The sequence below is a fragment of the Centrocercus urophasianus genome, unplaced genomic scaffold, assembly GCF_019232065.1.
Source record: "Centrocercus urophasianus isolate 14NV4802_14NV808 unplaced genomic scaffold, USGS_Curo_1.0 seq_519, whole genome shotgun sequence".
Taxonomy (NCBI): Eukaryota; Metazoa; Chordata; class Aves; order Galliformes; family Phasianidae; genus Centrocercus; species Centrocercus urophasianus.
Window position 1 is genome coordinate 1 of NW_024885110.1, and position 66,060 is coordinate 66,060.

The window sequence follows — 66,060 nt, forward strand, 5'->3', positions numbered from 1 at the left end:
GGAGGGGGACGGGGACAGAGATGGAGGGGGGCGGGGGGGGGAGCGGCGGGTCACCTTGAGGAGGGGATGCGGGGAGCGCCGCACGGCCGCCCCGAGCCCCTGGGCAGCGGAGCCTCACGGGAGAGCCCCGCTGCCCGCCTCGCCGAGGGCCCCCGCTCCCGGTTGGGAAGAGCGACGTGCGGGAGCTCTGGCTGCGTTTTGCCAGTTCCTGGGGATAACTTGGCTGGAGGTTGTCATGCGGCCAGCTGGCACTGCTGGCGCCGCCTAACAGATCCCGGATCGGGACTGGGAGACAGCAGCATCCTCAGGGGATGCACGCAGCGCAGGAAGGGCCCAGATCCAGATACTGCAGGTACAGACCTGCCTCCATGCCAGCCTTGGGAAATACGTGTCTGACTTTTCATAGGATCATAGAATCACAAAGGTTGGAAAAGATCTCTAAGATCATCTTGTCCAATCACCAACCCATCCCCACCATGCCCACTACCTGTGTCCCTCAGTGCCACATCTGTGCATTTCTTGAACACCTCCAGGGACAGTGACTCCATAACCTGGATTTCCCCACATAAGCTGCAGAATTTGCTGGAAATTGCTTCACTTTTTGCAAGCTCTGAGGCTCAGCCTTGGGGCTGGGATGCGTGTTTTCTCTGCTGCCTAAGACAAGAAAGGAAACATCTGTAGGCCTCATGATCTCACTCGAGGAGACCTGGGAGAACTGCAGCCACTGCTTCCCGTGGGGACAGGTGTGGCAGCGGGGTGATGCTAGGGAGCTGCCTTCCAAAGAGGCTGGGATGGATTTCCTCTCTCCATTCCCCTGTTTCCATGGGAACAGCAGCACGCAGGAACAGCCTGCTCTGAATTTCACTGCCTCTTTTTCAGGCACCCCTTTCCCAATCCTGCAGGCAGGTTTTGGCTCCCAAAGGGTGTCAGCCATCCTCTGTGCTGATTCCTGCGCTGCCGAGGAGAACTCAGTGTTGTGTGCACCATGGCACAACCCATTGCAGCCAAGGTGTCTGCAGCAACACCAAGCATTATCACACGCACACTAGCAGACATTTGCAGATCATCTGCATGCATATATGCATTGCTGCTTTATACAGTGATGGGGACTCCTGAGGGAAGTGACATCAGCTGGACCAACAGGAGTGTGCGAGACGACTGTCCTCCAGGATCAGTTGTTCTCTGTTCACTGTTGTTCTCCCAGATATGGGAAAGTCACCCAAAAAGTGTGGATGGAGGAGAAAAAGAGTGGTACAGGTCTGCATCTTTGTATTCAGACCACGGTGGCTTTTACTCCAGTGAATTTGTCCATTCACTGTTGAATCAGTGGTAAATTTTGACTCTGACATTCTGCACGTACACTGGCAAGGAGTTCCTCAATAGCACCACAGACTGCAGGGAGCTGCTTGCTATGGCTTGCCTATTTTTGTTTTGTTCTCTGCTTGGTGGGATGGTGACTGCCACCAACCCTATGGAGCCATCCATGCAATGCATCTCTTATCAGTGGGTACTGCATCTACCAGTGATCCAGGAGGATGCTTTTTTTTTGTATTGAATGTCTTCTGACCCTGGCAGAACAGTTTCTGTATCTCAGAGGCAACATTGATAAGCACAGCCCCAGCTTTGCTATTTCTGAGTCGGGATGTCACCAAGAAGTTCTGCGACTTGCTCTGTCTCGACTGAAATGTGTGAGTTTCCAGCCATCGAAAGAGGCACATGGCAGGTTTCTGTGCTCAGAGGGGAATGCAGGGGCATGGTTGCTATGTGCTGCAGAGAGCACAGGGTTCCCCCAGAAAAAAGGTGATATGACGTGTAGGTCCTTTCCACCCTGCTCACCTTCCTGCAGGCTGGTGGCCAGCTGCATATGAAGGAGGGTGCCTGGTTGAAAGGCAGGGTAGGAGGGGTGTTACCTGCTTCCCAGATTACTCCTTCTGGACACCCTTTCTCTTTAAAGTGAAAACACTTGGATTTGGGGATGCTGGAGCAGAAGGTGATGTTGGAGAGCTGTGCATTTTTGGTACAGGGACATTTCTGAGTTTGGGAGAAGCAGGAAATCTCCCAAGAAGACATGGCAACTGAAGCAATATCCCTAATGGGACGTTGGCAGGTTCATTCTCCAGATACCCCATATCTGCCACTCTGCAGAGACATTCATATCTGTTCCAGGCAGATACAAAGCTCTGGGTCATATTGGCAGTATGCTCTATTCACTTTCCATAACATGTCAATCCAGAAAACTTCCCACACCTCCATCTTTGGCACTGACAGGAAATATCCTTTTCATTTCTGGTTCAGTATGCATCAGTTTTTACCCCGACATTTAAATCTACACTTCAGATCTAGAAAATGTTTGAAAGAGGCTTTATGTCATACGAGGCAGGCACAGATACCTCTCCTTGTTCCAGTATTTGTACCATAGGCTTACAGTGAATGTGCTGCAACATTCTGTAACACCATATCTGTATAAATACTGGTTGTAGCTTGGTTGTGTCCAACCAGTCAGGCACGGTCAAGCCTCAGTCTTCTGTTCCTGAGCAATCAGTGATTCTTGGTGGTCTGCCTCTTCTTCTCTCTTAAGAAGGTGTGTCACAGAGAATCCCCTCGTGTTGGCCACGGGATTTTCTGAGCTCAGAGATTGCAGCCAATTAAATTTAGACATTTCAAGGCTATTTTGTGCAGCTGTCTGAGCCTTCCAGAAAGTGTCGCTCCAATTAAATTGCTCCTTAACAATGCAACAAAGCGAGCATGGGTGCAGGGACGTGCTTTTTGCTCCAGTTAAATGCAGCCTTTTGCTGCTGCTCTTCAGACTTACGGACAGCTCTTTGGCCATTCACCTCTTCAAGCATGGTGTTCCCATGAGATGTCCGCCATCACTGAGATTTCCCTTGGCTACAGCCAGGCTGCTGGGAGGAGGAGAGTGTATTTTTACCTTTTTCACCTTTTTTTTTTTTTTTTTGCAGTGGAGAGGAAACCCACTGAAGCCTGCAGAGTTCTTTGCTGTTGGCCAAACTGCCAACCTGTGGGTGAGGAACCAGCTTCGAAGGGCTTTTAAAACAGCACAGTAAAACAGCACAGTTAGGTGCAGTTGTTTGAAATGTTGTGAGGTCCTGCTGCTTGTGTTCTGTGGTACCTTTCACACCTGGGAAATCTCTGACGACTGCTCCCATCCTTCCCTTCCCAGTGAGCTGCCTGAAAGCAGTTTTTTTTCTTTCCACTCAGCCCCAAGAGAGGCTTTTTCTCCATCACTGCAATTATTTGTGAGGCTCCACAGAGGTTTCTGACACAGACAAGTGGCTTTCCTCTCTGCAGCAGCCCAGCAGATGATTAACATCCCCCTCAAGCAATGAGCCGACCTGGGACGGCCCCTCTGTCCCAGCGAGTGGCAGCACTGTGACTTGTGCTCAGCCCCTCTATGCTGCATGTCAGGATGCCAGCCTTGCTCTGCCTCCCAGGCCAGCTCTCCCTCCTCTCTTAATCCCTTCCTGGGCTCCTTGTTTGCAGCGCTGTGGCTCGCCCAAGTCTATTCCCAGCTTACAGGGATGCAGGCATAGAGACACAAGCCCTAATGCAGCCTGGCAGCTCGGCGCGTTGGCTCTCCGGAGAGCAGCACTGAGCTGCATGAATAATAGCTCTGGCAGCACGTGCAGCTCGCTGGGAGTGGGACAGCCACCTGCAGCAGTGCTGGGGGAGGTCTGGAATGAAGGGGAACAGGGGAGAGGGGGAGCAGGTGGGAGGGTGCAGCCAGCTGGGGGGCAGGCAGTGCACCAGCCTGCCTCTGGCAGCGTGTCTGGCTTCCACAGCTACAGAGGGAGCCCCAGGTGACAAGATTTCTCACCTCAGGCAATGTCTCACCATCCAACTGTGCCTGCTTTTGATTATCTGTCCACCAAGACCATCTGCTACCCCCTTCCTACATCTGCCACCTCCCTTGGGAGGGCTCTGGAGCCCGCAGCAACGCGCACGTCAATGAACATGCAGCGAGGCATTCCCAGCCATCTGCACAGAGGTGAACGGAGCCCTGCTGCTGCACTCACAGACCAGACAGTGGTCCCACAAGAAGGATCCAGTTCAGAGGGAAATGCGGTTAGCACGTCTGGGTTCTTTGTTCACCCAGCCTGCAAGCTAGCTTGCTGTTCAGGGCACCTCGAGACATGCCTGGTGTTGGAAATCGCACAGAGGGGCCTGGCATCTCCGCGGCACCGCGTCCGAGCTGGAAGCCTGGCTGGGTGGCTGCCGGTGCCGTGTGCGGACACTGACCTCTAGTGGGAACGGATCCCTTCTCTATTTCATAGAACCGTGGAGCCGTTTGAGTTGGAAGGGACCTTTAAAGGCCGTCTCGCCCAACTCCCTCGCAAGAACAGGGATGTGTCTACTTGCAGTGATAATGATGTTCAGTGACATAGCAGAAGGGGATTGTAGAAAGCCCAGAATCATAGAATCACTACGGTTGGAAAAGACTTCTTAAGATCGTCTAGTCCAACCGTCCACCTACCACCAATATTTCCCCTCTAAACCACAAGTCATAGCTTTATGATAGAGCTGTAATACAGTACAGTATAGTGCCATACAAAAACCAGTAAGGGCATCCGGGGAAGTACTTTATGGATAACACGAAGCTGAAAGAGCAGGAACTCTGTGCGTGTGGGAAGAACTTCCAGGGGAGGTTCAGGTTGAATATTAGGAAAAAAACTCTTCTCCAGAAGAGTGATAATGCAGTGGCACAAGCTGCACAGGGAGGTGGTGCAGTCACCATCCCTGGAGGTGTTCAAGAGCCGTGTGGCTGTGGCACTGACGGACATGGTCAGTGGGCAGGGGCTGGTGGTTGGACCAGATCATCTTAGAGGTCTTTTCCAACTCTAAGGATTCTGTGAGTATTTGAAGAAGGGGGAGCTAAATGGCTCTCACAGGAGATGTGTAAGAGTTTGGCCTATGACATGCAGACCCCAAGCTGATCGCTGCCCTTGTGATTTCTGTGCTGCGCTTTGGGCTGGCTGTGACAACTCAGTAAAGCCCAAGACTCAAAAGAGGCCCAGATGGGCTCTGCCCCATAAGAGGCCCTGCAAGTTATCAGCTATGTGCAGCACGGTCAAAAATGACATCTGCAGCGCTGTTGAGCTGGGCTGCAGCCACCAGCAGGGTGCGAACTGGGGTGCCGTGAGTGTATGACCCAGATCCACGGGTAGAGCTGGGAGGTGTGGGAGAAGCTGAGCAGTTGTCATCTTGTATTCAGGCAGAGCCAGTGACACGACCAGAGAAACCAAAACAGAACCTGAGCGTGGGAGGACAGCTGGAGGTTACTGATGCCAGCACAGACTTCCTCTGCCTGCTGCCATGCTGCCCCTGCCCTCACACCCCAAACCCTCTCTTTCCATCTGCTTGGAGGCACTTTGGGAGCAGTGTGCACTTAGCAGGGCTGCAGATGCAAGCCTGGCTGGGCAATGCTCAGAAAGTGATGCAAACCTGCAGCAGGCTGCAGCAAGAGGGGAAATACTCAGCACGCTGCATGCAGCTCTGAGTCCACGTGCCCAGTGCCACCCAGGTGAGCTTCCTGCAGATGTGGGAACAAGCAGGTCCTTCCCCTTCTGAAGGTGTGTACCTTGCAGGTGAGAGAGGAAGAAGTGAAAATAAAAGCAATGAAAACAGCAAGTGAAACCTGATTTCCAAGTGCGTCACCCACGTTCAGAGCTATCTAGATTGCCTTCTGTGGAAAGCCCACTGCCTGCAGTGCTGGGAGGTAACCAGATAGAGCCCACAGATCCCTGAGAGATGCGGCTGGATGGCCTTGATTTGGGACCTTTGAAGGCTATCTGGTCCAACTCGCCTGGGATGAACAGGAACATGCACAGCTAGGTCAGGTGCTCATGTCCATCCTGACCTTATGTGTCTGCAGGGACTGGGCAACCTGCTCCACTGCCTCACCACCCTTATTGTAAAACACATTTTTATTATACTCAGTCCCGATCTCCCCTCGGCACGGGGACCGCGACACGGCTACCATTCAAAGAGCCAAACCAGGGCGGGGGGAGACTGCGGCCACACTCCGTCCCGCCTGGGGGGCACGCTGCGGCCCCGGGCTGCCGGTCCCGGCACACGGGCGTCAGCCCCGCAGACTCGGGAGCGGCCCCCGGCTGAGGAAGGGCCCCACGGAGGCGGTGCGGGGCCGCTGCCCGCAGCGGGGGGAATCCCGGGCGGGCGGGGCCGGGCGCGGCTGAGTCAGTGCGGGCGGGAGGAGGAGGAGCCGCGGAGCGGCGTCGGAGTCGGCGGCCGTTCGCTGGCTTTCCGGCCATGAGCCCCCCGGCGCCGGGGCTGGGGCCGGGACTGGCGGGCGGCGGGCGCTGAGAGCGGCGGGATGGCGCGGCCGGCCGGCGGCGAGTGCTGGGAGGGCGAGGACGGGCAGTGCGATTCCGGCATCGAGTCCCTGCGCTCGTTGCCGGGCGGGCGGGACAACCCGGCTCCCGCCGACACCCCGACCCTCACCGAGCCGCCGACCCCCGCCGGGGAAACTCCGACCGCCGCAGGAGAGAGCCCGGCCCCCTGCGAGCCGCCGACCCCCTCCGAGGAGCGCCTGGACTCCAGCTACGGCTCCGGCGCCCTCCCCGAAGCGCTGCCGTCCGCCGAGCCGCCGCCACCGCCCGACGGCCCGAACCGGCGGCAGCTGGAGGCCCTCACCTACGTCTCGGAGGACGGTGACACGTAAGTGAGCGCGGCCCCTGCCCTCCTCTGCCAGCCCGCGGCTCTGCGACGTTCTGCGGGCTGGGTCCGCTCTCGGGGAACGACCTGGGAGCCGCGGGGATGCTCGGCGCCTCTGGCACAGGGAGGCCCAGCTCCTGGCAGGGCAGGGGGCTTTCCATTCACGCAGAGCGCTCCCAGCGTCAGAGGCGTCCCTCCAAGGTAACACGGTTTGGCCGCTAATAGCTGCGTTCAGCTCATCACGTCCCTCTGCCTGCATTCCCTCCGCGGGGAGTTTAATCACAAACACACATGGTGTGAGCACAATGTGCTCAAAGCTTCGCCCCAAGTCCAAGCTGACGCTTAATGCTAAGTAATAGGGCAGGAGGAAGAGAAACCAAAGGGCGCCGATACGAGCAAGTCAATGACTTAATAGCGACTGAGCAGCGGGCTGGAGAAGGGGCCGCGCGGAGGCAGAGCTACCAGCTTCCAGGACTGCTGGAGGTGGGAGCCAGCTCCGGTGTTTACTTCCTGCTAAGGAGGGAGCCTGCACTGCTGCTAATTAGCTCATTAACGTGGGATTTCTGCTGAGGATTTGTGGCAGGTCTGGCAGCAAGCAGGGCTGGCTGCATGCAGCTCCCCCGCCCCCGGCCATAGTGTTAACAGCCAGCGTGCCAGCGGGGAGCATCGGGCAGGCCTGGGGAAACAGCGCTGCAGGAAGGCAGTCGGTGGGTGCAGCTGCTTGGAGATGCATGTACCATTCAAGTCTGTCTTGTAGGGCAGCTGAGCCTGCTGCTTGCCTGACTTGCTTGGCCAGAGCCTAGTGCAAACAGCTCATTAACTTGGGAAGCATCAATTGGCGGTGCCTTGGCATCTCCTGCCTGGAGTTACTCTCTCAGAGCTCTCCCAGTGGCTGGAGCCTCTCTCCTGTTTTCTCTCAGCTACGATGCAGTTCAGAACAGGAAATCTGCACAGAGTGAGGCGGGAGCCTGCTGCACACTGGGGCTGGGGGTGTTGGCACAAGGCCTCCGGAGCCTGCTCCTGGTGCTGGGAAGGAAATGTATTCTTGAGGTCACCGCGGCTGGGCTGTGGACTTCTGCCTTTTCTATTCCTGTCTCTCCTCCTGACTCTGTGGCGGAGGTGGGCAGCATTTATATTTAGCAGTGCTGAGCATCCAGCGCTCTGCTCAATGCAAATGGGGGCTGCCTGTGCCGATAGGTCCTTGCAATGTGCTGCTGGAGCGTAGGGGGGCCCCCCAAAGGCAGAGGGGCTGCTGGCGTAGGAAGGAAGTTGCCTAATGGGGAGGTGTGGGGTGCTGGCCGCTGAGACGCGTGGGTGCCTCGACACAAGCCTTCCAAGAATCATTTGTAAAAGCCTCAGCCTCCCCAGCCCCCTCTGCGGTCCTTCCCCTGCTGTCCTGAGGAAGTTGGGGCTGTAGCAGTGGGGCATGTAGCTCCCAGAGCCGCCAAGGCACGCATGGGCACGGCCCTGCACTTAGTGTAGCATCCCGCTTGTTCCGTGTCAGGCATAGAGACGTGCTGCTTCTGCACTTTCAGGCAGTCTCCTCCAAGCATCCATCTCTTCCTTTCAACCCAGCTTCTGTTCTGCTAGATGGGATTCCGATGGGACCTCTCTGCGTGGAAGCCGAGAGAGGGGCTTTCCAGTCGCAGGGATGGTGAGCTCGGTGCAGGCAGCTCCGGCATTGTGCTCTGGCTTCCAAACAAACACAGCCTTTGTCAGGAGCTGCCGAGGAAACCCCCTCCCTCCCCCCATCTTGCCAGGCAGATGTGTAAGCCCGATGTCCTGGGAAAGGAGTGGGTGTAGGACCAGCTTCTGTGAGGTGGAATGGGGAGGTATAGAAAATCTCCTCACTTGCTTGTGTTTTATGGAAGCCCCTGCTAGGTTGGAGAGACAGAGCTGGAGTTGCTCAGGGAAGGAGAGATGCGGAGGAAGCCCAACTTCCTCCTACCGGCGATGAGTGCTGCCCCGTCTGCTGATAAGAAATCATGTGCCAGTGAGTTGTGGGCTGAGGTGCATTTGCAAGGGCTGGGGGACTGCTCATGGGTAAATGTGGGTTCCCACTGGCGATGATGCTCTGGGCTTCGCGTGACTGTGGAGCAGAAGGGCCTTCCCACCCAGCTCCCGCCTGCTTGGGCTGCGGTTGGGTGTGAGGCTGTCCTGCAGGGTAAGAGCTACTTTTAGGCACTCAACAATATGTGGCCATCTTAACTCCCTCATCTCATGTGGCCCTTCTCTAGAGATTCCTGCCTGTATGCTGGGGGAACCCTGCTTCTCGAGATAATGCCAGTGAAATGTTTTTCCCTGTTCTATGGCTTCAGTCTGGGCTCAGGGAAGTGTTTTCAGACTTTCCGCATGCTTAGGTTTACCCCAGAGCTGGCAACAGACGCAGAGAACTTCAGGATGCAGGAGGAGGAAAAAGGGTTGGAAATTTCCACGTGCTGGGCTGCAGAAGCCTGATGTCAGGCAGTACAAGGGCAGGGAGGTCTTTCAGTCCTTGCTTGGTTGCCACTTGGGAGGCATGAGCTCAGCTGGATTAATGAAGGAAGCTTTGATTTCTGCCAGTTCTGGGTTGTCTGAGTGGTTTTGCATTCAGTGTGGATACGAGAGGAGGCAGATGTGACAGTGAAGGATGGTGTCTGAGCCGGGTGCTGTATGGGGTGGCCCAGCACCCCAGGGATGGGAATCCCCCCAGTGAGTGGGTGGTGGAGCTGAGCCCCAGCGCTGGTGCTTCATCTAGAGAGCAGCCCGTGGCAATTCGCAGTGTGTGCCAGACTGTAAGTGATGGCTCTGTACAGGCTCTGGCAAGGTCTAGCCACTGTACACAAGCAAGAGGCTGTTTTGAAGGGAGGCTGTGTGTGTGTGAGAACTAGGAGAATTGACTTGCTTCCTGATGAGCAAAATGGCATTGCCATGGCCAGTGGGCCTTTTGGGGTTTGAAATGATTTCCATACTCCTGGAACAGGCCGTCTTGCTTCTGGCTCACCCCCTCCCTGCAGGGATGCTGGTGCAGAGCAGAGCCCCATTCTGCACGCAGACAGGCTGAGCTCACCTGATGTCAGCACAGGGCAGAACCACCTCTGCATGCGGGGAGGTATGGAGCTGTACAGCAATGGGCTGCAGGGTGGGACAGTGCCACGCTGCTTGACAGAGGTTGGGGCTGGTGTGTGAGGAAGCGGTTAGCAGTGCAGGTTGAAAGGCTCGAGCGGGGCAGCAGCGTAAGTGTGGAATTCCCCTTCTCTTTTCCTCCCTGCTCACGCTCCTCTGTGTTGCTGCTGATGCCATTTCCTCCTGGTAACAAGCTTCTCCTGTGCAAATTATGCGCACAATTTCCTCCTCCTCTGCTCAGACAAAACAAGGAGCCAAGAGCAAAGCATTCCTATTGAGCTTATCTGGAGAGGGATCAGAATGTGTTGGGGTGAATTCCATTGAATGCCTGGTCCCTTGAGACATTGATGGAGAGGCTGCTCTGAGGACAAGCTGTTGTCCTCCATAGGTGGAAGGATCTGCACGGTCAGCCCCTGTTCTAGAGAGATAGCAAAGGTTATTCAGAGGACTGGTGGAACTCTGCTTGTGTCAAAGCTGGGTGTCACTGTACCCTGTCCCCATGTCTCTGCTTGCAGCATCCTCAGGCCAGGACACTTTAACTCTGGCAGCACGTGGGTACCTCTCCTTCCCCATGCCCGGGGTGGTGGCTTGCTGTGTGCCACCTCTGAGAGGATGGCTTTTGACTGTGGCCTGAAAAAAACAGCTTTCTGCATGAAGCCTGCACCTGGGGTCTCCTGGGCACATTTCCCAGCTTAGCAGGAGATGCTTCCTAGTTGTACACGTCTCCATGAACAAGGGTGCTACTCAAGTACTCCCAGAGGGTTCATCAAGCCCCAGTGTCTGCTGCACCATTCCCCAGCAGCTCACCACCTCTGCAGCCATTTCAGGAAGCTAAGGCCTGGCAATGAGGAAAGAGGGGAGCAAATACAGAAATGAAAGCAGGGGAGGAGGCTGTGCCTGGGTGGAGAAGGAAGACGGGTGAGAGGAAAAAAGCAATCTTTCGAAGCAGCTTCAAGGGAAAGCGTGAGATCTGACTGGTGGGAAGGGGCTCTGGTTGTGCAATTCCTGCAGCATGGATATCCAAACATGCTGAGTTGCAAAGCCCCTGACCCAGGGCGAGGGAAATGCCGGCAGAGGGTTGGGCTTTTCATGTCCCCCTGTGACTGTCACACCTGTCCCCATGCTATGGGGCATTCCAAGGTACCCTCCCCAGTTCACCCTAGCCGGGCGCAGCTCTCTCCCCTGGGAGCCAAGTTTGGCTCTGGAAAGTGAAAGCGGCAGAGGTTTAAAGTTCAACCCGAATCGCTTCGGAAAGTCCCCGGGCTGCACGCGCTTATCTGCGCCATACCTGAGAGCAGCACATCCTGCCATCTCCTCGGCACGTGGGAGCGGGTGAGGAGAGGCAGGGACTGTCCCTGGCAGCAGGCAAAGGCCATCTCAAAGTGCAGCCTTGGCCTGCTGCAAATCTATTGGGGAGTCTCCCTGCCCACTGGCAGGCCTGAGAGCCGTGGGAAGCAGCTGAAGGCAGTGGAGCACATGCTACTGCTGCATTTCTGTATCTGGTTTTGGTGTATCTCCTGTCCTGCTCCAGAGCGTCAGCGGTGCGGGGCACCCAGCAGCCTCATGGATGCAAAATGTGGGCGGCTCTACTTCCAGCGGGGAATTCCCTGCAGCAGCATGACCTAGGGCTTCCCCAAGGACGCAGCTTTTCCACAGGCAGCAGGGCAAAGGGGAACTTGCTTGTTTCACTGTTGAAAATGGGGCTCTGAGGTGAGGTGCGCCTGCGGTGTCGAGTACTGGCTTGATCCACGGAGGAGGCAGCTTTGCTGGGCTGCTCAGGCTGTGCAGCCTTCCTGCAGCCCCTCCTGCCTCCCTCTAGCCTTTGAGGGATGTCCTACTCCTTTACACTGTGCACATGCGGGGTGCAGCAGGTTGGTAGCGCTGGGCTGGAAATTCCCCTCGGGCCCACTGCTGCTGCTCTCACTTCTGTTCTGACTGTTCAGAGACAGCAAGGACCAGTGCAAAAGCAGCACAAGCATTGCAGCAGGGGAAGGGCAAGGGAGGGCGGGCTGAGAATGAAATCTACCCTGGGGCTGGGGCAGCCTGAGCATTCAGCAGCGGTGAGTACCAGGGTACCCAGCTCTTTAGAGCGCTCTAGTATCCCTCTGCATGCCAGTCCTGCCACAGCGGCACCAAAGGGGAAGGATGTGGAAGGGAAAGAGGAAATCAGTGGGGGCTGGAGGAGAGCCTGGCAGAAGGGCTGTGCCACACAGGTGATCTTGCACTGGTACTAGGCTCCTGCCCAGTTCTGGCTGCCTGCCTTGGCACAGGAGAAAGCAGAAGTGTCATCGTGTGGAGCCAGCAGTGGGGAACCGGAATTCCCCTGGCAGTTGCTGGAGTTCAAACCTCCTGCTCAATGGCCAGACCTGGCCCTTGGGCTCTGCAAAATGCTTCTCAGGCTCTGCCATCCTCCCCAAGACGGAGGGTGCAAACCCCCAGCATTCAGTGTGGCCCAAGGGAGGAGAGGTGGGTCACATCCCCTGTGGTCACCCCATGGGTCTGCCCTAGGGACCTTAGGCTGTGCTTCTGTCCCACCCTGCAGCTGAGCTGCCATGGGAAGAGGGCAAGGTTGGAAGCTGCAGACTGGTGGGAAGAAGGTGGCTGGGGGAGGTAGGGAGATTATTTCAGCTACAGCAGTGGAGGATCTCTGCCCATGAGCGTATCACTTGGGACTGATTTTTGTCCTTCTTTTCCACCCCTGTTCCCTGTGCAGGTTGGTTCACCTGGCAATTATTCACTGTGTCCCAGATGTGGCACTCTGCTGCATTGCTCAGCTTCCCAGAGAGCTGCTGGAAATCCAGAATGACCTTTTCCAGGTATGACGTGAGTGAGATGGGCAGAAGGCATAAGGCAGGCAGGTGCCACTCTACTGGGTGCCCACTCCATCAGCCTTTTCCCTAGGGAAGCCTTCCTGCTTGCTGCAGGGCATGATGAGGATGTGTGAGCAGTCGCTTTCCAAAGAGGGGGAAGGCAACACCTTGGGAGGGAGGAAAGCAGCTCTTGGCACCAGGGGTGTAGGAGTGCCCACCCCATGCCACCAGGCTGCTTGCTGGGGGCTGGCACTGCATTGCACCCCTGCCTCCTAATTTCTGCTTCCCTCCTCCAGACTCCACTGCACCTGGCTGTCTATCTGGAGCAGCCCAGTGTAGTCCAGGCACTAATCCACAAAGGAGTTAACCCTGGGCTGCAGGACCGCAATGGCAACACCCCGCTGCACTTGGCCTGTGAGCAGCAACGCCTGCGCTGTGCCCAGCAGCTGCTGCAGGGCACAGCTGAGCCCCCCGGGCACCTCCAGGACCTGCAGCTCCAGAACTGGCAAGGTGGGACCCGTGGACAAGTCCAGAGGTTGTGCTGTAAATCCAGGAGGTTGGTGGGGGACTGGCACTGATGCTGGCTGTCTCTTCTCCCCAGGTCTGGCCTGTCTGCATATCAGCACCTTGAAGGGAAACATCCAGATGATGTCCCTGCTGCTCCAGAGCGGTGCCAACATTGATGTTCAAGTAAGGCTGGAAAGGGCTACTGCGGGGCTGCACCTCTCCACCCTGTCTATGGTGTGTGGGTGCTGCAGGGGGGACCTCACACCCATGTCCTTGTCACCCACAGGAGGGCACAAGCGGGAAGACCCCGCTGCACATGGCGGTGGAGTGCCACAACCGGAGTGCTGTCCAGTTCCTGCTGCACAACGGGGCCTACGTAGATGCCCAGATGTACAATGGCTGCACCCCGCTTCACCTGGCCGTGGGTCGCAAGGATGCTGCCATCGCTGCCATCCTCTCGCACTCTGGAGCAGACACCCTACTGAGGAACATGGAAAACGAGACGGCCCAGGACCTGGCTGATGGCAACGATGATGTGAGTGAGGCCAGTGGGGATGCCGAGCGTTCTGTCGGTATGTTGGGGCTGCAGGGTGGTGGCACAGACACAACAGGGATGCTCACAGCCCCGCACCCTTGGCTTTTGCAGTTCCTTGCCTTGCTGCCCTTTGATGACCTGAAGATCTCGGGGAAGCCCGTCGTGTGCTCTGAGTGAGCAGTGGACACGTAGGCCCACAGATGGCCTCCTCGCCCTGTGCTGTCACCCTGAAGCCTGCGATGGGAATGGAGCCATGTGTTATCCCTGCCCGGAGAAGAGTTTTGTGGGCCTCAGGCTGCCTTTCTGGACAGAAGGAGGTGACACTACGAGCACTACACAGGGGAGGCTGTGTTTTCAGATTTGTGCCCAGTGAGGTCTGTGCTACAGATCAGCAGGACTGAATTCGTCTCCCTGCTAGGGGCCTGAACTGCAGGTGCTGCAGGCTGTCACTGACTGGGGATGGAGCAGGAGAGGACTCTTCATCACAGTGCACAGGGACAGAGCATCATCTGGCACCCCAGCCAGCATCAGAACAAGAGTGGGTGAGCAGCTAGCGCTCACTGTAATAAACATTTGTTCTGGCTGCAGGTGCTCCAGCTCTCGTGTTACCCAACCTACTCCCCTCCCACACAGTGTCCTCTTTTCCAACGAGCATGGGAAGATCCTGACCCAGCTTGTGGCGTGGCAGGTTGATTAGAGAACATAGGGTTTTCCCTGGGTTCTACAGGCTGAAGTGATGGTTGGGCTATCTCCACATCCTTTAGTTCCTAGCCTCCTGTCCCTGCCTGTCTCCTGTGGGAGCAGCACGTGATGCAGTGTGCTGGGGAACCGGCCCACCGAGGTGCTGTGTGAACAGACACCCATGGTGCTGACCCCACCCCAGCCAGGGAAATTCCCCACTTGCTGCCATGGAGCAGCTGCTGTTGTGTGGGGCAAATCCCGGATGGCGCAATCACCCCAGATGCTGCAGAGCTGCTCGCAGCTTTCTTCCTCTCTTCTTGCAAAGGCAGATGTGAGGGAATGCTGCCAGGAACGCAGCACTCACTCCTCTGGCCTCCCCAGCAGCTCTCGGGCTGCCATTGAGTTGTATTCTACCCACTACCTCAGCAGCACCTGCCAGGGCCGGGAGCCCTGTGGCTGGGGGGAGCAATGTGTCACAGTACTGTGGTGGTGCCAGGCCTGAAGGAGCAGGAGGAGAAAGGCAGAAGCAAGTGATCTACACTTTTTTTTTTCCATAATAAAAGTGTTTTGTTTTGTTTTGTTTTTTTAAATGAGTGTCGTAAACCGTTACTGCAAGGCTGGGGCAGTGCAGCAAGCCCTGACGCAGAGCCGCCGTCGCCCCATCCTTTCCTCCCGCCCTCCGGCATAGCGAGGCCGGGCCCGCTGCGCCGTGAGCTCAGCCGCAGCTACGCGTGGCTCCGCGCCGCCCCGCACGGCCCCTCCGCGCCGCCAGGGGGCGCTGTGGGGAAGGGGGGGGCTACGCTTCGGGCCGCCGGGCGGGAGTTCCGCCGCCGCCGGCAGCGGGCTGAAGGTAGCCGGCCGGGAGCGGGCCGGGCCGGAGCGCGCCGCAGGTGGGTGCTGGGTCTGCAGTCGGAGCGGGCTACGTGGCGCCTGCGGACGGGGCGGCCGGGCGGGGACCGGCCCCATAGCCCCGGGAGCTTCCTCTTCCTATCTCGCCGTTCCCGACGGCGGTCCCCGGTCCCTGGCGAAAAGCCGTGCGGTCTGGGGACGTGAGGCGGCCCTCCGGCAGAGTGCGGAGCTGGGTGCCCGGGGCCGGGCCGCAGGGAAGATGCCGTGTGAGCGAGTGACGGGCAGGTAGGTACGGCGGTGGTGGGCTGGCGGTGGTGGGCTGGCGGTGGTGGGCCGGCGGTTGGGTGGGTGATTTGAGAAGCGTTTCCAACCTTAACACGATGGTGTGGTTCCGTGAAGCGAGGTGCCGCTCGGTGCGGGGCCTGGCTCGCTGCGCTCGAGGCTTCGCATTAGGCGGAGCGGTGCTGCAGATGCGCCGGGCTGCGGCCGGGCAGCGCTTCGGCCCCAAATCTGAGCCCTGAGGCTGAGTCAGGAGCCCGAGGCGTGGGGACGGGGCCGAGGCCTGGCCCGGCTCTGCGGCGGTGCAGCCGAGAGCGGCCCCCTGCGAGCCGGGGAGCTGCAGCCGCGCGGCGGTCCCGCTCTGAGGCGCCTTTCACCGCTCGGCCTGCCGCCCGTACGGCCCCCTCCCACCTGTAACACTGGCAGCCCTGTTCCCTCCGAGTCTCGGCGGGGAGAGTGGAGCCGGCGGCTCTGAATCTGCGTCTGGGAACTGCCGGTGCGCGCATAGAGAGCCATTGTCCCGCTGTATCCTCCTGTGGGAGAGTGGGGCTGCTCCTGCTCCCGCAACAGTGCTTGGGGGTGAGGGGAATGGTCCTGAATGGGGGTGGCTGGCTTTTGGTCTCCGTCAAGTTGATGGGATGCATGGCTATGAATGTAGCAACCGACTTTGTGGTTTGTATCAGACTTAAGCAAAAGCAAAGGGCTTTTCTGTGCCCTCTGCTTGGCAAGAGAGCTGCTGTGATCAGCCAGGATTACCTCATGCAAACCTGGAGCACGTGGGCAGCATCAGCCCCCAGTGCTACCGCTGAGCTCTTTTCCTTACATCCTCCAGCACCTGTGCAGCCTGCAGTGCCTCTCAGCAGGAGAGAGGTCTGAAGGAGGGGGAGGATTGAGGCAGAGGTGACAGACTTTTTTTTTTTTTTTTTTTTTTTTTTAATGAGGTGAAAGCAGAGGCACAAAAACCTGCTCCAAGCTGTTTGCACTTCTACCCAGGATGGGAATTTCTGGGTCATGTAAGTCGCAAGAGGGTGAAGCTCAGCCTTGGCTTATGTCAAGTTGTTGGACTCTGAGGCCTGTCTGCAGTGACTGAAGATTAGAAAAGTCCCTGAGCCCTTTCCCAGGGCATAGGAGGACAGTGGGAAGGGAGAGCTTGTTGCTCATGAAATGGCAGGGGACTTTTTTGCCTTTACAACCCTAGCTTTGTTAGTACAAGACTCTGAGATTTGTGAATACTGGAGACCACAGCTGCGGTCTCTGACACTGAGGGAAGGTACACAGGGCCTAAATTCCTATGAATCACTTGTTTTTTTGCAGGGGGAGCTAGCATCTTCTCTGGCCCTTTACATCACAGAAGCCCAGAGCTTCATCTGGTGCATGTTTATGTACCCAGCTCCATAGCACCATCACTGGCCCCTGTGAGGCTTTTTCTGCAGGGGAGACTGGGGCAAGAATGGAGCATGGACCAAAGTTACCTCCTCCCCTGCTGCAGAAAGATGCTTTGACCTTGGACCAGGCTGCTGTGGGAGAGAAGGATGCCAGCGACCTTGGGTGCAGAAGTCTGTGCTTCCTCCTTGTTGTGTATCTGCTGCTCTTGTTCTTTATATGGCCCACTAGCCTGGGTTTGCTTGTGCAATGAAGGGGACAGTGGGAAGAACTATAGGTGCATTACAGCTGTCATAAAGCTGACCAGATCACCCCTCACTCAGGACTAGTGCTTCAGATGCCTTTGCAAATAGCACTGGTAAAAACCCAACCAGACAGCTGATAAGAAGGTTCCTTCCCAACCTTGCTCTCTGGCTGTGCCTTGTCAAGTGGGTGAGCCCTGGTAATTTCCTCAGAGCTGCAGGGAATGCCCTGGCGCACTGCCCCGGGGCTATGTGCTGCCCCAGCAGGGAGATGGGCAAGCCTGGCAGCCGCATGCTCCCCTGGCTCTCCTCTGCTCACCTGGTGTAGTTGGAGGGGAAGTGCTTTTTCTGAAAGAAAGGCTGCTCTGGATACAGGCTTGTAACATGAGCTGCTAGGAATCTCTTTTCATTTCATGACCTTTTATTTTTTTCCACCCAGAAGAAAGAAATCTGCATTTAGCTGTGCTATAGCTTAAATTGAAAAGGTGTGGTGCAATGTGCTCCTTGCATTTGGAACAAAGGCGTTGTCAAAACCAGCCCTTTACAACAGCATTCAAATATCCTCTCCAATCCTGGAATCCCAAGATTTTAAGTCCATGTGTTCCTAAGCCAGAGCAAACACTGTTAACAGATACAAATATAAACTCCAGAGGGCCTTTCCTGCTCTGTATTCTGCGATAACTGCTGTTATTTCCCAGAGTGGGATATGGGTGCTGCCTGCTGGTCAGGAGCAATCTGGGAGGTGGGTGGTGCAGGTAGGCAGGGGGAGCAGGCTGTGTGCTGGTTGCCTATCGTCTGCCTCTTTGTCTCTCTTGCAGATTTTGTGTTCCCCTCGTGCTGGCTGCTCTCCCCATCATGGCTACTGGTGAAGAAATGCTCCCTGCCTTGCAGGACTCCTGGGGGGACTTCTGGCTCTTCCGTTTCTTTATTAACGCTGCTGGCTATGCGAGTATTGTAATACCAGGATTCCTCCTCATTCAGTACTTCAAGAGAAGGAATTACCTGGAGACAGGTAGGGGCAGGCAACAGCTTTCCTCAGATATCTGCCTCAGCGCTGACAGGTGGTTTTCTTGCTGTGCTTTGTTGGACCAGCGCTGAGCTGGGCATAATCCTCCATCCCTAAGAGCTATCCTGAAACAAATCTCTCCCAGGCTCCCATACTAGTAGATATGGAAGTTTGTTCTGAACAATTTGGAGTTTGCCTGAGTCAGCTCAATCCATGGCTGCATAAGTAATATGACAATTTGTCTGCTAAAGGCCCCAGTCTCCATCTGGTGTTGCATGTAGTGTAATGAACTGACTGTTAGTCACAGAGAAGGTTAGTAAGGAAGGAACCTGCACCTCTCAGGCTGGTGTGGCTTGTGGTTAATTCTGTGTCTGTGTTCTCTTATCCCTTCAGGCCGAGGCATTTGCTTTCCTGTCATCAAATCATGTGTGTTCGGCTCTGAGGTGAAGACTGTACATGCAGAGGATGGCTCCCTGCCACCCCGAGCAGAGCCTACAGAGTCCTCTACAGCCCGACAGATCTTGAAGCTGCTCTTCTGTGCTGCTGGTCTACAGGTAGGGGCCCTATGCATGTGTGCGTGGCTGTCCACCCCCTCAGGGTGGAGGGACTGGAAAATGAGTTTGTACTGCCAGTTCCTTGGAGATGCAGTGCTGTCCTTGATAGGGCAGAGTTGGAGGCTGGGACACTGCCTCTCCATTAGGATAATCCACCAGGGCTGCTGTGTAACCTTTGAGGGACCATTCTGGTGTCGTCTGCATTGGGACCTCTCTCATCTGTCCTAATGCAGCTATATATCAGTAATGTTCTCTGATCTTGTCCATCTGGTTCAACAGGCAGTTTAAAACAAGCGTTTTCTCTGTACTGAGGTGTTGCTTTGTGGGCAATAGACAATCTTCCAATGATTGCTTGTAGCTCTTGGTGCGGGTCCTAATTCCCTGTGCTCCTCTTGCTTTGCAGGCCTCCTACCTCACATGGGGTGTTCTCCAGGAGCGCGTGATGACAAGAACATACGGTGCTACTGAGGCGGACCCTGGTGAGAAGTTCAAGGACTCCCAGTTCCTAGTGTTTATGAACCGCATCCTGGCCTTCACTGTGGCTGGTCTGTACTGCGCCTTGACCAAGCAGCCGCGCCATGGGGCTGCTATGTACAAGTACTCTTTCGCCTCCCTCTCCAACATCCTCAGCAGCTGGTGCCAGTACGAGGCTCTCAAATACATCAGCTTCCCCACCCAAGTGCTGGCCAAGGCTTCTAAAGTGATCCCTGTAATGATGATGGGTAAACTGGTGTCACACAAGAGTTACGAGTACTGGGAATACCTGACAGCTGCCCTCATCTCTGTGGGGGTCAGCATGTTCCTGCTCTCCAGTGCTCCCAACAGACACGTGTCCACTGTCACCACTTTCTCTGGTGTAGTCCTCCTGGCCGGCTACATTGTCTTCGACAGCTTCACATCCAACTGGCAGGATGCCCTCTTCACCTACAAGATGTCTCCCGTGCAGATGATGTTCGGTGTCAATGTCTTCTCCTGCCTTTTCACAGTGGGCTCGCTCTTGGAGCAGGGTGCTTTGCTAGAATCAGTGCACTTCATGGCTCGTCACTCGGAGTTCACGGCCCACGCGGTGCTGCTGTCAGTGTGCTCTGCCTGCGGCCAGCTCTTCATCTTCTATACCATCAACCAGTTTGGGGCAGCCGTCTTCACTATCATCATGACTCTCCGCCAGGCCTTTGCCATTCTCCTCTCCTGCCTCATTTACGGGCACGCTGTCACTGTTGTGGGTGGGCTGGGCATAGCTGTCGTCTTTATGGCACTCTTCCTCCGTGTCTATGCCCGCAGCCGCATGAAGAAGCGCAGCAAGAAACTACCACCAGGGGAGACCGCTGTCCAAAAGGTCTAAGGAGCTGAGGCCAGGGTCTCTGAGCTGTGCCTGCTGTCCTGCCTCTGCTGGGGGGCGCTTGCTTGATCTTTTAGAACCCATTGAGGAGCCAGGTGGAGTATCGTTAGGCTGGACAAGTGACTCACTTTTCCACCTGCTTTTCCTGGGGAAGGGGCTGCAACAAGCCCAGGGAATGCTCTGGGCTGCCACAGCTCCAAACCTTACTATTTGCCTTAATAGGTGAGAGACTTCCAGCCAAGACACGGACCTAGGGGCTTGCAGCTGCAGGGGCAAACCAGCATGGGGCTGCTGGTGCTCCTGCCCCACCTGTGTCATGGTTTCTCTCTAAGGTCATTGATTGAACAAGAGAGATCTTTTCCACGGCAACATCTTCCCTCCAGCTTACGCGCCTCCATGTCTGTCACTACTACAGAGCTCAGCAGGAGGAGGGGGCAGGAAAAACACTAGCTCTGTCTTTGAAATGTCTCTATATGAGGCAAAATCCTGAGCTGAGCCTGGGGTAAGTAGGACAGAAACTCCCGCTCAGTCACTCCAGCCTCAGGCTTTCTTCCCAGGAGGTGCTCCAGGTAGGAGAGGCACAGCTCAGAGAGGACCTGTCCTACCGCAGGCCTGGGATCTGCTCTGGGAGGGCAGGCTGGAATCCCAGTTTGGTTTATCAGTCCCTTACCCCAGCTCTAAGTCAATTTTCTTTGATCCTCCTAGCCCAGGCTGATTTTTATGCGGAGACAGAGGCTGGCTGATGCATTTCCCAAGGCTTGCTGAGTTATTCTAGGTTGCTTTTCATTTACATCTGCTGCTGTTACAGGCCAAAGGCTACAGTGCCCAGAATCCCCAGCATCACCTCAGGGTGCCACGGTTTCTGGACTCTGTAGTTGCCATTCAGAGAAGCACAAACACCCGCTTTTTTTTTTCCCTGCCAACTGGAAGTATCAGCCCCACCTTTCTTGGGGCATTATCAGAGCCCCACAGTGCCTGGAGGTCTGCAGGAAGGGACAGAGCCCTCTGTCATGGCTCATCCCCTCTCCACAGGCAGCAGAGGGTGGAGGAGCAGGTGCCTGCCCCCAGGCAACAGGGGATGTGGTAGTGGAGGCTGCTCCCACTGCTCTTCCCCAAAGCCTGGGTTGTACCCATTAACCCTTTTCTCCCCATTACAGCCTGACTGACAAGTCAGCAATTTTGGTACTTTTGAAAAGCAACTTTTTTCTTTTTATTTTATTAAATTAAAAATATGCTGCATATAGTACCCCAGGGGTAAATGGGTTTTTTGTTTGGTTTCTTTTCCCCTGTATCTTCCCTCCCACTCATAGCTGGAGGGAAGAGACTAATTCCCCAAGCTGTTCCCTGATCTCCCTAGAAAACTTTGCTACGCTCTCTTCCCTTTCCAAATATGGGTACCTCTGCCTGCACCCCGGGTTGGACCTACAGCTCCAAAGCCCCGTGGTCCCTCCATGCAAGATCCCTGCACACACACAGCTGGAGAGCATAGCCATGCTCCGACCTCTGCTTGTGCTGGTGAGTGCACCAGGACCTGCAACTCTGTGCCAATTTAATCCTGATAAGGACTTGGGGACAACGCAGGGAACCCTGGCGCCAGGTGGGTGTATCTGCAAATAGGGTAGATGGATAGAGATGATGTAAACGGGGGCCAGAGCCTCCACTGCCGTAGTGAGGCCTTGAAGGAGTCCAGTCTTCATGGAGTGCATTTGCACCCACACCAGCTCCACAAGTCCTGTATAGACTCCTTGGTGCACAATTGAGTGTTGAAATAAACCTTCACTCTATGCTTGTGCTCTCTGGGCCTAGCAAGGTCTGGAGCCAACCATAGAACCTTGCCCTGCAGCTAGAGAAACAGGAGAATCAAGCGAGGGTTACAGGAGAGACTGATCAGGCATATTAACAGCCTGCAAAGACAACAGCATCTGCTGAGCACAGCACTGAGTTTGGCTCTAGCAGTTTTATCCAAGTTCCTTTACTACTTTCAAGTTCTTGAAAGTGCCTGTATTACCTGATCTCACAGCCCTGCATCTTTCCTCTTGCCTCCACCTCTTTGTTTAATTCCCCCAAGTGTCTGCCTCACAGTCTGCTGTCAGACTGAGAACGTTTGGGTTTTTGGGTAGGATTTTTTTTTGGGGGGGGAGGAAAGGGGGGATCAAAAGGAAAGCAATGGTAAAGTTCCTTTCTATCAGTGCAGAACAGGACCCCTGTTCTCAGTTAAATGAGAATGGAGGAAAACAAACAAGGAAAATGCTTTAAGTTGAAAAGAATCAATGTTGAGGCTCACTTGGCAAAACTCCCCCATCCGGGGAGAAATCCTGTCTCCTTTCTCCTGTCTCAGCAAGAAAATTACTCTGCAAGAGTTGGCTAGCACAGCTCTAGCTGCACCCCACCAGCTTGCACCCAAGCAGCACTGTGCCCCACGGGGTGCAGCCATGACTCCAGCTCCCAATAGGGCTCGAAACAGGGCCCAGCTGTTCTCTACCTCCCCTTTCCCTTCTCATGATGGATGCTGGCTGAAACACCCACTCATTTTATGCATATGCTGGTTACATTTTGCCCTGCTATGCTTCCCCTTCTACTTCCTCTTCATTCTATCTCAATGTCATCTGCCCTTGTAGCAGCTTTCCACTTTATTCTGTTCCTGCTTCCTCTTTGTGTTACAATTCCACCTCAACTTCCACATCCACCCTTGTAGCAGCTGCCTTCTGCCCTTCCGCTTCCTTCACTTCTCCCAGTTCTGCTTCATTCCACTTCTGTTTCCTTCCTCTACTTCTGTTTAAACTTTTTCTACTTCTGGTTACGCTTCTGGTTTGAGTTCCTTCTCATTCCACTCCTTTCCACTTCTGCTTCCTCTGACGCTTCTATTTCAATCCACTTCTGCTTCCATTTCCTTCTGCTTCATTTCCCTTCCAGTTACACACTTTAGCTCATAGGTCTGCCTTGTTCTGCTTCTGATTCCTTCTGCTTAAACTTCTGGTTCCACTTCAACTTCTGGTTCTGCTTCCACTTCTGCTTCTTTCCATCCTCGTAGCAGCCACCTTACACCCTCACAACATTCTGCCCTTCCACTTCTTTCTACTTCACTTTGCTTGCGCTTCCACTTCATTTTCCATTTACACCTCTTCCACTTACACCTCTGCTTTCTTCTGCTTCTGGTTCCACTACCCCTTCTGTCTCCTTCAGCTTCTACTTCTACCATTGCAGTACTGTGTCCTACAGTGCTTTGGTGTGCAGGTATGACTCCAGCTCCCACCAGAGCTGTGCTCTACATCCTACTTCCCTTTTCAAGATGGATGTTGGCTAAAATGTCCACTCCATTTTGTGCCTGTGGCTGCTAGCATACAGTCAAGTATGACTTGATGTCACTTTCCCCTGCCCAACCCCAGAGACCAACATGGCAGAGGGTGACAAGCCCTACAGCTTTAGTGTAAGTTTGATACAAAGAGCAGATGGCTCAGATGATGCCCCAGTCCTCTCAGTCATCCAAGAGTCAGGTTAAAGCAAGGTGCTGCAAGGTGTTAAAGCCCAAAGGGCTGCAGAAACCTTAAAAGAGCAGGCTGGATGGCGGAGGAAAAGTGAAGTCTAGAACAAAGCCTGCAAAAGCAGTCTGACACAAGAGCTGAACAGAGGCAGCTGAAATCCCCAGCAGTTAATTCCCTCCCACCCCCATCTCAACTCCGTGCTGCAAGGGAACAAGCAGATGTCTCCTGTCACTGCTCCAGCCCAGAGACAGAGAGATGCTGATTAGACCAGCCAGCAGCAACACACACTCATGTCCTGTTAGCTTATTCAGCTGACAAGCACAGCTTGAAAAGGTTTCTTCACCAGCTGCAGGTCATGCAGGCAGAGACCACCTCTCCTGCCCAGCAGGTCCTTTCTCACCTACCCTCTCTGTGGTGCCAAAGCAGGGAAGTAGCAGAGATGAGCTAAAGCACAACTCAAATCTAGTCAGAGTAGACCCTGCCTTCACATGGCAGTTCAGAAAGAGCACAACAGTTTGAACCTGTGGTGGTGGCTTTTAGCTACAGAGGCCAAGAGCGTTGAAAGCAGGCCACATATCTCTCCCCCAACTTCTGGAAAGAGCTGCAGCCCACTCAGCATGTGCAGCTGTGACACACAGAAGAGAAAGGGAGCCAAGGCCACAGCTTGATGCAAGCCAAAAGACAGTAGACAAGGTATCTCCTAAGTTCTCCTCAGCCAGTAATCCCCTCCTCACCTTGTCCCCTGGAGGCAAGGATAGGCAGTGGTGCAGCTAGAACAAGAACCTGTCTCCTGCATTCTGTCTCCTGCAAGTTCTAACCCAGGTTCACATAACCCCCTGCTTATACATGGCAGAGGATAGAAGTCCCAGCAGCCCTCCAATACAAGGAAGTGTGCCCGCAAGCAAAACAGGCCTGTCAGCCCTCTCAGCACAGCACCAGCTGAGCTCTGCATAACTTCCCTTCCAGTGCTCAAACCTCTGGAATTGAGCGTCCTCACCTTCCCCTTTCTGGACATGAGAACACAATAGAACCTTTTATGTAAACCTTGATCTTTTGACACTTTAATTCCAGTAGAACAAAACATCAGGAAAATCAATGAAAGATAACCAAGCCAACCAAGATACAATCCTACTATGGGAAGGCTGGAGAGAAAGGACTCTCTTCACCTCAGTTGAGCATGGGAGATCCCATGGGGTGTGAGAAAGAGGAAGACTGACCCCTCCACACCTCCATTCCCCATTACATGATCTTACACAAGTAGAAATACACACAACAGACATGCCCGGGGCTGCCTGACTTGCTCATTACTGACAAACAGGGAATCCTGTCTCCATTCCCCACTACAAAAAAAAAAAAAAAAAAAAAAAATTCCAGAAGACACCATCAAGGAGCCAGAAGTCAGTGGGAGCAGAGACCCCTTTTCTAAACAGATATGAGATTAGACAGAGGTCTGGCAGGAGATGGAAGAGACTTCCTTCTTTAGTCCACCTCTTCCATGCGGGATGTGTCTTCATCTCCCTCCAGAGGTGGGACTTCATCAGGAGGAGCTGTATTGGACTCTTCTGCAATCACCTCATCTTCATCAATACCTAGGAGAGAAAAGGGAAAGAAGAGATGAAGCCTCTAAGAGACAGCTGAGTCGCACAGTCCCACAACAAAGGCTGACTTGTCAGGAGCCCAAGCAACAGCACCCAGGAATTATGCCAAGCCACAGCACTTCTTGATTTACATTTGTGCCTAAAAGACAGTTGAGACAAAACTGAACGTAAGCAAGCCCTCTGAACACACGGGCTGGGCCCTCTTTTCCATGGTAGATTTTTGACATCTATTGCAAGAATGATGTCACCTGTGCAGCCTGGTGGTGGGCATGAGGCCAGGACAACCTTTCTTGAGTCTTCCACTTGCCCCCAGCGTCCTTAAACACCCAGCTACTTCTGTGTATCACAACAGCACTGCTCACTCACTGGCCTTTCCCTCATGCCTCTACACATTGTTCTTGCTGCACAGGCCACAGGAAGCTAGGCTGCCTGCTTCTGCCAAGGCACGTCACTCCTTCCTAATAACTTCTGTAGGAAATTCCAGCTCAGACACCCAGGGCACCTATACAGTGTCAAGCCATGAGAAAAGGTGAGGGGACCATGGATCTGCACTTCCACAGAAACTTGGGCAGGTGATTTCACAGCAGGTTAAGAAAATCCCATTTATAAGGGGAGCTAGCCTTGCCCAGAACCTTCTCCAGAAGCTGTGTGGACACGTACCAAGCCCCAGTTTGATCATCCTGTAGATGCGGTTGGAATGGGTCTGAGGATCTTCCAGGGAGAAGCCAGAGGACAGCAGAGCAGTCTCGAAGAGCAGGACCACCAGGTCTTTGACAGCTTTGTCATTCTTGTCAGCATCAGCCTTCCGGCGGAGAGTTTCCACAATTGGGTGGTCAGGGTTGATTTCCAGGTGCTTCTTGGCCATCATATAGCCCATGGTAGAGTTATCCCGCAGTGCCTGAGCCTTCATGATGCGCTCCATGTTTGCTGTCCAACCGTATGTGCTGGTGACAATGCAGCAGGGAGATGAGACCAACCGGTTTGAGATAGTTACCTGACAAGGGAGCCAAGAGTTAGCAGAGCAAGTCTCCCAGCATACCCAAGAACGGACCCAGCCCAGCCCAAGCGCACAACACCCCATGTAATCATCCCAGGTTCACCTGAGGACAGCCCAAAGCAAACAGGGATCCTTCAAAACAGCTCCAAAATCGCTTGACAGAACAGTTTGGACAGCTCAGCCAGCACCTTCAGTACCCACTGCATTTCCCACACTTACCGTCTCCCATCAATGCACGTATTTGGGTCAGTGCCCCTCGCCTGCAGCCTGGCTGCTTAGAGCAAGATGGTGCAGTGCATACTGGGACCTTCAGTCTCCTTTAGCGGCTCCTCTGCAGGAGATGAGGGAGATCAGAGGCATGCATTGAGCTGAGACCCTTGTCTGCATCACGGAGGGGCCCAGCCCTCCTCCCACCAGCCCAGGACACAGCCCTGGGCTGAGCTCCTCAACCATCTCACCTTCTCCACCTTCTTGTCCAGGATTTCCTTCATGAGTTTACAGAGGGTCTCAAACTTAGCCTTGCTCTCCTCCATCTTCTTTTTCTCCTCTTCATCCTCAGGTAGTTCCAACCCCTCCTTAGTAACTGACACTAGGGTTTTCCCATCAAACTCCTTGAGCTGCTGCACGCAGTATTCATCAATAGGCTCCGTCATGTACACCACCTCAAAGCCACGCTTCCTCACACGCTCCACAAAGGCTGAGTTGGCAACCTGTTCCTTGCTCTCCCCTGTGTTTATGGGTTTAGAAGCAGGATGTCACAAAGATTTAGGAGCTGCTTACAGTGTGATAGAAAATACCGATTTCTCAGAGCCCCTTATGTAAAGTTGGCTGCAGCTAGGGCTCTGGGCCTGATAACCTTGCCCCAGCACCCAGAGATGGTCTGTCTTTCAGCAGAGAGGGCCTGCTGAAGGCAGCAAGATTTGCCTGGAAGAATTTAAAGCTGGTAGACAGATAACCCGCTTCATCAGCAGAGATCTGGCTCACCTGTGATGTAGTAGATACTCTTCTGTGACTCCTTCATACGGGACACATACTCTGAAAGTGAAGTCATCTCATCACCTGACTGAGATGTGTGGTAGCGCAGCAGCTCTGAAAGGCGCTTTCGGTTCGTTGAGTCCTCATGGATGCCCAGCTGGGGGCAGAAAGCATGCATGTGGTTTCCAGAATGGAGCTTACATACACTTAGCTATCCCTAAGACACAACCACCTCCTAACATAAGAGTCCAACTGCCCACAGAGGATCTCTGGGGCACTTCTGAGGCCCACCTCTACCCCAACACCCTGATGTGATGCTGGAACAAGCCTGCCCCTAAGGCAGGTGGGTCTCAAGTCCCTCCCTCCTCCCAGTGCACTATGTCCAAGCTCTCACCTTCAGATTCTTGGAAAAGGCCTCATAAAATTTCTTGTAGTTCTCTTTGTCCTCTGCCAACTCAGTGAAGAGCTCCAAGCACTTTTTCACAATGTTTTTGCGGATCACCTTGAGGATTTTGCTCTGCTGCAACATCTCACGAGATATGTTCAAAGGTAGATCTTCTGAGTCCACAACACCTCGGATGAAGTCTAAGTAAGGGAAACAGAAATTAAGATCTCATTATAACAGAAGTGTTAAGACACAGACTGCTGTCAGCCCACTGCTGCTGGCATCTCAGCCAGCCACCTGGCACTGAGAACCACAATGAGGCTGGGGGTGTCCCAGCTCAACCTGGGAAACTGAGGCAGGGGGGCTCTTACTCAGGTACTCAGGAATGAGCTCATCACAGCTGTCCATAATGAAGACACGCCTCACATACAGCTTAATATTGTTCTTCTTCTTCTTGTTCTCGAAGAGGTCAAAAGGAGCACGGCGTGGGATGAAGAGCAGGGCCCTGAACTCCAGTTGCCCTTCCACAGAGAAGTGCTGTGGGGCCAGAAATGAGGAAATGCCACCGTCTGTCCCTTCTACACTTTGCTGCAAGCACCTACACTGGGCAGGCTGAACTGCTGCTCCTCAGCACTAGGGCTGGCAGAGGAGCACAGCACGGTCTCCTGCAAGACAGCCAGCATTTCCCCCTCTTCAGCCCTACTGCTACCCCCAGCATGTCCAGGCTTCTCTAGCATCCAGTAGGCCTGGACAGAGAAGTCATAGTTCTCTGAGACCCAATATTCTCCTGTTCAAGTTCCTAGTCTGCCACTGCCCACCCCTCCACCTGCACAAAAATCAACAGAAGCTGCAGCATCAAGTGGCCCAGGAACCTTCAGATTTGTACCAAAATGGTGGCTTTGGGTACAAGCTAGCTAGAAAGGGGCCCTCTGTCCCTCCAGGAAGCCAGGGTGGCCCAGGACCCACCTTGACCGCCAGGTGGTCCTCCCAGTCATTGGTGAGACTTTTGTAGAACTCTCCATACTCCTCCTGGGTGATGTCATCAGGGTTGCGGGTCCAAATAGGTTTGGTCTTGTTCAGCTCCTCCTGGTCAATATATTTCTCCTTAATTTTCTTGGTCTTTTTCTTCTTGCCTTTATCTCCCTCCTCCTCCTCATCAGAGCCCACATCCTCAATTTTTGGTTTCTCCTCATCCTTAGTCTCTTCCTCTTTCTCAGCTTTCTCTTCTTCTGTCTCATCATCACTGATTTCTTTCTCACGCTCCTTCTCCACCTGTCCAAGAAAGGACAAGAATCAAGGTCATAAACACAGTTTTAGCCCCAAGCAACCGCTACCAGAAAATCTTTATTCTCAGGACAAACAAAACGGGCATCCTCATGGGTGTAGATCACTGCCCAATACATACAATGTCAGGAAACAGGGCTTTTTCCCCAGTCAATCCTACAAATCCTTGCAGCGTTCATGTAATGAAACAGTGTGTCTGAGAAGACAGCGGGCACAAAACCCTCTATGCTCCATGGCTAATTCAGCTGTATAGATCAAAGACTGAGTACATGTCTGGATATTAACTACGTTTGCCTGCAATTCCTCACTTCCTCTAGCCACAAAAGATGGTAGCTGTCTTTCTTTCATCCCCTCCAACATTTCCCATCCCTCCCTCCCTCCCGCTTTCCCAGGGGTCCCCACAGAACTTTTCTCACATACATAAAGTGTGATGGGGTAGCCAATGAACTGGGAGTGCTTCTTCACCACCTCCTTGACACGCCTCTCCTCCAAATACTCTGTCTGGTCCTCCTTCAAATACAGGATCACTTTGGTGCCCCGTCCAATGGGCTCACCTATTGTGTGAGAAGACAAAGCTGTGGGTTTCAAGGCGTGATGCAGAAGAGCAATACATAAACAGGACCAGCTTTGGGAACATAACTGCTACTTGATAATGTAATGTTAAGGATTAAAAGGACTGCCCATCCAGCAGAAATACACCTGGTTTTGTGCCATACGTACCATGGTCAGTCCGGACAGTGAAGGATCCCCCAGCTGACGACTCCCAAGCATACTGCTCATCGTCGTTATGCTTGGTAATGACCACCACCTTCTCGGCCACCAGGTAGGCAGAGTAGAAACCCACACCAAACTGTCCAATCATGGAGATGTCTGCGCCTGCCTGTGAGGGCAGAGGGAGAGAAAGAACACAGGAAGCGTTTGCAACGGCTTCAACCAGCAGAGAGCTGCATCAGCACACTCACAGATAAAGACACAACAAGCAGCCAGCCCTACCCTCAGCACCTCCCTGCTACTGAAGTGTGGAAACACGCTCAGGTAGGCCGGCAGCCCCCGCAGCAAGGAAGGCAGCGGGGCCACAGATCCCACGCAGCCAAAAGCAACCCACCTGCAAGGCCTCCATGAAGGCTTTGGTACCCGATTTGGCAATGGTGCCCAGGTTGTTGATGAGGTCGGCTTTGGTCATCCCGATACCGGTGTCCAGCAGGGTGAGCGTGCGGTCCCGCGGGTTGGGGACGATGTCGATCTTGAGGTCCTTCCCGCTGTCCAGCTTGGAGGGCTCGGTCAGGCTCTCGTAGCGGATCTTGTCCAGCGCCTTTAGGAGAGAACGGGTCCCGCTCGCTGCCGCCCCCTACCGGACAGCCGCCGCCAAGCACCACGTGCCTCGGCCCACTGCTGAGCCCCTCAGGACTGCCCCAGCCCCCCCGCCCCCCAGCAGAGGAAGACCCTCCCGCGGCCAGGGCTCACGTCGGAGGCGTTGGAGATGAGCTCCCGCAGGAAGATCTCCTTGTTGGAGTAGAACGTGTTGATGATGAGCGACATGAGCTGCGCGATCTCCGCCTGGAAGGCGAACGTCTCCACCTCCTCCTCTCCATGCTGCACTTCCTCGGGCATCTGCAAGGCAACCCCACGCCGTCTGTACCAGGGCTGCAGCGATAGCTACAGAGATAACAGCCCACCCGACCAGCCTCGACCCAGCGCCGCCCGAACCTCACCGTCCGCAGTCGGCCGGTGCAAAAAAGGAACCCTCACCTCCCCCTTGGGCTTCCTTATAGAGGCACGGTGCGCCCCGCCCCGCCCGGCGGTTCCTTCCGCCTTAAAACGGCCCTGCAGAACGCGGCCGCCCGCAGCGGTGATGTCGGGTGAAGCTGCGGGCCGCTCGGTGGGCCCACCTCCTGTCCCCTTTAACGGCGGCGGCCCGCGGAGGAGCACAGTGTCGGCAGAGTAGGAGCGCGGTCGGTGTTCCAGAGAGTTCCACGCGACCCCCGGTGGCGGTCGGGCTTCTGCGGGTCCGGGGCGCCGGCCGGTGTGTGGGAGCGGACCGCCGCGAGGCCGTGCAGTTCTCCTCCGCGGCACCAGGCGGCACTGCGGTTACTGCGAGGTGCCCTTTTCCCACAGTGACGGACACAGACACACGTTTCAGTCTTTTTATAGAAAAAGGCAACTGTACATTTACAGATACATTTACAGAGCGCGGGGGGCAGCCGGGGGCAGGCCGCGACTGCCGCAGCCGGGAACCGCCGCCTTCCTCCTGCGGAGGGAGGAGAGCGAACAAAGGCAGAATGAGCAACCGGTTATGTGGGGGCTGAACAAGGGGGGCAGGGAGAAGCAAAGGGTGCACAGCTCTTCATCCGCTGAGCCGCGGTGCTGGCTCTTGGCGTGGACGGGACACGGATATCTCTCGCCCTTCAAACCCAGCGGCCCAGGGTCTGGCAGTGTGGGGCTGGCAAGGCCGGCTGGGGTTTTCCCCATCTGCAAGTGTCTCCAGTGGGAGAAAAGCTGCAGTGTAGGATGAGGGGAGGGAGAGGAGAGGGAGAGGATGCCTGCAATAAGAGCAGGAGGGGGAGTAACACTGGAAACCAGCCTTCAGCTCTGCCTGGCGGAGAGGAGGAGGCTTGCAATGGCTTTCGGCCTTGAGCTGGGGAACTTCTGTGTCACAGGAGGCAGATGGACCTCAGTGAGGTCCTGGGAATTTTACACACAACACGGGGAAGGCAAAGGCACATAGGCCTGAAGGCATCACACAGCCAGGCATGGCAGGAGCCACACCAACCCTGGAAGAGTGGAACCGTCCCTGGATGGCACATCTGCTGTGGCAGCGCGATTTGGCAGGGGCAGGAGTGAGGTGTTATCACCCCACAGCACAGAGGTGTCCAGGGCCTCAGAGGAGGATGCGGAGCCATTTTGGTATGCCTGCACCCTCTGGGTGCCTCTGCTAGATGAGAATTTGGAACAGGAAAGAGACAGCGGCTCCTAGGGCCAAGCCCAGCGTCAGGAAAAAGGCCATGACTGCTCCAGCTGTCTCTGCTTCATGGGCAAGTACTTTCCTAGGAAAGAAACAGGTGTCAGACTCATCCTCACGACGCATGCCCCACGCCCTTGTTGGAGTTCAACTGAGAGATGGGAGGAGACCCCAGCAGAGGCAGAAGCAGTGTTCTTCTGCTACTGCTGGGGTCTCCTCCCATCTCTCAGTTCTGCTGCAGAACGGCAAGAAGAAACCCCACCTCGCTCCAAGAAACCACCTCCACATCATGGGCTCATAAAAAAGACAAAATGCTTCAGGCAGGCTGTCTCAAGCTCTAGCATGAAGGCCACCCCTCCCTGACCCCTGTGCTGAAGTGTTGCAGCCTACTCAGATGCCCACCCAGATGCCAGGGCTGGACTTGGGCTGCCACCCATGGGTGAAACCAAATTTTCCCCCATCCCCAGAGCTTACTCACTTGGGCCCGAAGCACATGCAAAGGCTGGCCAGGTAGCCATTGGAGATGGAGAAGAAGATCATGAAGATGATGTACCAGGCATCGTGAGAGAATATGACGGGCAGGTGGTTTCGGGGTTGCACATTGCACAGCATGAAAAGGGGGATGAAGATGACACGTAAGACCACCATCACCGGCAAGAGGCAGCTGTCCTTCCCGGGCTAGGAGAGAGACAGAGTGTAGCTGAGAAGTGGGCGTTCCCTATCCTCCGGCGTGCCAGCAAGGGCTATAAAGAGGCTGTCCCTCTTCTGCAGGACTTTTTCTGCTGCAACAAATTCCAACATCACCAAGTGATACAAGGGGCAGATCAGGGTAGCTCCTGAGCCCCTCTGTGCAGGGCTCCCAGACCCACAGCTTCTGCCTGCCATCCTCTGGCATCCACCACTGTCCTGCTCCTGCAGCCTGCTGCATGCAGCTCCAAGGTTTCTCCCTGCATCTGTAATAGCTGCTTGAGGCTGAGAGTGCTCTGCCCTCTGTATTCCCAGCCCTGGTTGTACTCATTAGTCTGTCACTCTCTCCTCAAGCCAGACATTCACCCAGTACCTGGCCGTTCCCCAGAAGAGAACGCCCACTTAGTGTGCTCTTGTCCCTCAAAAAGAGAGGAAAAACAACAGGGACTGTTCAGATTTGTTAGCATAGCTATGAGTGGGAAACATTCCCTCCCCAGGGTGAAAAGATGGAGAAGTTTGATACTGCTTGTTCCTTCCCTACCTCTCTTGGGCTGCATCAGACTGGAAAGCACCCCCTGCCCAGCTGCTGCTCTGGGACTGGGTACAGGACTCGTGGTGAGGAAGTCAGCGTGCAGAGGAGATGGACAGGCCACCAGTCCCACCACAACTGGCCACTGCCCTGCAAATCCCGTCCTTAGCTGACTTGGAGAGCAGCAGTGCTAGAGCCAAAATACAGAGCTGAGTCTGGGATCAACTGCTAAGCCCCTTCTGCAAACAACAGGGAGTGAGGACAGCCTTATGCACACACACGCAACCTCTTCCTGCTGCAAACCATTGCACAGGCCAAGGCCAACTGAGGTGAATCGCCTCTGGCACCCCATGGCCTGCAAACTGGGCTTTAAACAGCTCTCCAACCTCCCACGCCATCCCCCAGCCAAGTGGGGCGAGATCCAGCAATCTGGGAAAGGGATTATGCTTGGACTGTTTTGGACAGTGCTGGGAAAGGCATGGATTGAGTTATGGCCTCCCCAAATCCCAAGAGAGTTTTTGGATGCGCAAAGTTGGGACAAAGCAAGAGGCACTGTCCCCATGCTGTTGTGCAGCTATGATGAAGGCAGTCCCTGGTACAAGATGTGCCTGGCTCTCTCCCGAATCCTCTCAGCGAGAAAATGATGACAAGACCCTGTGGTCTGAAGTGAGAGGAAGCCCCCAGCTGCCCTGGAGGTGGCAGCCCCTCCTTGGCTAGCAAAGCCATGGGACACTTCATGAACACATGGCAAAGATGATGCCAACTGTTGTGTCTGTGGGAAAACCAGTGAGAGCAGCAAGATGTTTTTCTTGCAGAGCAGGGCCCCAACCAGGGAAATGAGGCACAAACCACACCACAGTCAGACTTTCCACCCAGTGCTGTTTTGGAAATGTCCCCTGCTGGGTCATCACACCACTAGGGCTGTGGCCTGGACACCAGTCAAGGCAGCTTGCAGCCAAGGCTGGGGGCAGCCAGCAGCCATAGCCAGGGGAGAAGCAGCTCTAGGCAGCAGGGCAGCCCAGCACAGCCAGGGCCGGACAGACCCTGCATTGCATGCTGCTGTGAAGAACTTCTCTAAACAAACAACCTGAACAATACAGGGGAAACAGCGCTTGGGGGGTGGGCAAGGGGCAGGAAGAGACACAGACAGACCCCTTCCTCACTGCCATCATGACTCCCACCGCTCAGCCCAAGGCACAGCGAGATGAGAGCAAGGGACCAGGGCATGGGAGGGGATAATTCCATGAGCTGCATGGTGTGGTTCTGCTCTGCTGCCAGGATAATGCTCTTTAAAGCAGCTGTGTACTGTGCGGAGGCCAGAGGTTTTATTTCAAGCTGCCCTGTCTTTCACCCTCTTTCACTGCCGCCATCCTGCCTGGCTGTTTGCATAGCTGCAGTGAAGGTTTGTTTACAAAGGCTGAAATAGAGGAGACAGCTTCATCCAAACCATGCTGAAAGAAGCCTGGGAGGAGAACAGGATGATACTGTGGCTTTCAGCTCTAACCCTTTCTGTAACCCTCTAAATCTCTGCTTAGGGCTTACAGCCAGAGCAGGAGTCAGCTCTGTGCCTACTTCCTCCTCCAAGCCATGGATGGCAGCCCCAGTGAGAACCATGGTCAAAGGGTATGGGGATGGAAAGTGCTTCCTGCCGCCAGCTTACCCATGTGAAGAGAGCAGTCAGACTCCGTCCCGTCCAGTCAAAGACATTAAATATCAGGAAGCAGGAGACTGAGATGAAGTAGAGATCTGCAGGAGGGGAAGAAGGTCAGTGACAAGCCCAGGACGCCCAGCTGATTGCACAGAGACTCTCCTTCAGGTCTAGGGTCCTCCTAGTTTCCCACTAAGAGCTGGGATGCTCTTCCAAGCCAGACTGGTGTCTGCATCCAAACCTTCATGCACAATGGTCTTCCCTTTCCCTCAGGCACCCCTACTACTTCAAGCCCCACTTTCTTTCCTCCCATTTAGCTTGTTTCCAGTTTCCTCCTAGCCCACCACACACCTGGCTTCACTTACCCCATTTGTTTTCCTTTCCAAGGGTAGTGGATACCTTAGCTGTGATGGAAGGAAAGACCCCAATGGTGACGGTGAAGACTAAGCAGACAGACACTGCCATGACCCAGAGCTAGGAAGATAAAAGAAAGAGGCTGGTACCAGACACAGGGCAAGAGACCAGTGCAGGGGTGGTCTTCTCTCCCCATGCCTTCCTGCACCTGTGTTCATACCCTGACACAAGGAGAAGCACAGGGCTTGCTGCCAACTCACAGACCTTCTTAAAAATGGAGATGACCGAGGGCTTTTCATCCGGATTGTGGACAGGGATGATCTTTGAGTTATTCTGCTCCATCCCATTGGGCTCATCTGCAGGGAAAAACAAACACAGGGCATAACAGACCCCACAAAGCAGGGATCTAATTTAGTCCTGTCTCAGTCTTCCTCTCAGCTCTTCTTCCTTTGTTCTTCTCCTCTCAGCCCCTCACCTTTCTTAATCAGGTCTCTCTTGGTCTCCAGCTCTGCGTTGTACACACAGTACTCTGTCTTGTCCTTCATGGAGTAGTACCGGAAGAAATCCTGCAGATACACAACCACAGAGAACTCAGTCAAGTGTGAAGAAAGAAGGCTGCCAGGGAACCGGCACCTGAGACTGTGTTGATAATGGCAAACAGTGCAAGATGGACGAAGTATTCCTTCCACTTGTGTCTGACATATATGCTTCTCCTGCTCATTCAGAGGCCTACTTCCACATTATCCTAAGGATACCACAGGTATCTGAGGTGAGAAGTACCACAGAGAGCTGCTTTGGGACACTGGGCGTCCTGCCCTGACACAGGAGGTGGAGGCTGACAGAAGCTGTGGTGCTGCTGGACCAAGATTCTTGTGCTGGGATGTGCAAAGGTCTCATTTCCTCATGCTCTTCCCCACTAAAAATAAAGTCTTACCATGCGAGGTAGAAGGATGTAGGAGACGACAGCCAGCAGAATCGCCACACAAGCCGTGGTGAAGTAACCAATGTAACTCTCTGGTTGCTGAGCACCAACTGGGAGCACAGGAAGAGAGGAGATACGGAGGAAAAGGAGGAGGATGAAGAGGGGCAAGAGGAGCCATCTCCCACACCAAGGGGGTCCAGCATGACCCCACTGCCCCCTGTTGACAGTAATGCATTGTCATCTGCAGGGTGGGGATTACTTACTGCTGATACTGATTATCATTGCCAAAGCTGCGAAGATGCCTGCCAAGCCCTGCCCACTCATGATGGGAGCTGTGTAGCTGGCAGGCAGGAGCCCGGCCAGGCCAAAGAGGCTGCCCTGCAGCATGGCGCCAAAGGCTGCAAAGGGAAAGATAAGCAGATGAGAAACCAAAGGCAAGGATGGGCTGCACCTCTGTGGGGAGCCAGTGTCACAGCCCTGTAGGACCAGGGAGGGTACCCAACCTCCTCTTTTCCTTGGGCTCTTTCCCGATGCCTTACTCACAGTTGATGAAGACAATGCTGATCATGGTGAAGACAAAAAAGGGAAGAGGCTCCATGGTGACCTTCACCATAATTGCAGTGATTAAGAACACCAGCCCAATGGCCACCAGGCTGCCTGAGATGCGGATCTGCTGGGGAATCCTGCAAGAGAGGGTGGTGTGGGTGAGGACAGCCCAGCACCTAGAGGTCTGCAAAGTTCTCTTGCAGTAGTTGCAGCCAAACCACAGCACAGGAGAACCAAGCTTTGCCTTTGGACTGAATGGCTTGGCACAGTGTCAAGTCAGGATGTGGGAGCTGGCAAGAGCAAGGATAGGGCAGGGCTCACCGCTGATGGATGAAGGAGTTGAGGCAGGTGAAGATGAGGAGGGGCACCATGGAGCAGAGAGTCATGAAGTTGTCAAACATGGACTGCAGGTAGGAGAGTTCTGAGGCAGTGCCCATGCTGGTCTGGTTTGAGAGGCAGCTTGTGTTCTGTGGGTCTGCCAAGCGGTCGATGAAATACTGCAAGGAAAAGGAAGCAGGTGGAGCTGAGGTCCTCCAAGAGAGGTCACCCATAAGCTCTTTCCAGCCCCACACCCAGCCCAGTACCCCTCCTGCCACCTCAGGGCCACGCATCCCATGCAAATCACCCACACTTCTGCCTCCTGCCTGGTGTTCAGAGGTGGCACAAGGTGATCAGTGCCAGGGCAAGCCCTCACCTGCCTGGCAGTCATGAAGAAATTCCATGGCAGCAGCGTTCCCAGGCCAAGGATAAAGAAGATCAACCAGACAGCCTTGTACCTGCAAAGGAGGCAGAGAAGTGTGGAGCAGGACGACAGGCAGGGCAGGGGACAGGCGTCACTTCTGGCTGTCTCCAAGCCCACTGTGAAAGGCACCAGGCAAAGAAGGGAGGATGAAATTCACAATCTGGCATCATCTGTGGGTCCAGTGCTCTTAATAAGCAGAGGAGATTCTTGATAAAGGACGGCACAAAACATCTGTTATCCTGTCTCTGGCCTGGGCTCTTTTGAGTAAATGTGGCCAAGAGGGGGGGTTTCCAGAAAGCTGTGAAGGCAGAGGACACTCCCCACATGTGGCACCCAGCCACGCAGCGACCCTTGCCAGAGCTGGGAGGGAGCCTCGCCAGCCAGGAACAGCGGGGCCATGTCCCAACGCTAGGGACTGTTTACAGCCCATTTGTTTTGGAAAAATTGATAGAGCATCTTAGGGAATGGGTTCCACAGCCAGAGATGGAGTAGCTGCTCCCTGCCTGGCCAGAGAGCACACATCCATAGGGCTAGCAGTGAGACTTAGTGCCCCAAGCCCCCAGGTGCTGAGCCCCACGTTATCCCAGATTTCCCAGTATCTTGAATGTGCCCCCACCCCACAGCCTGGCATTACCTGTCCTGTGGTCCATCTCTTGTTGTCATTGTGCGTGGTGAGGGTCAGCACGGGTCCCAGCAAGTCTTGTGGTGGCTCTCTGGAAAGCAAACAGAGGGCTTTACGAGGGAATGAGGCCAAGCAGGGGCAGCATTGGCATTAACCTGATGGCCTGGTTGACTCTGCGGGACTACACAGCGTCAGGAAACAGCAATAGCATTGCTCAGCAGCTTGGGAGACCTATGGCTCAGAGCCCTTAGCTGAGGGGTTGTGACACAGGGCTTTACGCTACTGCTCAGGGGACGCCGAGCCTGTCGTTCCAAAAGGAAACCTGCCCCCATGACATGCCCGTGCTGCTCCACTCCAGCCACCTGCCACTCCACTGCAGGATCTTAAAGGATTTGTAAGCCTGTGACTCTGCCCTCAATCCTCAGGCTGTGACCGAAGCATACACGCAATGGGCTGTGTCCTTCCCCCCTGCCCTCCCCACGTCCTTGGAGGTACAGAGGAACAAAGGACACGTTTTATCCAGGTTTCTCAGGTCAGAAACACACAAACCCTTCTTTTCCACATACTCCTTCCATGAGGCTCTAGCAGCCCTTCCTAGGAAAGCCAAGGGCACCCCGGGTACTGCTCACTCCCTCTCAGCACCCCCTGCTCTGGGCCCGGCCCCTGCTGCCACTCAGCAGTGCTTTCCCCATAAGCACCTGCCCTTACAGACACAGCCCCGGGGCCCCTGCTCCAGACCCCATCCCTCGGCCCCCTCCCTACCCCTCAGGCATAGCAGAATCAGCCCCCCGCAGAAGCCACAGGCCTGCCTCGTTGTTTTCCCCTCAGGACAGCGCAGCATGGGGCATTCATCCACTTCTCCAAGCAATTGCAGCAGGGCTCCACGTGCTCAACCCCCCGCACCGTGCCCTCCCTCAGCCGCCTGCTCGGCCTCCCTCCTCTCCTGCTCGGCTGTGGGCTGCAGCATCCCTGCCTGCCAGCAGCAGCCTGCCTGCCAGGTAGGACGGCCACGGGAGCCGGCAGAAAGCAGCATGCTGGGATCTGTAGTTCGAGCAAGGCTCAGCCCACATTAAAGGCAACGGAGGAGCGCGTGTGCTTCCAGGCACGGCTCACATCCTTCATATCAACTGCCTTGCAGAGGAAGGTGGCAAGGGGTAGTGCAGTCCTGCAGGTTGTGCATGGCATGGCAGCAGAGCGTACCCACAGCCCCAGCAGCCTGATGCAGCACGGCTTCCTATCTTCCCATGTAGACTGAGACAGCTCCCGTTTGCCCTTGTGAGCCACCAATGCTTCCATAGAAAGTGCAGTAAAATCCCCTCCTGAAAATCCCCTCCTGGCAGCCTGCCAGCATCCCTGCAGGCAGGAGGCAGCCTGCTCCCTGGCACTGGATTAGCAGGGGGCCTGCGAGCGTGACTGTCATCCCCATAGGAAGAAATACCGCCGGGGCCACTTGTTGTCCCTGAGAAACAGGTGGAAAGCTCCAGCGCACCCTGCAGCCTTCAGCAGGCCGCCCCTCACCCACACAAGGCCTCAGCTCTACTCCCAGACCACCCCCCATCTTCCCTGGGGTGACAGTGCTGTCCTGAGGAGCAGAGAAGGGAGCTCTGCCGCAGACACAAGCGCGAAGGCCGGTGCCAGGGCAAGCCCTAATCACTGATCCCACCCTATGCCCAGTGAATTTGAAGGCAGTGCCCTTCCCCCTTCTTCCCCAGCCCCACCATTCTCAAGAGTACTCAGGTCACAGGGGCCAGAGCCATGTGCCCCTGACAGCATCTGCAGAGGAGGCGGAGGGAGAGGTGTCAGGTACCACAGCGGGCAGGCAGCCAGCAGCATGCAGGGCATGACAGTGCTGGAGCAGCAGGCAGGAGCCAGCAGGACAGGACTGGGGTTTGAGGAGTGCTTCCCTGGTGCTGTCTTTTCCACCACCACCTGCTTCTGTGCTTCATCAACAGCCCGGCCTCCTTGGCAGCAATGCCCAGCCGCAGCCTCCTACCAGCTTTGTTTGTTTTCTGTCTCACTTTGCTAAATGCCTTCTAATTTTTTTCCACTAAGAGACAATCCATGCCAAGGGGCATGCGGGTCAGTGCTCATTACGGCTGGAAACACGTCCAGCTGACAGCTCTTACAAACAACACTATAGTAAACAGAAAAGATCAAACAAACCAACACAAGCAACAGGTGGCAACGGTGCTCCAACCAGGTGAGAGCAGCTCTACAATCACAAATCCAGAGCAACCCTGTGACAACAGACCAGGGATAGTGCTCCATGCATCCTCAGCCCCCAGCACCTCCAAGGACCTCAGCCATCTGCCCTGCCACGAGGGCATGGGAAAGGAGGAGCAGTTCAAGGCCTCTGCGTGTGGACATCCGCTTACTCCCAGGCACGGAGCAGTTCATTGCAAGTGTGGAAGTGATGTGTGAACGGAAGGAGCAAGAAAAGAGCACGAACTGCTAAGCAAACAGCAGCTGTCCCCTTTGACCACATTCAAACAATGGAGAGCCCAATTGTAATTGCCCGTTTACTCAGCACAAAGGCTCAGGCACATGCTGGGTGACACCTACTGTTGGGCCAATGCCCGAGAACCCACAGCAGGGACAGCCATGGCACAAAACGCCCAACCTCTGCAGAAAAACTGGCACTGCAGGACAGCCACGCCTGCAGGCAGTAGTTTGTCACCCAGCTCTGGAGATTTCCTTTCTCACGCATCGCCCTTCTCCTGCTCTGCTGCCTGGCTGACGGAAAGCAGAGAATATGTCCGGCTTCCTGTGGTGGAGCAGTTCCATGGCGGTGGTAGGGATACAATGGGTCTCCTCCAGCTTGTTAAAGCCAAGCCCTTTCTGCCACCTTCGCCATCCTCAGTGAAGGGGCTACATGCAGGCAAGCTGCAAGCACCTCAGCACCCTCCTGCTGCTACTCGCTTTGCAGGGATGTGATCAACAGTTCCTACTGGTGCCACCAAGGCGGGGCAGGGCCAGATGCCTCCCCAGGCTTATAGCCCATTCTGGGGCCAGCGGGGTTTGCCTGCAGGCAGGGAGCAGTCCTGACAAACGTGCAAGTCACATGAAACTCTGGTGGCTGGGATTCAGCTTCAAGATTCCACCTCCAGCCAGATCCCCTTGTACATCCAGAGCTGAGAATAATGAATGCCTGCTTTCTAACACTCCAACTTGAGTCTGAGTGAGTTTCCTCAACAACCAATTTACTGTAACACGTAGGCTCCCCTACCTTGCTCTGGCCATGCCAGTCTAGTCTCTTCATTTGTAGTCACCATCCCAAGTACCTCCATCGCCAGCTGTGAGCACGCCTGCTGCCTTTCCCAAGAGGCAGATCTGCATGGCTGCCTGTCTAGCTGGACCAGGAGCAACTCAAAGTGGGGGCCACGCTTTGTGGCAAACCAGAGTCCAACAGAGGGCTAAAGTCAGCACCGATTAAGTATGAGAGCAGCACAGGCATGGATAACAACACCCTGACTGCTCTCCCATCTCCAAGCAGTTCCGCTACTCAGCTTGTTCTATGTTTTATAACCCACAGAAGGTTTCACTTCGTGAGCTTTTCTACTTCCTTTGCAATCTGGGAGCCCTTCAGCACCCTGTGGCAAAAACCTCCCCCATGGCACAGCATTGCTACGGGCAGCTCTGCTAGCTCCTGCTCTTGATTCACACTAGACACGCATCGGACCCCTTTTTCATGCCAGCCATGACTCTCCAGGCTCTCTCCAGGCGCGGATCCCAGCCACCCTACATCATGTTTTCCAAACAGAGAAATTCTAGCTCACTTAGTCATAGGGAAACAGCTCTGTGCCTTTGATCCTCCTTGCTGCTTTTCTCCAAATCTTTTCCCAGATCCTTTTGGAGATGGTGGGGCCACAATAGGAGCGGTGGACTGGGGCGATGGCACAAGGCTCTCTTGCTTTGTTTGTGCTTTGTCACTCACGAGGAGTGACAGAGGCTCTTCTTCAGGGAGTCGACGTGTTTTTATGACCCTGGCTGCCCACAGAGCTATATGAAATAACCCCAGGTCTTGCTGCGAGTGGTCAGCTCAGGGCATAACCTTGTCTTTAGATTTGGGACGATGACTTCCCTTTGCGTATCATTCGATATTTATCTAAACTGAATTTCATCCTCCTGCTGCCTGTTGTTGTAACGCTCCTCTGTGCTCTCTGTAGCTGGCATTTGTCCCCACAAACCTGAGTAATTCGATAGCATCAGGCAAACTCTGTCAGCTCATTGCTCATTCCCTTTTCCAGGTCACTCATGACTGCTGAAAAAGCATGGGACTGAACACAGTGATCTCCTTCCACCGCAGAAACTGACCACTTACTCCTACGCCCTGCTTCCTGTTTTTCACCAGTGTTTGAGCCATGTGAAGACCTTCCCTCCCTAAAACTTGGGCTGAAAGACCTGAATGTGTTTTGCAAAGCTGTGTACCCAGGGGCTTACTGGGCTGCTGTGGCAGGCAGCACAAACAGCATTACCAGCCCGTTTTTCCCCGAAGTTCTTACCAGCCCTTCTTAGAAACCAGCGTCACATTTTCCCCCTCCCCTTTATATCACAAGGCAGAAAGTACTTCTGCAGCCCCACTGAGGGCCATGCATGGTACACAGTTGTTACCCCTCAGCATTTCCCAGGGAAGCATCCCAGCTCCAAGACACCATGTCAGCCTGGAGCTCGCTTCACCCTACCCCCTCCGCCCGCTGGGAGAAGGGAAGGCTGCTCTCCCTGAGCCTGCAGCCCAGGATCCCCACTGCCTCCTCACTGGGCAGGAGATGGGTTGGATATCCTCGCTGCCAACACATGGGGCTCTTATCTCAGCTGCCGGGTGCTGCACGGAGGCGGGGGGCATCCAGTGCTGCTGTATGTTTTGAGTCACATGCAGCAGCTGCCTGCAGTCCCTTATCAGGGCTGCTCAAGGAGCCCCAAGCAGTTCCCAGGGGCCTCTGTCAGGTACAGCCACCCAGGCATGTGCGTAAATTAAGCCGGAAAGGAGGGCTCTTATCACACCCTCCATTTATGTGTTTAATTTGACAGGCAAAGCACACTCTGTCCTCAGCATGCCAATTATACCCCTGTGACATGCCTGGCGTCAGGTCGCTCACCTGCCATCAGCAGCACCTCGGTGACTGCATGCATGGTCACTGTTGCCCATAAATTCCTCTTCCTGGCAGCGGATCCCCACGACCAGAGTCCCCACGTCCCCGCTCTGGATGCCAAGTGCGTTTCCAGCTCTGCCACAGAGCTGGCTGAACACAGGGAGCAACACAAGGCAAGCAGCAGGGGGGAGGCCCGAGCAGAGCAGCCCTGACAGACTGCACACACCTGACCCTTCAGCACACCCCAATGCCTGTTCATCAGCCAGTGAATTGCTCCTGGCACTCAAGCAGCCCCACAGCAGAGATGGGCGCCACCGCTTGGCATCCCAGCAAGAGCAGCTCCCCAAAGCAGGGTCACTGACCATCCCCCCATAGCCCAGGGTGGGAGCTTTAATGCCAGTGAGATACTTACCAGGAAGGCAGGCTGGGCCTCGCCCCTGGATCCTGCTAGCTCCAGGACTCTGGTAAAGCCCCGCAAAGCTCTGAGCAGGCGTTGGCTCCAAGGGCAGCACTTTGAAGATGGGAGGGGAGATAGAGGGCCTGGGGGGGGGGAAAGGAGATGGAAGGCACCACGTCATTTCTGCGCAGGGAGAGGGAGCTCCCAGATAGAGCCGATGTCAGAGAGGCAGAGATAAGCCACTCTCAGGAGAACATCTGCAGCCAGGAACTGGCAGGTCCCTTCCAGACAGCTTCCAGGCAGAACCCCCTCACACCAGGATGGGGCCAAGGCCCCGAGGGCTTTCTGCCACCCTGCTCATGGTGGGACACAGAGAGAAGGCAGAGGCAAAAAGCTGACAGCTGACTGCAGCACTGGCTTCTGAATGCACAGACCCGCAATGCCTTCCCTGAGGCAGACCAGTGAGACGTATGCTGGCACCAGCAGCTCCCAGAGAAGGGCACTCACTCCACAACACGGCGCCTTGTGGAAGGCTTGGGAAGAGGTCATAGTTTTCCAGGGTTGGGTAGGAAAATGAGATGAATAAAGCCCTTTTCTCCCCAGGGTGGAGAAAGGAATTTGCTCAGGGCTCCATTCAACGCATCTGCGGAAACCAACAAAGAGCAGAGTCTATGGTGAACCATCTCTGAGGTTCCCAGGCAGTCCTCAGAGGGGCTGCATGGGTGGGGAGGGAAGGGCAAATGGAGGCAAGGGCCCTATAAAGCTCCCACCACACAACCACAGCACTAAGGAGAAGACGTGGTGCAGTGGGCACATTGCCCCACATCACCGCCTGTCTCTTCTGCAGCCAACAACCCCATGGGCTCTGGGGGGATATTGGGGCAAAGGGGTCATCCCAGGGCTGTGGCAGGAAGAGGCACAATGAGAGGAAGCAGAGTTTCCGTTCCCCAATCAAGAAAACCCAATGGGACCCCTGGGATGAAGGGCAGGATGCCAGTAATGTAAAAATCAGCTGGGAGCATAAGGTGCAGCCCCAGGTTGGAGTGGGTCCTCCTTGCTGCGATTAATGCAGCAGTGACACAGACCACTGCCACCAGGACAGCCACTAAGCAGGGCAGAGTTGCCCCAGCTGCACCACTATACGGCTGCCTCCCCATGGGCCATGCTTGGACCTGCTCCACAGGCACCCCCAGAGCAGAGGGGAGAGCCCCAAGGAAGAAGCATGTGGCAACAGAGGTGAGGCAAACACCCGTGGCCAGATGGGTCTGGAGATAAGGGTGAAGGCCAGGCACGAAACCCAGACAGGCTGGGTCAAGAGGGAGCCCAGGGCTCCGGAACGGGGAGGGTGAGCCACACAGCTCCTCCTCCTGGGGCTGTAGGGCTACACCTACCAGCAAGACCATGAGCAGGACTCAGGAGGCCACCTGGCCTTTGGCAGCCTGCAGGGCAGTGGAACGGGCAGGGGAGAGGCTCCCTTCCTTGCCGCAGGACAGAAATACATATGTTATTTTGGGTGCCCTGGCTGACCGCTGCGTTAGGCACCCAATGCCTGCAGCCCTGCTGGAAATGGGATGCCAGGCAGGAAAGCAGGTTTGGCAGCCGCTGCGGCCCACGCAATGCAGCTGCCAGCTACCAGGGATCAGCTCACTCCTCATAGGGCCACAGCACTTTGCACAGCCTGAGCCATCCTCAGCTGCTTGCTGCCATTTTATGATGGATGGGGACACAACAGTGGCACAGCCATCCCCACAAGAGTGAGGGCAATGTGCAGCCAGAACATCGCTGGCTCAAGGCAGACACACACACTGGAGGAAATAAGTCAGAGAATAAACCTCCCACTCAGCTGTGGGACAGGAAAGCCTTTATGCCAGTGGGGCAGAGCAGGGTGGCGGGCAGCTCCCTCCTACCTCTGCCCAAATCCCAGAAAAGCAGCACCTCGGGCTCTCTCCCACGAGCAGCAGGAATAAACACAGGCACAAGACAGGGACGGGCAGGGCACAGCCCCTCTGGTTGCTGCCACATCCCTGCAGGCAGCTGCTGCCCGGCACACCGCAGCCCGGCTGCACCACGAACATCCTCGGGGGCACCATGCCCAGCCTGTGGCCAGCCCTGATGTTGCTCATGCGGGAACAGCGCTTAGAAATACATTATTGCAGACAGAATGTTATGTCTGGTGTTGGCTCACAGTACAGTGCCTGCCTCTGAGCCTCCTCAGTGTTAATGTGGGGAGCAGGGGGGAATGAGGGCAGCTGTGAGACCTGCTGCTGGGAAGGCTGGTGAGGGTGTATGAAGGGGAAGGAGGAGCTGCAGGGGAGGATGGATTGCTTCCTAATAGCTCTGTTGAGCTGCAGCTAAGAGCACAGCCTCCCACAGCTGTGGGTAATGCAGCCCTTCTCGGCAGGATGGTGCAAGGAACCAACCAACGCAACATCTACAAGCACTGCACAGCTGCAGGGCCCAACTGTCTGAGACTGCTCAGCCCTCAGCACAGCACAGCACAGCACTCTGCTCCCACAACCCTAATCTCCCAGCCATGGTCACCACCCGTTCCCCTGGAACAATCCCCACGGTTTCCCCAAAAAAACCCTCAGACCAAGCTGCACGCCCTAAAGTCCTCACTGCATTCGTGCAGTAGCACAAGTTTGCAGGGTACTGCAACCCTGTCAAATTGAGCAGTGCATACCACCTCTGCTTCAGCCCATCTGCCCCCGTTATCCTGCTCCTTGCCACGTGCCTCTCCTCGAGGCTCCACAGACTGCTTGCTGAGTGCATTTCCAGCTGTTGATGCCAGCACTGGAAACTTCACAGCGAGGTGCTTTCCCATCAGGCAAATCCTAAAGGAAATGAACTATAACAAATCCCAGCGGCACTGATGGGAAGAAGGCAAAACTGCAGCAATCAGCCGGGCTTCCTGCTGGCTGCTTTGCTGTGACCCAGCGGGCAGCGAGATTGCCTGCTCAACACTGACCTAGTGGCTGCTCCCTACCCTGCACAGCAGCAGCACCAGCAGGAACAGCAACAGGCTGGTATAGATGTCAGTGGGAAGAGCTCGGTGCTGGGGGTGCTCAGGAAGATGTGCAGAGGTCGATGGAGTTTGCACTCTGGGATCAGATTAAATTAGCAACAAATGCAAGCAAACAGTGCTCAGCTGACAGTAAAGAATGCGTTCTGCAGTTTCCCTAACAATTCCCAAGGTCTTGGCTGTTACGCTGGATGAGAAACAACTGAGGTGAGCGTTCATCCCAGAAAAACACCAGAGGGTGCTTGCCAGCCTCCCAAAGGCCCTGCTTAGGGCCGTGCCACCTGGCCAGGGGAGGTGGCTGCTCCCAGTGCCCTTTCACTGTATGGCCACTGTGAGCCCTGTCCTAGCCCAGGAACCGAATGGAACAGGTCAGTGAGGGCAGCAGCCACGGGCAAGCAGGTGCCTTGTGCTCTGCACCCTGGTTTCCTCCCGGCCCACAAGAAGGTCACAGCAGGGCAGAAACAAAGCCTGTGGCTTAGCTTCAAAGAGGAGGAGGCTCATTAACAACATCTCACCCTGAGATAATGAGAGCAGGGATGCCACGATGGGGAAACGATGCCAGCGTTTAATCATGCAGTGCAGGGAGTAACAACTGAAGGATGGAAGTGTCCTTCTACCCCAAGAACCAGGTCCATTTGCTGGGCCAGGATGCAGTAAGCTTCATCCTCATCTCCCTTCCTCCTCACTCTGGGTACCTGGCACAGCTCTTCAGCATTTTCTCAGTGACCTGAGAGCAAGCCAACCTGGAAGCAAAAGGCAGCAGCAGCACTCAGGAGGATGCAGGTGTGATGTGTGCATTGCTGCTGTACCGAACAGTTCTCAGACAGCTGCACAACCAGAGAGAAAAGCACACTGTGCCATCACACCCCGGGTTAGCTCTGCAGACTGGAGCAGATCCAAAGGAGCACGAGGCAGGCCGGCAGCCCACAGGAGCTGGGAGCGGAAACACTGCCGCCAGGCTGGGATGCTCTGCTGCAGGGGAGTGGGATTTCCCATAGCAGCGTCCACAAAAGTCCTCTCAATTGTATCCGTTCGCCACAGGCAACTGCGGGGCATCCCAGCTGCTTCCTGCTTCGCAGCAGCGAGGAAGCGCATCCAGCTGTGGCCAACAGCTGCACGAATCCCTCCTGCCTTTCAGCCCTGGGAATGCTCAGGGCTGAAGGATACAGGCTCGCTTGTGTGAGATCCCACAGCCCTTGGGCTCAGCCTCCGCCTCTTTCCACAGCACCGCAGCTCGGCCGCCTGTCTCCGAGACTGGGGAGTGACGGCTGGGGAGTGACGGCGGAGGTGGGGAGGACAGCACGGCAGAGAGCAAATGGGGCTCTCTGCGCTCCTACACCAGACCCGATTCACAAAGGAACACTTGTTGGCTCCTCTCGCTCACGCCGCGGCCGGCCGCGAGCATCTCCTCGCGCGGCACCTGGGCAATTCCGCTCGGGGCCCCACAAGAAGAATTCCCAAGCGGGGAGGCGGAGAAGCGGGGGGGAAAGGCAGCACGTGGGGCCGGGCGGCACGTGGCTCCGGACGCGCCTTCCCGCAGATCGGGGCGGCCCCGGAGAGCCGCGCGGGAGGACGGGCACGGCCCCGGCGGAGCTCCGCGGCGCACCCAGCCGCGCCCGGGGCCCGGCACGCCGGCAGGCGCGCTCCGCGCTTTGCTCCGCCGAGAACTACGGAAGGGAACTCGGCGGTCCCGCGCGAGGGAAAAAACCCCGCGTCCCATGCGGCGGCCAAAGCGCCGAGCATCCCTCGCGGGCGCTCGCCCCGTCCCCGTTCCCCTCCCCCCCTCGCCCCTGAGAGCCGAGTCCCCGCCGCCCCAACCGTTTCGGCAGTCCGCCCGCTCGGAGCAATCTCTTCCTCTCCGTTTTGCCGCCTTCCGCGCCGGGCGGGGGCCGGGCCGGGCGCCGCCGTCAGAGCCAGGCGGTCCCCGCTCCGCCGGAGCTTCCCCGAGCCCGGACGCGCGACAAGAGCAGCCCCGGCCGGCCGCCCCCGGCACCCACCTGCAGCTCCCTGCTCTGTGCCGCCGCACGGCCGGGCCGCGCCGCGCCGCTCCGCTTTTCGCGCCGCCCAGCCCTCTCCGTGGGCCGGCCCTCCCCCTTCGCACCGCCCCCGGAGGCCCGCGGGACACCCCCGGCACGGGGCTGCTGCGGTGCGCGGCGAAGCCCGTGGGGTTTCGCCCCGTGCCCGAAGCAGCGCGGTGCCCGCGTGTCCGGCATAGGCTCCGGGACGGGCGGGCTCACGCAGCCCACAGTAATCGATCGAGGTGGAGACCTTCTCCGCCGTCGTTCAAAGCCTATAGTTTTGCTTAAGTGCAAAGGTACATTCTCACCGAGCAGGGTACTTTGTACGCACACGTATCAAGGTTACACGTCTCAGGTGCGGTGTTTCAGGGCACTGCTGCTCCCAGCGCTCCCATCTCCCGCCCCACCACGCAGCCGCAGGCAGGGACTGCAGCTTGGGAGCTCGCTCCCAGTGCTTTCTGCATTAACAAACAGAACATTCCCTGCAGGCAGCCGTCAGCTCGGGTTAGAAATTAAAATTGGAAATTAGACGCTGCCGAGTGTTCCTGCAGATTCCCCACAAGCTCTCAACACGACGCGTCTCCCCTCAGAACCACAGCCAAACACCGTGCTTTCATTCCAAACCAGACCTGCAAAACACCTCCGTGTGAGCAAAAGTCCTCTAAGAAAAAGGCAGTGGTGACACCGATGTCTCCCTCAGGAGGTGCCCTCTCTCCTGCCCTGCTCGGCAGCACCTCTCCCACTGCCCGGTGGCAAACATCGGCCATCTGTTACAGCTCTGTGTTTCTGAACGACACACACCGAGCAGGCGGCCCGGAGCACTGCTGGATAACAGGGCAGGAGCTGCTGCGCACCGGGAGATCCGTATCACACCAAATTAAATTTAAAAGCTCCCATCTGCAATTAAGCTCCTGCGGCGACTTGCAGGCAATGACACATCCCTGCCCGCGGCTGCCTTTCCCGGCCTGCTTTCCCCAGCAGCCCCGCTTGGGAAGGTGTTACTCGGGGCGAGCTGCAGGCACAGCCCTGCTCTTCTCTCCCCGCTCTCCCCAGCAGTCAAGGAAAAAAAAAAAAGGGGGTGAGCGTCACCCCAAAATGCATAGAGAAGGAAAAAAGCAAAGCAGAAGCTACAATGGCACTGCTTTGAGATACCCAGCATCACCCCTCCAGCTCTGAGATCTGCTGCACTGCTAGCTGTGGGGCCATGTGGGCTCTGTGGGATGTGGGGGGGCCTTTGTACTGTCCTGATCCGGGCCCTGTGCCTCCAGCTGAAGGGTCATGCTTGCAGCACAAGTGAGCATTTCAGCATCGATAAAGTGTTAGTGTTATTTATAGACTCCTATCTGAGCTAAAAGCTATGGCAATCAATGCCCTGCAGACAAGGGCTTCTAGGATCTGGTGGTGATAAAGTTCTCGGATACTGTCAGGAGGAGAAACACCACCACATCTCAGCCCAATTTTCCATTACATCTCTGCAGGAAGAGCAGTGGGGGTGCAGCTGCCTCACCCCAGGCTCCCAGCAGCAGCGTGCACAGCTCTTACCATCTCAACATGATGGATCACATTGCCTAGCTCCCTGCTCTGCCCCTCACCACATTCCCAGGGCTGTGGCTCAGGGCTATGGGAGATCCCACTAACAGCCAGCCTTGGGCTCAGGGATGTCCCAGGACACAGCGCTGTCACCCGGCTTCTCACCTCGGATGGGTGCTGCAGCCTCCAGGAGAGCACACCCAGCTGCAGCGGCGATGTGTGGAGGTGTCCCAGCATGTGGCCTTGGGGCAGACCGAGGGAGATGCTTCCTTCCATGAAGGTCTGTGCTGAGCAAACCCACGTGGGCCAACGCACACCCAGCTGTGGGACCGTGATGCCTTGCTCCATCCTGGCTGGGTGCGGTGCCTGTGCAGAGCGCTGCTCCTGAGCAACTCTGGTGTTGCCAAGCTCACACAATAACAGCTCCCAGGAGAAGCCAACAGCTGAGAAAAGCGCTCCTGCCCAGGCCAGGCACAGCTGGTGCCTCACCCAGCAGCCAGTACCAGCACTACAACTGCACCACAGCACTGCAGCACATGGAGCACAAAGCAGTGCCGAGCAAGGCCAAGATCACAGCACTCCCCTCTCCATGGAGCACTGTGCTGCCAAAGTGCTGCTGCTGGCAGATCATTGTGCTGTTGGAGCCAAGGGAAGACAAGCAGCAGAGCCTCTTCCTTACAGAATATGGGATTCCACTGGTGCTGCTCATTTGGGGGTGTTCCTTCCCAAACCTCAGCTGTGTACCACAGGCAGACCAACGCCATCACCTGGAGCCCAATTTGCATGCTGTGCCCACAACTGGTTTTCAACAGGAGAATAAACAGGAAAAATGCTCCCCTTTCAGATATGCCTGCTGCCAAGCATTGCACAAAGCTGCCTTTTTTTTTTTTTTTTTTTTTCCTTGTAGCAACTCCCTGCTTCCACTGAAGCAACCAAATTCAAGCAGGAAGGCAAACAAACAGCTGCTTTTGAAGGCGAGAGTGAAACGTGAGGTTCGTTCCAGGCTGTAGTAATGCATCACATGAACTGGAGAAGTATTCTTTGTACCTCTTGGGCAAAATGCGAGTTTTAGAACATGAGGAGATAGTTACTATTTGTATGCACTCCACGTCCTAAGGAGCCTTGCCACTTGGCGCCCACGCTGAGCTCTGCAAGCGCTCTGCAGCCATACGTTCCTTAACCCACCCCCTCTTCCTGCAGGATGCCATCTCCTTTCCCCTTCATTTGCCACAGACAAGAAACTGAGGTAGCACGAGGACATGGACTGTGGGTAGGCAGGGAGTGGGGAGCTGCGTGCCATCCTGTCCCCATCCCACATCCACGCTTTCCACCCCAAATCAAGTGGCCAACACAGGGTCGTGCCACAGACTCCCAGTGGGAACTGAATGATGGACTGCTTTGGCTCTGGGGTGCCCCGATGATGCCTGGCAGAACAGCTGTGGGCACGGAGCTGTTGGGGCACTCCTCTTACAGAAAGGCCTTTTGCAGAAGTGAGAGCAGCCCCAGCCACCTGTATTGCCTGCAGCCTGCTAGCAGGAGGCAGGGCCATCAAATGCAGCAGGCATGTCAGGGGCACCTCCGGGCCCCCGGGGCACACATGGCTGCTTTGCTCCGTCCGCTGCTCAGCGGAGATGGGAGGAGCCGGCTCCTATTCTGGGCCAAACCCTCTGGCAGCACTCCATGAGTTCGCAGCCACCGGTAAGGCTGTACCCACACAGTAGGGAGGCATCAGGATTAGCAGGCAGAGCAGGAGCAGGGTGGAAGCAGATTAGTGGCTGTATCCGGTTCTGCACACGTGTGACAGGGCAGTAGAGCAGAGCCGTGTACAGAGAAGGAGCGTGTTAATCAGTCACATGGAGGAAAACCCTACAGGCTACTGGAAATCAGTTATAATGCAACTGACCGCAGCGGCCCCGCATGCTCTGGAGGTCCCCAGTTCACACTGCTGAACTCAGTGCACGCTTCCTTCACCAGTCCCTTAGGGACAGGGCTCTCCTGTCACTGCCTGGGGACACCTGCCCCGTGTTTCAGGGAGTGATGCTCACTTGTGTGCCAAGGTCCCATCCTACACTGCAGACCCTGGTTATGCCATCACCACTGGCAGAGGGCTGCACTGTCCCACTGCATCTTCCTGCTGCTCGACCTGTGAGATGTGCAGGCAGTGCTGCTGAACTGGGGCCGTGGGGGCCTTTCCACTTCAGCAAGCACAAACAAATCCCATTGTCTGCTGGCTCAGCAAGGGGCCCGGGTGCTTGTGGGGCTCCAGCCTCATCTGTCAGCCTGAGGGGAGGCCCAGGGTGCCCCCAAGGCAGGGCAGCACTGTGAGAACATGGGGCTGGTGCTCCCCTTCAGTGCAGGCTGAGCGCACAAACCCTCTGCCAAAGCCACTGCCAAAGGTCTTCCTTATTGCTGCCCCCTGGATGCAGCCCTTTTCGCAGTAGTTCCTCCATGCCCGTTCCCTTTCCGCACCCCTGCTCCCCTCCACAGCTCTGCTGCCCCTTTGCTCCCTCTGACAAGCATTTACTGCCTAATGGCAGCTATTAAACAGAGCCACAGGGCAGCTGGTTACTGAATGACAGCCCAGCAGTCACCACAACATTGTTCCCTATTCCACTGCAAGTATTTTCCACCTGTTAGGAGCTGGGCTGAGACCTTGGGAAATATAGGACAACACAGTGTGAGCTCCTGGTTACAAATGCTAAATTCTGTGAGATGCTCCAAGGCACTGTGAAACCAAAGTCCTGGGGCCAGCAAAGTGCCCTTCCCATGCAGCCACCATTTTTCTTGCCCCAAGTGTCCTTGGCAGCAGCATGGCCATACAAACCCAGAGTGGGTGGCCCATTGCTGTGGTGCCCAGAGTCACATCCAGCCCTTGGTGGCAGCGCCAGCATCCCGTGAAGGAGCAAAGCCGCTGGGGAAGGAGCTAGCTGGCACCCAGCCATGCTTGCAAAATGCACGGGGGAGCTGGGAAAGGGATGACCTGCTAGGGAGAAAGGTGAGCTGCTGCCATGCAGTCCCCTTTGTGTCCAAAGCCAGTCTGCACCGAGTGACAACCAGGAGCCATGCCATTCCAAGCATAGGGACAGCGGGCAGAGCCATGTGTGGCTTTCCAGGAGTGCCACCACAGCCAGATGCTGCTCACCCACCATGGGGTTCTTAGGGACAGTGCCATGGGGATGTCAGGAATGGCACCACAGGGACCCTAGGGATGGCACTACAGGGACTGTGGCATGCAACCACCTGCAGAGAGGCAGCTTCCAGGAGCTCTCCTAGCAGTGCCTGCCCCAGACTGAACCCAGCCTGATGGCTGCTGGCTGCTGAGGAGGAATTCAGCTGTGTAAACGCCTGGCACGGCTGACTGGATCCTGTTTGGAGAAGGAAGCCTGCCCTGTCATGCTTTCCCCTCTGGGCAAATCAGCGGTGGCTGAATGCTCCCAAACATCTCCTGGGGAGTTGTCCAGAAGGGCCCTTTCCCACAGCTCTAGCACACAGGCCACCATTATTCCCCCCACTGCCAGCCGAGCTCGTCTGCATTCCCAGGCCATAAGAAGGCCCTGGGGCCAACCGGCAGAGTGCAACAATGGGACATCAAAAACAGAGCAAAGCCAGGGGCAGGAGCTGAGCAAACCGAGTGCCAAGGAAGGAGGGAAAGTCTACACTCCCTACCAGCTATCCCCTGGCCTCCATGATTCCACTGCAGAGCGTGACCCTAGGCACGGGATGCGCTGGGAGACGGAAATGCACAGGAGCGCCACCAGGATTTGTTGTGCAGGTGAGGCGGTGGATGGAGCAGGGCACGGTGTGCCACAGAGGGATGCCTCAAAAGACCGGCACCTGCTTCTCCCTGGGTATGGGATGCTGAGTACCAGGCTCACCGTGCTCCACGGCATCCCCGGCCCCTGCTTAAAAGCCGGGAGCCCCGCACCCAACCCGTGTCCCGCAACTCATCCCACGCACGGCGTGGACGAGCACACCGGGCGCTGTCGGTCCCGGTGCACGGGGTCCCCAAACGCATGGAGGAGCGCGGCCCGGTGCCGCCCTCTGGTGGCCGCAGCCGGCGGTGCGCCCGTCCGCGGAGCTTCGGGGCTGGGAGCCGGGAGCGGTGCGGCGGCGGCTGACTCTGCGCATCCGTCCTCGGCTGCTCGGGACTTGCAGGCGGTCTCCAGGGAAACAGCCTGCCCTTCCTACTAAAGTCCCAAACCCAGGCGATCTTTCTGACAGAACAGAAGGCAAGAGCGGCCCCCGCAGCAGCACCGTCGGCTTCCCATGAAATCCTCCTTCCGAGGAGGAGCTGAGGGCACCGCCTGCTCCTCGCCTTTTCCAGTCCCTGCAGGATCCGGCATCTCCAGAACCTCGCCTGCCTTTCGCTGATGCGGCGACCGGGTTTGCGGAGCCGGGGAGCTACGCCGCTTCTGGGATGCGATGCCAGGGGGCCCATGGGATCCCTGCAGAAAGTCACAGCTCCCGGAGCAGCCGGCGAGTTCCCCGAACGGCAGTTTTCCCGCTGAGCCCTCACGCTCCGCCCTACACGGGGTCGGAACGCTGCGAACTGACGGCCGGCTGCCCCGGACCTCGCACTCGGCACGGGCGCGGGGACAGCACTCGGGGAGGACGGAGCGATGGGAGCGGAGCCAGAGCTGAGGGCGGGCGCTCAGCGGTCAGTTTTCAAATAAAAGGGTCAGGGGACAGTGTGTGATTGCGCGAACAAGGGGCAAGCGAGGTCCGAGCGGTACAGGGAGCGCTCCACGGTGCTCCCCAGGAGCGCACAGACACACGGGAACTGTCCCAGCGCGGCTAGAAGCACGCTGGGGCCCAAGCGCCCGTCGGGCAGCCGTTCATCCCGCAGCACCCCGACGCCTCAGTACCACAGCACCCCCGCCCTGGGGGCACGCGTGCTTACGTGGTCGTTCCAGGGCTGTAGGGCTGCGTCCCGCTGCTGCCGGCGGACCCCGCGCAGCCAGCAGTGCCCGCTGCGGTCGCCGGGTCGTAGCGCTGCCCTGCGCCAAGGACGCGCGGTGCGGAACGGCCCTCGGGTCGGCTGCGGCGTCCTTGTCTGCGCGGGGCCACAGAACCGCACAGCCCGGCTCAGGGCCGGGGCAGAGGGGCGCGGCGGAGCTCGCTGCGGCGAGGGGGCAGCGTGACCTTGCGGCGGGGCGCCCCGCAGCACAGTGCGGCTCCCCGCGGGGCTCTCAGAGCCGGCTCCCTCTCTGCTCACCGGGGGAACGCTGCAGGACCGCCGCCCGCCCTCCTCCTGTCCCCCATCCGCCCCGCCGTTACCTCCGGGCTCGGCGATGATCCCTTCTGCTGCGGCCCCCCCCGTCGCTCCCCGGGCTCTGGCAGCAGCCAGCTCGGCGCGGCTCCCGGCGGCTCAGCAGGTGGAGGGGTGGCTGCGTGCGGGCGCGGATTAGCGGGGGGAAGCGGCGTCTACCATAGGAACGACGAGCGGCATTCGTCAGCGGGGCCCAGCGCCGGGGCGGGGGAGAGGGGAGAGCGGGCGGGGGGCCGGCGCCCGCTCCTCTGTATGCTGTACGCGGCTCTGCCCGCGGTCAGCAGGTGCCACAGCCGGTACGGAGTCGGGCCATCGCAGGCCACTCGCTACGGGCCGACTGTGACACATGGACCCAGGGGGAGGGGGGGCCTCCGCCAGGCTCCCCAGCAGTTCCGTACCGAGCCGGCACCTGCCGAGATGTGCGCTCCAGCACCGCGCTGGCCCCCGCCCAGCACATCTCTCAGCCCCGTGCAGCTCCTCTCTTCCCATTAAGGCAGCGGAGCGCGCACGGGTCGGGAGGAAAACGTGCCCGAGCCAAGAGCCGAAGCCGAGCGGGGGCTGCGGCCTCGACACCTCCCACCTCCTCTGAGCCTCACGAAGCCCCCCGCCCGGCGATAGCCGCCCCTCTGCCGTGCCCGGCCCCAACCGCGGGGACGGAGCGAGGCGCTGGGGTGGGGGGAGCGGCTCCCCGCCCGCGCTGCGGAGCTGGGCGGCAGCCAGCCCGGTTATTTTAAGCCTTGTCCTCCGCCTGCGGAGGAGAGGCAGTGCCACGGATCCCGCTCGGGCTCCCGGTCCCAGCCTCGGAAACGACCCCCTTTTCCCTAGCGCTGGCACACAGCAGTGTCCGTACGAGCTGCTCCTTTCTCTTCCTCACAACCATGAACCAGAGAGGCTGAAGCCAGCACGGCCCAGAGTCGCTACTGCAAAACAACCTGCGTGTGGGAAACCCGGCCACGTGCACCCGGCCACGGCGCGTGGTGCCTGCAGCCGCCCTGCACTGAGCAATCGAGGTTTGTTGAGCAGGCAGCAGCTGCCCTGCTGAGCAGCCGTGGGAGACGGCCCCGGTGGCCGTGGGATGAACTGAGCTGGGGGCACAGCACGGGCCCAAGTTCCTCGGGGGAGAGGGGGAAAGGGAGGTGCCAGGCACTGAGCCCAGCCCTGACAACCCCTTCCTCAGCAGCCACTGCCACCCTCCTTGGCAAGGACCCAGAGCCCCGCTGTGGGCTGGATGAAGAAGCTCTCACACCAAGTGTCTATCTGTTTTTTAATAAAAACAACTCTCCCACCCTTGCCTGTACTGCGTGTGGGGAGACACCTGGGGGCAAGCACCCTGTGCTAGAAAGGGGAGCTGGGGTGCAGTGCAGCCTCACCCTGGGGAGGGGGTGAGTGGTGAGCTGGTGCTGAGAGCAGACATGGTGCAAGGATGGCACCTGAGAGGAGGAAAATGGACAGACTTCGTGTCACTCCTTCTTCCCAAAGAACTTCTTGAAGACTGATTTGTTCTTGGGGCGAGGGGTCTTCTCCCCCAGCACATCCTGTGGGCTCCCTGGCTGGGCCACGAAGGAGTGGCAGCGTGCCCTGGGCATGGCTGCTGCTTGCTCACTGATGTACAGCGTGACCGAGTAGCTGCTCCCGGCCTCCGGTGGCTCCTGGGGCACAGCCACAGGCATGATCTTCTGGTAGGTGGCTGTGGGAGGGAGCAGTGAGCGGGGATGGGGATACCAGCTCTGTGCCAGAGCAGCACCATGCAGGTGGCTGCAAGGGACGAGGGCACTGGTGCCATCTCCTGGCAGTGACAGCGAAGCCAGCGCCTAGCCCAGAGCAGCCATGCTTCAGCCTGGCCCAAAGTGTAGGAGATGCCTCCTGGTGGGACCAGTGACCCAGCCCACCACCACTACCACTCCAACCAATGCCAGTGGGTGGGATGGGGACTACTGGGCAAGGCTGCCCCACACACATGTGTACTGCCATACCTGAGGTGAAGGAGTAGGACCTCCGCTTGTTGGCCACCAGCCCATAGTCAGTGTCTGGGCAGCTGTTGTCCCACAGCCCAGGGGACATCCTGGGTGACCACTGCTGTTCCCTGGACCCAGCTGCATGGCTGGTGGCACCACAGACATCCTCTGAAGCAGAAAAGAGACATGCTGGGAGCAGGGGGAGCAAGACATCTGGGAGATGCACACTGAAGTGGAAACATGCTCTATAAGAGTGGGTTGCCTTGACCCAAATGCAAGATACAGCACAGTGCTGTGACACAAGCCAAGGCACCTCAGGACAACCTGTATCATCCCCATAGAATATAGAGAAATCCACTGGTATCCTCAGGCAAATAACTGATCCTTCTCATCCCCATTTGTGGGCAAGGGACCCTGGGACTCCTCGCCCACACCCCAGTGCCTTCCAGCCTGACCCACAGCCTACAGCTTCCTCCAGAGCTGTCTCCTTCACACCCCTCAGAGCTTGGAGAGGAGGCAGCGGGCTGTATGTGGGCAACAAGTAGGGGAGACTCTATGGGCCCTGGATGTAGGAGGACATCAAGACAAGGAAGTCACCTGCTGCCACTGTCCCATCAGTTGGGCCATCCTGGGTGCCCAGTGGCTGTTGCAGCCGGGTATTAGAGCAGGGCAGCATCAAAATCTCCGGGCTCTTGGCAGTCATGGCCTGGTGGTGTCCCTGCAGGTGGGGACTCCCAGGGCTGGGCACCTTGCAGAACCTGGAAAAGAGCAGAGATGTACCAAGTAGGCTTGATGGAGCTCAGAGCTTCTATGGAAGGACCAAGGGGAATAAGCATCTAATACCCACGGACACAAAGTGCCTAATGGCATGCTACTGCCGTGGTGTGGGTTGCCAGATGCAATGAGAGGAGGGCAACACCCACCATCAAGCACAGCACAGTGCTACCGCAGGAGTTAGCTGGCCCCTGGCTACTCACCCCCCAGCAGCCCTGGGGCTCTCAATGCATTGTGTGGCTGCCTGGAAGTAATCCACTTCAGGGAAACCTGGGGAACAGCAAACAGCATATTGGGGCACAGGGACACAAATCAGCAGCAGAGCTGCACTCTGGCTGTCCCCATCCCACCAGCTCCAAGGACTGTAGGCAGGGTAGGCCTGCTTCTCCTGCCCACCCAGGGGCTGCTCACCTGAGTTCTGCTGCAGCTTGGAGACCCATTCGTTCATGAGGGGCTGGGAGGGGGCCCTCAGGAGGTACTCGGAGCCATCCCGCAGCCTGGGAGAGGAGAATAAGTCAACAGCAAGACCAGCACGCCTTGCAGATGGATGCCATCTCTGTACTCACTGCAGCCTGAAGCAGTTGGTCTTCTTCATGTACTCAGTGTCTGGTGTGCAGATGGCCCCGGCGAGGTTCAGGGGAAGGGCCACCACGGAGCTCTGCAGCGCAGGGAAGGGCAAAAGCAGCGATGAGCTCTCAGTTCCCTAAGGGGGGAAGAGACCCCCCCCTTCACACAGCCCACAGCACTGTACCTTGAGGCTGTCCCTGCGGTCCTGGTAGAAGCACAACGTCTGCCTCATCAGCACAGCGTGGAAGAGGCCCCAGGTACGGCAGCTCGCCTGTGTGATGTGGGTGGGGATGGCTGTGACATGCAGCGGCTGCTCTCCCCACAGCCTCAAGCCCCACCGCCCTGCTCCTAAAGCAGCCATACCTTTCTGCCCCCTGCCTGCAGTACGTGTTTCCTTTCCAGCGTCCCCTCCATCATCTGGAACTCCACTTTCCCGGTGGCAGCCTGCAAGCAGAGCAGAGCAGCGTTTGGTGAAACGGTGCTGGCTCAGCCCAGGGCAGACCCCCCAGCCCAGCGCTGACCTTGCTGCCTTCTCTCTCCTCTTCCCGCTGCCTGTGCTGATCCCACACGCCAGGGCTGTCCGAGGGGGCTGTGGATGGCGGCTCCTCCGAACAGGGGGTGACCCCATGGCTCTTCTCCCCAGGTGGGCTGTGCAGGAGCTGGGCAGCGCCGGGCAGGGTGAACTTGGCCACCAGCACATTGTTGGCCGCTGAGAGGATGAGGGGCCCGCCACCTGTGTTGGAGCTGGGGGGGCTGCCCGCTGTGCGGCCAGGCGCCCGCCGCTCACCTGCCCCATCCCAGATGGCCTGCAGCTCCTCCTCCTCCTCCTCAAACTGCCTGTGGGCAGGGTGGCACACCTCGGTGGTACCCAGCACCGGGCTGGGGGGTTGTGGGGGGCCCAGTGCCCACTCAAAGACAGAGAGCTGGGTGGGAGCAGTGGAGGAAGCGCAGGCAGCACTGGGGACTGCTCCTGCCCTGCCTGAGGTGCTGGTGGGGGATGGCCCCAGCTCAAGACGAGCAGCTTCGTGATGCCTGGCCCTTCTTTCAGGGCTGCTATCCTCGTATGAGTGGGCAGCCAATGTGTCCCGCTCCCGGCTGCTGACACGGGGCAGCCGGCTCAGGCAAGAGTCCAGGATTCCCTCACCAGCACTGCTGAGTTGCCGTGGGCTGCCGCGTTCCTCCAGGCCCCAGGCCTTGTGCCGGCCATAGCTGGGGTTGAAGCTCACCTCTTCAAACCACGTTCCTCGCTCGCCCTTAGGGGCCTTCCCCAGATCTTGACTTTGCCTCCCCGTGCCCTCCTTCTGCTGCCTGGCCTCGCAGCTGGGCTGCCAGAGCCGCACTCCCTTGCCCTGCCTCTCCTCCTCCCGTGGTGCCGCATCCCGGAGGCACCCCAGGTCCTTGGGCAGTTCCAGGCTCAGCACGGAGCCCAGAGCGAGCTGGGGGCACACGGGCTTTGACCCTGGGGAGAAGCAACGGGGCTGGGGGTGCCCAGGGGCCGCCCCGCACTCAGCATCAATGTCCCGCACCAAGGGGTTCTTCACGTACAGCAGCAGCTCTCCAAGTGGGGGGCTGGGAGCTGCTCCCGTCGCCTTCCTGCGGCCACACTTGAGAGGCCACGTGTTGGTGGGGCCGTGGCGCTCCTCGGGCGGGGGCTGCAGGGAGCTGGAGCCCATGATGCCCTGCAGCGTCAGCAGCCGTGCCTGCTCAGCCCTTGCCCGCTCCCTCCGCTGCAGGCTGTTGAAGAGGGATCCGGCCCCGGCTTTGGGCAGGGTGTGTGAAGCTGGTGATGTGCCAGCATCGGGTGCTGGCGGGCGGAAGGATGCGGCAGGCGGTCGCTTTGCTGGCTGCGGTGTGCTGGAACTCTTCCTGGCTTTCTCCCCATAGCTCTCCTCCAGTGGTGCCTATGGACACAAAGGAGCAGACCGGTGACGGCGGTGCTCCCAAAACATTTGTACAGCCCTGGGCATGTGGAACTGGAAGCACACAGCTTTCCCCAGCACCCAATCCTCTAGGCAGCAGTTTGGCCTAGAGGAGATGGAGTGCATCTCCCAGCACCCTGGGGACTGCCACCCCCAGCCCTTGGGGCAGCTTGCAGCCCCTCACCCTCAGTGCCAGGCACATTGCTGTGGCAAAGCAGGGCAGCACAAATCCAGAGCGGGTGGGTTCACACCATGCAGCCACTGCCCCACATGCAGCCTCCCCACGCTGTTACCTCTTCCAGCAGCTGGTGAGGCAGCTTTCTCTTTCGCTTTAAACTACCCCAAGTGTTTCCTAAAAGCCCCTGGCAACGCTTCCAAAGCGTTTTAGAGCCTGAGGGTTTACTGGCAGGGAGCTGAGCAGCAGGAGAGAGATAGAGAGAGGTGAGGGAATGTGAGGTGAGGATCTTTAGCAAGGGGAGTGCAGACAAACAGGTGGCACAACTTCATCCTTAGCCCTTGGGAATCGCTCAGCACCCAGCAGAGATGGGCCTTGGGACAGCCCAGCCAGGTGCCACCATGGGAGATGCCCTACAAGCCCCCAGCACAACTCCCCACAGTCCTCCACTTATGGTGCAGCCCCACGTACCGTCCTTGGCACCTCCTCAATCTGCACCTTCTTCTTCTCACCCTTCTTGCTGATGCTCAGGATCAAGTTGACTGTTCCCCCCAGCCCGCTGGGGCCCCGTGGTGGCAGCAGCAGCATAGAGGTCTCAGAGGAATCCCAGGCCAGAGCCTCCTCAGGGGATCCCAAGTTGCTAGGCTCCCCCCAGCTCTGCTCCCCTCCCAGTGGTGTGTCTGAGAGAGGTGATGCTGGCAGGGAGCCCACTGCTCCCACCTGCATCTGCGGCTCTGGACCTGGATCAGGTGTGGGGAGTGAGCAGAGTGTGATCCTGTCTGGGCTGAGGATGCTCTCCTGAGCATATGGGGCATGCTGCTCCTGGAGATTAAAAAGAAGAAGACAGTAGAGGAAGGGCTGCTCTGTTTCAAAGCAATCCTTCCCTTGTCCTGCCTGAAGCACCAGGGCACGACACATCCATCATCTACTTCTGTGCTACCTTCATCCAGAGCTCTCAGTGCACTGGGTGCTCACCTGGCCAGCAGGGGATGCTCGCAAGGGGCTCTCTGGGTCTTTCCTGTCCTCCTGCTTGTTCCCGGGGTCCCGCTGGTGCCTCTGTGCTCGCCAGCGCACCAGCACCCAGCCCAGCATGCTCTGCAGCTCCTCCAGGCGCTCCTGGATCTGTGAGGATGGAAAGGAGGTGCTCGGTGGCTCACAGGGACCTGTACCAATCACCAGGATCCTTGCCCACAGTCTGCTCTCTCCTCCAGGTCTGCTCCAGCAGGATTTCCGTAGGATGCTGAGAGGCTGCCCACCACTTACCACTGCACTCAAGTTGTGCTCCTCAGCCACCAGCTGCTGCCCTGCTGCTGCCAGCTTCTCAAACTCCTTCAGCTTCCCTTCGATCTTCCTTTCCAGCTCCTCACACTTGGGCTCCAGGAGACCGTAGCTGCTTGGGCTCTCTGAGAAGATCTGAGCCCGCGTGTCCTCTGTCCAGGAGCTGAGGGTACAGGAAGGACAGGCTAAGGTACAGACCAGCTCAGCCCTAGGGAAGCCATTCCTGACCTGTCCTCATCTTCTAGAGGACGTGGTTTCTCAATCATACAAAGTGTCCCAAAAGCTGCCAGTGGCTGTTCCTCAGCTGAGCTGAATGACACATGAGATCTTACAGATGATGTCATGGCCCCCAGCTCTGGTTCCAACACTGCTTACGTACATGCCTGCATCCCCAGCTCTAGCAACATCACGTTGTCAGCACCACTGCCACAAAGGTAACCCCCAGCAGCTCACTGTCACTTACATCATGGCCAAGTAATCCTTGAAGAAGTGCTGCAGCCGATCAGCCTGCTGCACATGGACACGGGTCTCCTGCAGCAGCTCCTGCAGCTCTGCCCACACCCGTAGCGTGCGCTGCGCCTCCCGGCCGATGGGGCACAGGTGTGTGGGGCAGAGCTCTTGCAAATGGAAAGCTTTCCGCTCCAGTTCCTCCAGCCTCCCCTGCAGGCCCTCTGACACCACACGCTGAAGACCAGAGAGAAAAAGAGATTCATGATGCTTAGCACGACATAGTAATGAACTTCCAACTCTTAACCTCAGCACAGGATCCACATCATGTACTTGTCAGGATGCACCCAACCCATCCCACTTCCCACTGCACAAAAGGGCTGGGGGCAGAGCTACTCTCTGCAGCTGGGATGGGCTCTCCTGCATCCTGGGACTCAGGGCTGGAGAGGAGCACATCGGCAGGGATGTGGGGGCTTTCCTAGGTCATGGAGAGAGTGATGCTGCATTGGGATGATGAGCAAAGCAAAGGGCTGTGGCTTCTCTGCATGCCCGCCTGAGTCACCTCCCCACTGACGGAAAGATGAGCGAGGCACTGGCAGCTGGGCGCTGGCACACGGGAGCTGACGTAAGTGCTCTCCCTTCCCTGGCCCGAGCTGGGCTCCACTGGAAAATTCCAGCCTGGACACCGTAGTGTGCCAAGGCTGACGACACCTGGGCCCCCGGGAGCCAGTGCCTCCCTGGGATGGCCTCATCCAGCCCTGACACCTCCCTGTAAGGCACCCAGCTGGCCAAGGTGCTCCCGGGCTTACCTCCATTTCCTGCTGCCGGCTCTGCAGGCCCTGCAGCCCCTGGAGGTCCTTCTCACTTTTCACTGTGGTGAAACTGCTCTCTGCTTGGGCAGTGTCATGAGCCAGGGCCTTGGCTTCACAGCAAAGGGCCTCCAGACGCGGGGACACCTCTGCCACCTGGGTGGGCAGGAGGAGGGAGATGAGCCCCAGTGCAGATGTAGCAGCACGGGAGGGAGGGGGACACCCTCCTGTTGCAACACTGATCCCATTTGTGCCCCACAGGGATAAGTCAAGGTGCATTCCCCATCCCAACTTGGTGGCACGTCCAGCTGTGGGTGGACAACCCAGGTGGCATCCCTCAGCCCTCAAGCCCAGTCCCCTACCAGGCGCTCCAGGCTTTCCGTCTCCACTGCCACCTCCACAACCCGCTCACGCTCCTTCATCGCACTGTTCAGCATCTCCACGGCCTCCTGCAGCTCTCCCAAAGGACTGCTCACCTCCTTGCTATCTTCAGACTGGGCAAAGAATGGGGGAAAAGCCCCCTGCGAGCCACGACGCCTGCTCCCTGGCTGAAGCCAAGAAACACTGGGTGAGTGAAATGGGGAGTGACCCTCTAAGCAGCCAGGCTGGAGAGGGGCCCCCTAGGGTCTCCCTGCCTGCCACAGACCAACCCTTGGGCTGGTCCATCCCAACTGCTCACCACCACAGATCCCTGCTGGTTCCGTGATTCCTCCTCTTGCAGGTTCTGCAGGAACTCGGACAGCACCAAGGAGTCACGCAGGTCAGCAGCTCGGCGCCGCAGTGCTGACTGCACTCGTGCCAGCCTACAGGGACAGGTGTCTGACATGAGGAACAGGAACCCCTGCAGCTCCTCAGGTGGAGCATCCATCTGCCTCCTTAACCACCCTGAGACCAGGGAGGACGCAGCCTGCCCTTGCTACTCACTTCTCCTCCACCATCTCCACCTTCCTCTGCATCTTCCTTGCCCCTTCACGCTCCATTGATGTCTCGCTCGCTGCCTCCTCCCGCAGTGCCTGGAGCTTGAGGCCGCACAGCATGAGCTGCTTCTCCAGCTGGTCTGTCCCCTCCAGGTCCCGCCGCAGCTCTGTGGGGCTTCGCATGGGGGCTGGCTCTGAGAGTGACCTGGCCACTGCTTGCAGCCATCTTTCAGCACGGTCCAGCTCCCCAACCAGCCTCAGTGCCTGCAGGGGCAGTGAGGAGGTAAGAACAGCTCCACCACTGGCTCTGAACCACCCAGGGGTGCAGGGAGCCCTTCCATGGGATCCAGCGTGCAGGTGATGCTGCTCACCTTATCGATTTCCCGCAGCACCGCACCATTCTCCTGGTGCTTCCTCTGCAAGTCCTCCCACAGCTCACCCAGCTCCCGCAGCATGGCCTCCACCTGTGGGCTGCCTGCTTTCTCCTGCTCCTCCTGGAGGGGAAAGTGTGGTTAGGACGGCCCTATCCAACGATCCCCTGCTGCCCCGTGCCAGACAGGGCTTCAGTGCCAGTGCTGGAGCTGTGGTCCAGCATGGCCCTACCTGGCAGGCATCCTGCACCTGGGCCTCCAGTGGCCGTGTGCCCTGATCAGCCTCTGCCTCTGTGGGTACTCTCCTTTTCCTGCAGAGGGAGGGACAGTCAGGCATGGGGAACCCTGTCCCTGGGGCTTCACTGGGAATGAAGGAGCTGGGGCTGCCACAATGTCCCCCCAGTCCAAGCACCTTTCTGCCCCCCTGGGGAGGAACTTTAAATGCAAGGGACAAGCTGGGTCCCAGCAGGTGTCCCTCTGCTTCCATTCCACTCTCGACAGGCACCTCCCAAGCCCATACCTCTTGCTGTCCCCTCCCACTGCTGCAGATCCGGGGCTACTCCTCTCGCCTTGCATGTGCTCCACCATCTTCCTTGACATGTCCTTCTGCACCTGCAGCACAAAATGACCCATGCCTCCTTTGCCCAGCCCAAAGTGTGTTTAGCTTTGTATGACTGAAGGCTCATTGCTATGACTCTCTGTATCTCAGCCTTGGCTGAATGACAGGGTTTGGCCAACAACTAAACTCCCACAGGCTCGTCTGTCTCCCTGCTGCAGAGCCCTGGAGATGCTGGGGCAGCAGGGCTGAACTGCCATGCTCACCGTGACACCAGGACCTCTCTTCTGTCTGTCTCCTGTGTTCTTCCCCTCCAACTCCTGGACACTAACATGTCCACAGGGCTCAGTGATCGCAGCTACAGCTTCACTCCCTGGGAAACCACTCACTGGAACCAGTGCCGGAGCCTTCTCGTTCCTGGAAAGGGGCAGAGAGAAGCGTGGTATAGAGGGTACAGGATGGACTGGAGCTCATGGAGCAAGGTGGGAGCTGCCCTACCTCAGCGCCTGCTGGAGCTGGGCCCAGCTCTCCTTCACATCTCGGTGTTTGGCAGTGACACGAGCTGCCAAACTGGGCTGCAGGCTGAGCAGCTGGGACACAGTCACGTCCAGCATCTGGAGGAAAGGGAGCAGGCAGGGAGCAGTGTCAGGACTGCTGAGGGATGTGGTGGCTGTTTGTCCCCCCGCTGTTCCCCAGGGTATCTCCCCCATGCAATATCCCATGGATGCCAGAGCTGACCTGGTAAGACACATGAATCCGTCTGCCAGGATGCTACCTTGGCTCGGAGGATGAGCCCTGTACTTACCATCACTTGGCTGGCTATGTCCCTGACATCCTGATCCCGGCCTATCTCAGCTTCCCCTTGCTTCCCCATGCTGCAGACACTCTTCCACTGCAAGAAGAAGCTACGATCAGTGGTGGGAGAGGGACAGGACCTGTTGACATGTCAAACACATCGTCCAGCAAAGCTGTGCTTGCTGTACTGGGCTCTCATCCCACACTGAGCTCTGTCCCCCAGCTCCCTGAACTCCGTGCCCAGAAAATGCTCATCATGGCAGCTTCCACGCAAGGCATGAGAATGGGGTGCTCCCCACCCAACTTCACTCTGCATGGGGCTGTGTGGTCCTGGGGTTCAAGTGCCAGTACCTTGGCATGGATGGCATCCAGTAGGGCATCTGCTTGCTGCAGGAAGGCAGCAACCTCCAGGGCCAGCTGCAGAGCCTCGTGGTGCTCCTTTAGAGTCCCCTGCAGCCGCA

General features: G+C 57.0%; 5 protein-coding genes across 15 annotated transcripts in view; 2 read left to right on the forward strand and 3 right to left on the reverse strand.

The window, feature by feature from the left end:
- Window positions 1-6,349: 6,349 nt before the first annotated feature.
- Window positions 6,350-14,234, forward strand: NFKBIE (NFKB inhibitor epsilon). The gene is made up of 6 exons (XM_042835421.1): window positions 6,350-6,693; window positions 12,509-12,611; window positions 12,902-13,115; window positions 13,207-13,295; window positions 13,399-13,647; window positions 13,759-14,234. The coding sequence occupies exons 1-6, from the start codon at window positions 6,350-6,352 to the stop codon at window positions 13,822-13,824; spliced, it is 1,065 nt and encodes a 354-aa protein (XP_042691355.1). The 3' UTR covers window positions 13,825-14,234.
- Window positions 14,235-15,176: 942 nt separating this feature from the next.
- On the forward strand, window positions 15,177-21,246 carry SLC35B2 (solute carrier family 35 member B2). Of its 3 annotated transcripts, XM_042835422.1 has the most exons (5): window positions 15,262-15,462; window positions 16,771-17,034; window positions 17,900-18,093; window positions 18,481-18,641; window positions 19,045-21,246. In XM_042835422.1, the coding sequence occupies exons 2-5, from the start codon at window positions 16,907-16,909 to the stop codon at window positions 19,981-19,983; spliced, it is 1,422 nt and encodes a 473-aa protein (XP_042691356.1). In that variant the 5' UTR covers window positions 15,262-15,462; window positions 16,771-16,906; the 3' UTR covers window positions 19,984-21,246. The 3 variants fall into 3 exon arrangements, with proteins under 3 accessions (XP_042691359.1, XP_042691357.1, XP_042691356.1); XM_042835425.1 differs by lacking the exons at window positions 15,262-15,462; window positions 16,771-17,034 and adding an exon at window positions 15,177-15,218; XM_042835423.1 differs by lacking the exon at window positions 16,771-17,034 and having other exon boundaries at window positions 15,258-15,462.
- A 3,248-nt stretch (window positions 21,247-24,494) lies between these two features.
- Window positions 24,495-30,609, reverse strand: HSP90AB1 (heat shock protein 90 alpha family class B member 1). Of its 6 annotated transcripts, none has more exons than XM_042835418.1 (12): window positions 30,591-30,609; window positions 30,166-30,312; window positions 29,807-30,013; window positions 29,422-29,581; window positions 29,122-29,255; window positions 28,384-28,689; window positions 27,789-27,954; window positions 27,427-27,617; window positions 27,042-27,189; window positions 26,516-26,784; window positions 25,721-26,054; window positions 24,495-25,051 (listed from the first exon to the last, which is right to left on the reverse strand). In XM_042835418.1, exons 2-12 carry the CDS (start codon window positions 30,310-30,312, stop codon window positions 24,942-24,944), a joined length of 2,172 nt encoding a protein of 723 aa, XP_042691352.1. In that variant the 5' UTR covers window positions 30,591-30,609; the 3' UTR covers window positions 24,495-24,941. The 6 variants fall into 6 exon arrangements, 5 of the variants coding, with proteins under 5 accessions (XP_042691352.1, XP_042691353.1, XP_042691350.1 ...); XM_042835419.1 differs by lacking the exon at window positions 30,591-30,609 and adding an exon at window positions 30,451-30,474; XM_042835416.1 differs by lacking the exon at window positions 30,591-30,609 and adding an exon at window positions 30,414-30,467.
- Window positions 30,610-30,831: 222 nt separating this feature from the next.
- On the reverse strand, window positions 30,832-55,063 carry SLC29A1 (solute carrier family 29 member 1 (Augustine blood group)). 4 transcript variants are annotated; one of them, XM_042835414.1, is made up of 14 exons: window positions 48,217-48,232; window positions 46,735-46,962; window positions 37,723-37,801; window positions 37,041-37,122; window positions 36,668-36,843; window positions 36,344-36,483; window positions 36,064-36,198; window positions 35,813-35,910; window positions 35,354-35,444; window positions 35,143-35,234; window positions 34,890-34,998; window positions 34,537-34,622; window positions 32,139-32,338; window positions 30,832-31,745 (listed from the first exon to the last, which is right to left on the reverse strand). In XM_042835414.1, the coding sequence occupies exons 3-14, from the start codon at window positions 37,749-37,751 to the stop codon at window positions 31,634-31,636; spliced, it is 1,350 nt and encodes a 449-aa protein (XP_042691348.1). In that variant the 5' UTR covers window positions 37,752-37,801; window positions 46,735-46,962; window positions 48,217-48,232; the 3' UTR covers window positions 30,832-31,633. The 4 variants fall into 4 exon arrangements, with proteins under 4 accessions (XP_042691348.1, XP_042691349.1, XP_042691346.1 ...); XM_042835415.1 differs by lacking the exons at window positions 46,735-46,962; window positions 48,217-48,232 and adding an exon at window positions 55,045-55,063; XM_042835412.1 differs by lacking the exon at window positions 46,735-46,962 and having other exon boundaries at window positions 48,217-48,259.
- Window positions 55,064-56,412: 1,349 nt separating this feature from the next.
- LOC122169339 (spectrin beta chain, non-erythrocytic 2-like) overlaps window positions 56,413-66,060 on the reverse strand; it is a gene marked incomplete at its 5' end in the record, with an annotated part of 13,614 nt that continues 3,966 nt past the window's right edge. The window contains 24 exons of the mRNA XM_042835411.1: window positions 56,413-56,723; window positions 57,010-57,159; window positions 57,589-57,749; window positions 57,969-58,035; window positions 58,177-58,262; window positions 58,332-58,423; window positions 58,517-58,603; window positions 58,696-58,776; window positions 58,854-60,233; window positions 60,898-61,248; window positions 61,402-61,548; window positions 61,690-61,867; window positions 62,168-62,388; window positions 62,961-63,116; window positions 63,323-63,508; window positions 63,640-63,763; window positions 63,885-64,141; window positions 64,249-64,371; window positions 64,481-64,559; window positions 64,769-64,860; window positions 65,071-65,221; window positions 65,303-65,418; window positions 65,610-65,696; window positions 65,951-66,060. The exon at window positions 65,951-66,060 is cut by the window's right edge and continues 5 nt beyond it. Of these exons, the coding sequence (XP_042691345.1) occupies window positions 56,497-56,723; window positions 57,010-57,159; window positions 57,589-57,749; window positions 57,969-58,035; window positions 58,177-58,262; window positions 58,332-58,423; window positions 58,517-58,603; window positions 58,696-58,776; window positions 58,854-60,233; window positions 60,898-61,248; window positions 61,402-61,548; window positions 61,690-61,867; window positions 62,168-62,388; window positions 62,961-63,116; window positions 63,323-63,508; window positions 63,640-63,763; window positions 63,885-64,141; window positions 64,249-64,371; window positions 64,481-64,559; window positions 64,769-64,860; window positions 65,071-65,221; window positions 65,303-65,418; window positions 65,610-65,696; window positions 65,951-66,060 (4,709 nt within the window). The remainder of the gene's footprint in view (window positions 56,724-57,009; window positions 57,160-57,588; window positions 57,750-57,968; window positions 58,036-58,176; window positions 58,263-58,331; window positions 58,424-58,516; window positions 58,604-58,695; window positions 58,777-58,853; window positions 60,234-60,897; window positions 61,249-61,401; window positions 61,549-61,689; window positions 61,868-62,167; window positions 62,389-62,960; window positions 63,117-63,322; window positions 63,509-63,639; window positions 63,764-63,884; window positions 64,142-64,248; window positions 64,372-64,480; window positions 64,560-64,768; window positions 64,861-65,070; window positions 65,222-65,302; window positions 65,419-65,609; window positions 65,697-65,950) is intronic.

Bases quoted from the DNA above. Each gene is read 5' to 3' on its own strand.
- NFKBIE (XM_042835421.1), top strand. From the start codon at position 6,350: ATGGCGCGGCCGGCCGGCGGCGAGTGCTGGGAGGGCGAGGACGGGCAG. The intron at 13,116-13,206 runs GTGGGACCCGTG...TCTTCTCCCCAG, and splicing joins GCAGCTCCAGAACTGGCAAG to GTCTGGCCTGTCTGCATATC. The intron at 13,648-13,758 runs GTGAGTGAGGCC...TGGCTTTTGCAG, and splicing joins TGGCTGATGGCAACGATGAT to TTCCTTGCCTTGCTGCCCTT.
- HSP90AB1 (XM_042835418.1), bottom strand. From the start codon at position 30,312: ATGCCCGAGGAAGTGCAGCATGGAGAGGAGGAGGTGGAGACGTTCGCC. The intron at 27,955-28,383 runs GTGGGTCCTGGG...CTGGCCCCACAG, and splicing joins AGGACCACCTGGCGGTCAAG to CACTTCTCTGTGGAAGGGCA. The intron at 27,618-27,788 runs GTAAGAGCCCCC...TCCCTTACTTAG, and splicing joins GCTCATTCCTGAGTACCTGA to ACTTCATCCGAGGTGTTGTG.
- SLC35B2 (XM_042835422.1), top strand. From the start codon at position 16,907: ATGGAGCATGGACCAAAGTTACCTCCTCCCCTGCTGCAGAAAGATGCT. The intron at 18,094-18,480 runs GTAGGGGCAGGC...TTATCCCTTCAG, and splicing joins AAGGAATTACCTGGAGACAG to GCCGAGGCATTTGCTTTCCT. The intron at 18,642-19,044 runs GTAGGGGCCCTA...CTTGCTTTGCAG, and splicing joins TCTGTGCTGCTGGTCTACAG to GCCTCCTACCTCACATGGGG.
- SLC29A1 (XM_042835415.1), bottom strand. From the start codon at position 37,751: ATGACAACAAGAGATGGACCACAGGACAG. The intron at 37,123-37,722 runs GTAATGCCAGGC...CCTCCTTTGCAG, and splicing joins AGAGATGGACCACAGGACAG to GTACAAGGCTGTCTGGTTGA. The intron at 34,999-35,142 runs GTCTGTGAGTTG...TTATCTTCCTAG, and splicing joins TCATCTCCATTTTTAAGAAG to CTCTGGGTCATGGCAGTGTC.